General features: G+C 52.8%; 5 protein-coding genes across 5 annotated transcripts in view; 2 read left to right on the forward strand and 3 right to left on the reverse strand.

The window, feature by feature from the left end:
* Positions 1-31,464: 31,464 nt before the first annotated feature.
* Positions 31,465-32,019, forward strand: TNFAIP8L2 (TNF alpha induced protein 8 like 2). The gene has a single exon (XM_049765953.1). It carries the CDS (start codon positions 31,465-31,467, stop codon positions 32,017-32,019), a length of 555 nt encoding a protein of 184 aa, XP_049621910.1.
* Positions 32,020-32,877: 858 nt separating this feature from the next.
* On the reverse strand, positions 32,878-39,023 carry LYSMD1 (LysM domain containing 1). The gene is made up of 3 exons (XM_049765952.1): positions 38,849-39,023; positions 34,392-34,732; positions 32,878-33,363 (listed from the first exon to the last, which is right to left on the reverse strand). Exons 1-3 carry the CDS (start codon positions 39,008-39,010, stop codon positions 33,225-33,227), a joined length of 642 nt encoding a protein of 213 aa, XP_049621909.1. The 5' UTR covers positions 39,011-39,023; the 3' UTR covers positions 32,878-33,224.
* A 1,027-nt stretch (positions 39,024-40,050) lies between these two features.
* SCNM1 (sodium channel modifier 1) lies at positions 40,051-47,176 on the forward strand. Its single transcript, XM_049765945.1, has 8 exons — positions 40,051-40,126; positions 40,571-40,641; positions 41,211-41,299; positions 41,408-41,505; positions 41,808-41,896; positions 45,532-45,720; positions 46,311-46,449; positions 46,998-47,176. The coding sequence occupies exons 1-8, from the start codon at positions 40,076-40,078 to the stop codon at positions 47,094-47,096; spliced, it is 825 nt and encodes a 274-aa protein (XP_049621902.1). The 5' UTR covers positions 40,051-40,075; the 3' UTR covers positions 47,097-47,176.
* A 583-nt stretch (positions 47,177-47,759) lies between these two features.
* On the reverse strand, positions 47,760-52,696 carry TMOD4 (tropomodulin 4). Its single transcript, XM_049765995.1, has 8 exons — positions 52,568-52,696; positions 51,637-51,793; positions 51,075-51,191; positions 49,268-49,357; positions 49,024-49,154; positions 48,639-48,746; positions 48,276-48,419; positions 47,760-47,930 (listed from the first exon to the last, which is right to left on the reverse strand). Exons 1-8 carry the CDS (start codon positions 52,688-52,690, stop codon positions 47,760-47,762), a joined length of 1,041 nt encoding a protein of 346 aa, XP_049621952.1. The 5' UTR covers positions 52,691-52,696.
* Positions 52,697-56,130: 3,434 nt separating this feature from the next.
* Positions 56,131-68,443, reverse strand: part of VPS72 (vacuolar protein sorting 72 homolog) — a 13,536-nt gene continuing 1,223 nt past the window's right edge. Inside the window, exons 2-6 of the mRNA XM_049765934.1 lie at positions 63,715-63,867; positions 62,539-62,653; positions 60,661-60,837; positions 57,181-57,325; positions 56,131-56,722 (exon numbers count right to left, since the gene is read on the reverse strand). Coding sequence (XP_049621891.1) covers positions 56,335-56,722; positions 57,181-57,325; positions 60,661-60,837; positions 62,539-62,653; positions 63,715-63,867 — 978 coding nt within the window. The 3' untranslated portion in view covers positions 56,131-56,334. The remainder of the gene's footprint in view (positions 56,723-57,180; positions 57,326-60,660; positions 60,838-62,538; positions 62,654-63,714; positions 63,868-68,443) is intronic.

Genomic DNA, 68,443 nt, shown 5'->3' on the forward strand with positions numbered 1-68,443 from the left:
CCCGAACCCTCCTTGGCGTTGTTGCCGTTCTGGTTCCTGGTTCCCATTCCCAGGCACCCCCCTGGGGCGCAGGTGCTTGGCAGGCAGCTCAGGGGTGGACTCCGGGGTGGGCAGGCAGGCCAGCTCGGGATGGGGTTCTGCAGCGTCGGGAGGCAGGCAGGCAAACGGGGTTGTTAGAGCTGGGGGGCCTGCGCCTCCTGGGGAGTCCTTGGAGGGCGGCGTGGGCTCAGACCCGTTTGCACCGGGGCCAGGCTGCGCAGGGAACAGGGCACCGTAGGAAGGCTCGGGGTCTCGATGTCCTTGCTCCGGGGCCGGCGGGGGCGGCGACAGGCGACAGGTCACCAGCAAGCCCCGACACGGAGGCCCCCAGGGCGAAGGCCGCCCGGCCCACGCAGGCCAAGGAGCAGTGGGACTGGGGAATATGGGACGCGCGAGGCCGAGGCTGGGGGGCAGATCCCGGCGCACACCTGCCGACAGACAGGAGGAAAGGGACTCAGAGAAAAGTGCTCCCTGGCTCCTGGGGTGACAATCTGGAATGCTGCCCCTGACCCCAAATCAGTTCAATCCACATCCCCTCTGGCACAGGGCAAGCTCGGGACTGCCATGCCGGATGCCCCTGTCCAGGCCACGGCCATGCAGAAGGCAGGGGACCCCCAGACGCAGGACACCCAGGACACACCGCGTGTGTAGTGAGCCCACCCCACACGGCTCAGTGAACCACTCGGGGACTCTCAGAGAGTCCAAACCCCACGCCTCACGCCTGCCTCGCTCCCCACGAAACCCTCTTTACCCTGTGTGTGAGCTCCAAGAGTGGAAGTCTGGGGGTGAGCCTCGCTAGGGGGGTTGGGGGTCTGAGGGGAAGATCCGGGACCCAGGAGCACTGGTGACAGAGACCAGGCCAGAGCCCGTGAGACTCTGAGACTCCAGCTCGCCACCTGGCACACCCTGCTTTCAGGGATCCCCCCGAAAAAGGCTTACGAACTCCCAGGCCCTGGGGCCCGGAGGCGATCAGCCCCCCCCCCCCCCCAAAAACCCAGCAGTAGGGCGTAATGTCTTGCACGCAGCTGACCCAGGATGGACCTGGGTTCAATCCTGGCACGTCCCCATAGGGTCCCCCCAGTCTGCCAGGAGCGACTTCTGAGTTCAGAGCCAGGAGGAAAACCCCCCTGAGTGGTCACCAGCTGTGGCCCAAAAACCAAAAAAAAAAAAAAAGAACCTCCAGGCCCCTGCTTCTGCTTGGGGGGTGAGGGTACTGCATGCAGGATGTTTCCTGATGGATCCCAGAGATAAACCGAGTATATTGATAAATGATTTAGCCTACTGGAGGCCAAGCATGGAGTCTCGAGCCAAAGGTTGCTGAATAGAGGACGCCAGCCCTCCCTCCGCACGACGTGGGGTTTCGGTGTGGAGGACAGAAGTGTGGGGAGGAGGGTTTGGGGCGCGGGAGGTACCTCACCATAGGCACGAATCCCCCCAGCACCGGACTGGCTGCCGGTGGCGCATCTGTGCGGAAGAGGAAGGAGTGAAAACTGGGGAATGGAAGAACAGATGGGGGGCCGTTCCCGAGGTGGGCCAGGGGTGGGCACAAGGCCATGCCTGGGAGGATCCACTGTAGACCACGCAGTGAGGGTCCAGAGCTGCCTCTTGGGCTTACCTTTCGGCACTCCCTCAAGTTCCTCGGAGTCCTGGTTTCCCAGCGTGAGATGCTCCGGTGATGGGAGGAAAAAACAGGACGGCTCAGGGGCAGTCCCAGGCTCTGCCTCTAGCCCTCCCCTCTGGCCCCCACTTCCTCTCAGCATGGGGAGTTCACGCAGCGTGTCCGGGCGGAGGGCATCCACTTAACCTATCAGGGCCCACCCGAATGTCACACAGCCTCCGGGAGCTCTGCCACGCACAGTAGGGGTCCCGAGAAGCCAGGCAGCTCCTGCGGAGAGCCATGAGTTAGGGGACCCTCCTTTCCCAGTTGGTCTTGCCCCCCTCTTCGGCACCTCGGGAAGCCCCTACCTCTCATATTCCCAGGCAGCAACCCCGGCAGCATTTAGGGGTTGCTCCTAGCTCCTGCCACTTGGAAATCGCTCCTGGCAGGCTCGGGAACCATATGGGATGCTGGGATTCCGAACTTCCATCCTTCTGCATTGCAAGACAAATGCCCTACCTACCATGCTCTCTCCTCTGGCCCCCTAAAGCCCAGATTCTTTTTTTGTTTGTTTGTTATTTGGGCCACACCCGTCGGTGCTCAGGGGTTTCTCCTGGCTGTCTGCTCCGAATAACTTCTGGGGGCAGCCCCCGGCGAGTTGGCGGCTAGAGGTAAGGTGCCTGCCTTGCCTGTGCTAGCCTAGGATGGGACTGCGGTTCAATCCCCCGGGTCCATATGGTCCCCCTAGCCAGGTAGCGACTTCTGAGCGCATAGCCAGGAGTAACCCCTGAGCGTCACCGGGTCGTGGCCCAAAAAACCAAAAAAAAAAAAAAAAAAAAGAAATAAACTTCTGGCAGGCATCGGGGGACCATATGGGACACCAGGATTCGAACCAACCACCTTTGGTCCTTGGATAGGCTGCTTGCAAGGCAAAACGCCGCTGTGCTTATCTCTCCGGGCCCTCAGCCCAGATTTCTTGATTCCTCAGTCCCTGCTTACTGTCCACCTTCCAGGCTGCACGAGACAAGGCGACAAACCACACCCACCACCACCCACGGCATTTGGGGCTCCCTCTTCTCTGCCCTTATATCCTCTTACCCTCCGGCAGGCCCGTGCCCGGCCGACACGGCTAAGCGGGAGGTAGATGATACAGCCTGAAAAGGCCACGAAGAAGCCGGTGACCTTCTGTGTCCAGCTCCCAGCCGATGGACCCGCCGTGCAGTCTGGGCGGCTCGCTTCCCACCCGCACCTAGGAAGGAGGCGGGAAGCGAATCGAGATGAGGCAGCGCCAACTGAAGGTCCCTTCCCCTGGCTGGGGCCAACAAGAACAGGAGGTGGGAAGTGACTTGGCAATCTCTGAGTCCCAAATAGGGTGCTGTGTGCTTTCTTTTCTTTCTTTTTATTCTTTGGTTTTTGGGTCCCACCCAGAGGCACTCAGGGGTTCCTCCTGGCTCTTCGCTCCAGAAATCGCTCCCGGCAGGCTCAGGAGGACCCTATGGGATGCCGGGATTCGAAACCACCGTCCTTCTGCACTGCAAGGCAAAAGCCTTACCTCATGCTATCTCTCCAGCCCCTGGAGAGGGTCTGTGATTTTGAGCAGAAGGGTCACACATTGCACGTGCCTCCCAAACCCTGGGGTACAGCTCCCCCCAGTCTGCAACCCTGAATTTTCCTGCCCACCCGGACCCCCCTCGTGGCCTGATTCCCACAAAGACCTCACGGGAGGGACTGTAGGCGTTGATCCTCTTCCAGCAGGACGGGCTCCTGTCTCCCCAGAGGCCCCCCCGGAGGGAGCACACTTCAGCACCTGGTCCCGTCGCTTGAGCCCAGGAAACAGGACCCCGTCGTGTTCCGGTAGTGAGACCCGCGGATGCCATGCACGGCCACTTGGGTCAGCAGGGCCTGGGAGAAGAGGTCTGAGGTCAGGGTCGTCCCCCCTGGGGAAGCTGAGAGTTCACACAACAGCCCCTGTACCCTCAATACCCACTGCTGCACACAGCTACCCTTCTTTTCTTTCTTTTTGAGCCACACCCAGGGACGTTCAGGGGTTACTCTTGGCTCTGCGCTCAGAAACTCACTCCTGGCTTCGGGGGACATATGGGATGCTGGGGTTCAAACCCAGGTCCGTCCTGGATCTGCCTTGTGCAAGGCAAATGCCCTACAGCTGTGCTATTGCTCTGGCCCCACCTTAACTCTTCTACTATCCTCTCTAGTCCAGGCATTTGGTTTTTTGCCCCATGTGATTTGTGGTGCTCAGGGCTTAGTCCTGGCTCTGCCACTCAGAGATCCTCTCATGGCAGGACTTGGGTAACCACCTGGAGTACCAGGGCACGGATGGAACCCAGGTAGGTAGGCCAGCTGTAAAGATAAGAACACCCTGAAGCCAGAGAGATAGCACAGAGGTAGGGCATTTGCTTTGCATGCGGCCAACCTGGGAGAGATCTGGTTTGATTCCCGGCCATCCCATAAGGTCCCCCAGCCTGCCCAGGGGCGCATTCTGAGTGCAAAGCCAGGAGTAAACCCTGAGCGCTGCTGGGTATGGACCAAAAAACCAATCAAATCAATTAAATAAAATAAAATAAAATAAAATAAAAGGTAAGAGCACCCCACCCACTGTGCTATTGCTTCAGCCCTCGGCCATGTACTTTTTGTGTGCAGGTTTGGTGTTTGGGCCCATCCCCAAAGGCACTCACGGAGCTACTCCTGCTGGTCCTCCTGGGCTCCTGGGATGCCAGGAATGAGACCAGGACCCCGCTGGCTCGTAACCCTGCTAGTCAGCGTGAGCAGGGGCTGATGCGTGGCGGGGGGCACAGCCGGGGTCCAGCAGGGGGTGGGCCTTGATGACGGACAGGACGTCGTCAGGGAGGTCCCGGGAAGACGAGACCGAGGCCCGCTCCGCCCACGCCGGCACAGGAGCCTGGCCTGGGTACACCAGAAGCAACTTTAGGGGCTATGGTAGGGTGTTCCCGCCAACTTCCTATTCTCCCACCCCTCACAGGCCTTCCAATACTCCTTGGAAACCCCTTGGGGAGCAGACGCTGCTTATGCCCCTTAAATGCTGCCGCTCCCCATCCTGGGTACCTGGGGGAGGGGGACCCTGTCATTCAGACACGGGGGTCCAGGCCCCGTCCACACTCCTTGCTCCTTAAAATTTGCCCTCAAACCCTCGTCGATGTCCATCCGAGGTAGAAGGCGCAGACCAGCAGATGCCAGGGATGCTAAAGAGGTCGGTAAAAGAAGTGAGCAAGGTTTTGGGGGGCAGCCCCCCACATCTACCACACGGGGAGAGATAAACAGGGTGGTCCCAATCGCCATGCCAGGCGATCTGAGTGGGGCAAGATGGCACACTTGGTCCTTGTGTGACTCCACCTGTGCCCTGCCCTACCTCTGGGCCAGATGGGGGACACAGACAGGGTCTCACCGAACAGTCTAGTACCAACCTGTTGGTTTGCGTCGTGAAGACCCCAAAGAGGGCCGGGCGGCCGTGCAAGCTCCCCGGCCCCGTCAAGGCCTGTAAGACGTCGAAGTAGAAGGTGGAGTCTCCAGGGACGGAGCAGTTGAGTCGCAGCTTCAGGAAGGAGGTCCAGTGGCGGTCCAAGGCCCGGGGGGAGCCCCCCATGTCGCGCTTACAGACCCGGGCCACCCGAGAGAACTGCACCTGGGGGGACAGAGACCGAGCGGAGGCTTCAGAGCAGCAGGAGGTGGGTGACAGGATTGGAACAAAGGTTGACAGGGGTGGGCAGGTCAGTGGAAGAGGCAGGAGGTGGAGGGAGAGCCCCAGGGTGTGTGGACATTAAGGACAGGGGCTGAGTGGCTCTGGCGCCGCAGGACCCAACACAAACATACAGACACACGCATGCTCGGAGCATGCACAGGACACAGACAGACACAAAGAATCCAAGACACATTCATGCAAAGAATTCATCATACACAGATAACCTGTTATATACACCCATATGAACACAAACACACATACACAAAAGAAGATCTAGAAAAATGAGGCCGGAGCGGAGAGCACAGCGGTGGGGTGTTTGCCTTGTATGTGGGCCAACCCAGGGACCAGACCAGGGTTCGATTCCCGGCAATCCCATATGGTCCCCAGGAGCCTACCAGGAGCCAATTTCTGAGTTCAGGGACAGGAGTAACCCCTGAGCGCCACCCGGGTGTGGCCCAACAACCAATCGATCGATTAACCAATAAATAAAGTTTAAAAGAAAAACCAGAAACATGCACATAGGCTGGACATAGCGGCCCTCGTGGGGCCCATGTCCTAACCCTGCCCAGCCGGGCGTCCCTCCCACCGAGACCTCACCCGGAAGAAGAAATAAACGTGGTCCCCATACTCCAAGGCCTGGAGATAGTGTGGCTCTGAGAGGACAGAGAGAGGGAAAACGGTTTGGCTGGGCATCTGTTGCTTGCCCATCAACGCCAGCCACCCCGCCACGATATGCTTCCACCCCAAATACCACTTCACTCCCCCGCCACCCAGTCCCTCCTGTCCCCCGCACCCCGAGACGCGCAGGCCTAGGCCACCACCCTGACCTCGGAGCCACTTGGAGTCGTTACTTGGCGGAGCGGAGTGGCGGCTGAGGCCCGAGGCTTCGATAAACCCACGCGTCGCCTGGCCTGGAAATCCGCGGCAGTGGATGAATACAAGCTGCCCTCTGCGGGGGTAGGAGGAGAAATCAGGGAGTCTAGGAATCTGGATCCTGGCTTTTAGGGGTGCCTGCCACAGCCCCCCCCCCCCCCCCCCCACCCTGGACCGGCAGGAAGATAGAAGGAAGAAAGAGGACAGTAGGAGCCCCAGATTCACACCTGCAAAGACTGGCCACATTGGACTGCGTGGCGTCGAAGGGGCATCGAGCCTGGCCACTCAGCTCTTTCACCCTCTGCTGCAGCGAGGTGATCTGGGGGTACAGGGAACCTTGGGTTCCTGGAGCCTTGTTTGTCATCATGTTACCCCCAGCCCTGCCTCATACAGCCACTACCCCAGATCTAGCAGCTGCTACGCAACAGCCGCTGCACAGTAGAATGCTTCTTCCGTGCCCCACCTCCCCTGGGCCCCACAGCCTTCACTGTACCCCGTAACTGCGGCCACACGGGGCTAAAAGAGTTGGTTGCCACAGGCCAAGAGGGTCTGGGAGTTCCCACGGCACCAGGACTCGGATGTAGTTGTAGCATTCATCCTAGAGGACTGAGATCCCAGATCAGCTTGGGGGGCCCCACAGCAGCTTCCCCACCCGCAACCCCTGGAGCCATCTAGGGCCAGAAGGGCAGGGCCAGACGAAAGCTCCTGTACTAAACTGTCCACAGGCAGGACCGAAGGCCTCAGGCAAAGTTTTCCTGCCCCCTAAAAGTATGTCTGTGTGTCCTGAGGTGGGGAGGACGGGAGCTGAAAACCGTTAGTTCCCTTCCTCCATCTTCTCCCCCGGTGGCCTGAAGTAGGGGGACGAGGGCAGAGGGGAGACGGGACAGTGTCTGGATTCGGCGCCCTCACCGTCAGCTTCCCTCTGACCGCACAATTCTCCACATCCTGGCTCCTCCAGGTTAGATACTGGAGGGAAAAAGAGAAGAGGGAAAATGAAGGGCCTCCCCTCAGAGCCCAGCCTCACATTTTTTTTGTATTTTGGGGGTCACACCCAGTGGCATTGTGGGGTTACTCCTGGCTCTGTGCTCAGAAATCACTCCTGGCAGGTTCAGAGGACCATATATGATGCTGGGAATCGAACCTGGATCCATCCTGATGGGCAGCGTGCAAGGCAAATGCCCTACTGCTATGCTATCTCTCCAGCCCCTATATGAACTTTTTTTAGTTTTGGGGGCACATCAGTGATGCTCAGTAGTTCTACACTCAGGACTGACTCCTGGCAAGCTCAAGGTACCCTCTGGGGTGCTTGGCATCGGACCCAAGTTGGATGCGCAAACACCTTCCCCACTGTACTGTCTCTCCGGCCTCAGCCTCACCGTCTTGTCTCCAAACTGTCCCCCACTTTCCCTCTGTGCCCACCCCTCCGTTCCTTCTCCTCCACACCCCTCACCTTGCTGGGGACCAGCCCCTCCCCTTCTTCTTGGGCCTGAAGATCGAAAGAGAAAACGTGGTCCCTGGAGAAGGGGTGAGGAGAGATGAGAGCCAAGGCCAGCACCCCCTGGGCCTCCAGCCCCCCAACTGCTGGGACAAACAGCGGCCATCAGGATCTCCCCGCCCTTCACTCATGCCTTGGTGCTTATGCTCCGGTCCAAGCACGTTCACATCCCTCGGCTCGACCACCTACATGGGTCCCCTACCAGAGGCGGCAGTGGCCATGCAGGTCCCATGTCCGCCCATGTCGAGAGCATGCACGGAAGCCCCACGGCTGTGCCACGGCCAGTTACCGGGCGGCCACCAGCAGGGTCCGGTTCAGCGACAGGAATCTCTGGAAGTCCAGGCCGAGCTCGGCGGCCACGGTGTCGTCCTCCAGACCCCGGAACCATGATGAGGGCGAGGTTCCTGGAGGGAGAGAGATGAGAGGCGGCTATGAAGGGCCTGCTCCTTCCACAACCACTCCAAGGACAAGAAACCTGGCATGGCCGTCAGAGATGACAGATGGCTTATAAGGAATCAATAAGGCTCTGAGCTCAGAAATCGCCCCTGGCAGGCTGGCAGGGGGACCATATGGGATGCTGGGAATCAAACCCGGGTCCATCCGTCCTGGGTTGGCCTCAGGCAAGTGCTATAGCTCTAGGCCCTGAACCCAGATTGGCTGCCTGCAAGGCAAAAGCTCTACTCAATATTGCATTGCTCCAGGCCTCTAAGTCTCATCTCGTCCCTTTTGCCGATCTCCTGAGCGTGAGCCATTCCCATTGGCTACCACATTCAGTCAACCCATTTCCCAGCTCCCTCTAGGCACCTAGTAGCAAAGACTCTTCCCAGGCCATGCCAACCCTTCCAGGCAGGGGCCTACCACCTCCAGTCAAGGCTGGCACCACCAGGCCTGACTACAGGAACAACAACCTGTGCAGACTCTGGGCTAAGGGTTCAGGACTTTCTCAGACCAGCACCTGGGACAGGGAACAATTATCCCAATAATACAGCGGTAGCATCTTCCTCTAAAGGACCCCAGGGCTGGGAGGGGCTCATAGAGGTAGAGGAAAGACCAGAGTAGAGTGGGTAGGGTGCTCGCCTTGCACATGGCAGGCCTGGGTTCAATCCCTGGCACCCCACATGTCCCCCACCCCCCAAGCCCCATCAGGAGTTAACCCTGAGCACTGTTGGGTGTGGCCCGAAAGAAGGAAAAAAAATCTATAAAAAAAAAGTTTCCTGGGGCCGGATAGACAGCATGGAGGTAAGGCGTTTGCCTTGCATGCAGAAGGTTGGTGGTTCGAATCCCGGCATCCTATATGGTCCCCCGAGCCTGCCAGGAGCGATTTTTAAGCATAGAGCAGGAGTAACCCCTGAGTGCTGCCGGGTGTGATCCAAAAAAAAAAAAAAAAAGTTTCCTAAAGTGGACAACATGGTGTTTCCAAGTTTGGAATAATGGTGGGTAGGCAGAAATAGTTGGGGAGGGATTTCTGTATAGTTAAAGAAAGGAGGTGACCAAGAGGGAGGGAGGGAGGGAGGGAAGGAGGAGGGAGGGAGGGAGGGAGGGAGGGAGGGAGGGAGGGAGGGAGGGAGGGAGGGAGGGAGGGAGGGAGGGAGGGAGAGAGGGAGGGAGGGAGGGAGGGAGGGAGGAACAACATGGTGGACAACATGGTGTTTCCAAGTTTGGAATAATGGCGGGTAGGCAGAAATAGTTGGGGAGGGATTTCTGTATAGTTAAAGAAAGGAGGTGACCAAGAGGGAGGGAGGGAGGGAGGGAGGGAGGGAGGGAGGGAGGGAGGGAGGGAGGAGGGGAAGGAAGGAAGGAAGGAAGGAAGGAGGAAGGAAGGAAGGAAGGAAGGAAGGAAGGAAGGAAGGAAGGAAGGAAGGAAGGAAGGAAGGAAGGAAGGAAGGAAGGAAATTGTGGGGGGAGAGGCACTGAGTGACTTTTTTCTTCCGGAAAGTTTGGGTGCCTCTGGGCCAAGCCAAGCACCACAGGGATGGTACCACAACCAAATGAAAATGAAACAAAAATTCTCTTTATTTTGGGGTTGGTTTGGGGCACATCCAGTGTGTGTGTCTGACTTGGGAGATGACACAGTGCCAGGGATGAAGCGAGGAACGGCCATGTAAGCACCTTAACCCACATGCTCTCTTTCCAGCCCACAAACAAAATCCTACAACTACCACAGGAAACTTCCAACAGATAAAAATCCTTGGGCCCGGAGAGATAGCACAGCGGTGTTTGCCTTGCAAGCAGCCGATCCAGGACCTAAGGTGGTTGGTTCGAATCCCGGTGTCCCATATGGTCCCCCGTGCCTGCCAGGAGCTATTTCTGAGCAGACAGCCAGGAGTAACCCCTGAGCACCTCCGGGTGTGGCCCAAAAAAAAACAAAAAAACAAAAAACAAAAAAAAAAATACAGATAAAAATCCTACTCATTTAAAAAACAGCTACAGGGGCTGGAGCAATAGCACAGAGGTAGGGCATTTGCCTTGCATGCAGCAGATCAGGACAGATGGTGGTTCGAATCCCAGCATCCCATATGGTCCTAGAGCCTGCCAGGAGTGATTTCTGAGCACAAAGTCAGGAGTAGCCCCTGAGTGCCACCGGTGTGACCCAAAAACCAAAAAAGAAAAAACAACAACAACAACAAGCCGTGGCTCACCTGAAGGGCAGCTCACCTCTTTAGCTGTTTTTGTTTGTTTGTTTGTTTGTTTTTGTTTTGGGATCACACCTGGAGATGCTCATAGGTTCCTTCTGTTCTACGCTCAGAAATCGCTCCTGGCTTGGAGGACCATATGGGACGCCAGGGATCAAACCCAGGTCCGTGCTGGGTCAGCCCCATGCAAGGCAAATGCGCTATCACTCCAGCCCCATTCCTCCACCTGTCTGTGCCCTTTGGAAGGTTGGGATCTCAGATGTCTTTCTGCTTTGTGTTTGGGGCTGGGGGCTACCAAGTCATGCTCAGGGATCCCAGGGGCTCATTCCCAGAGATAATCTCTGAGGTGGGTAGTTCAGTATGTTGCTCATCAACCTTCAAGTCAGAAGTGTCGAGAGGGGCTGGAGCAATGGCGCAGCGGTAGGGCGTTTGCCTTGTACGCAGCCAACTGGGACAAACCCAGGTTCAATCCCCTGGCGTCCCATATGGTCCCCCAACCCAGGAGCAATTTCTGAGCACAGAGCCAGGAATGACCCGAATGTCACCAGGTGTGGCCCCAAAACAAACAAAACAAAACAAAACAAATAAAAAAACAAGTATTCAGGCCTCTAAGGTCTCCCTGACAGTGCTGTTTGTTTTCCTGTTACACCAGGTAGTGCTCAGGGTATACCATTGGTTCTACTCTTAGGAATCCCTCCAGGCCAGGCAGGGCCAGAGAGAGAGCATGGAGGTAAGGCATTTGCCTTTCATGAAGAAGGACGGTGGTACGAATCATGTCATCCCATATGGTCCCCCGTGCCTGCCAGGAGCGATTTCTGAGCAGAGAACCAGAAGTAACCCCTGAGCGCTGCCGGGTGTGACCCAAAAGCCAAAAAAAAGAAAAAAAAAGGAATCCCTCCTGGCAAGGTTCAGAGGCCCATATGTGGTGCCACGAATCCAACCCAGGTTGGCCACGCGCAAGGCAAGCCTCTTGCCACTCCTCTTGCTCTGGCCCCACTCTTAACTCCTTAAATTTTTTTTCACTAATTGATTGATTGGTTTTGGGGCCATACCCAGGGTTCCTCCTGGCTCTGTACTCAGAAATCACCCCTGGCAGGCTCGGGGGACCATGTGGGAAGCCGGGATTCGAACCACCCTGTGTCCTGGATGGGCTGCGTGTAAGGCAATCGCCCTACCGCTGCGTTATCTCTCCAGCCCTCTCCTTTGAGAGTAAATGCTGCACATCTCACTTCTTTTTTAATTTTGTTTGTTTGGTTGGTTGGTTTTGTTTGTTTTTGGGCCACACCTGGTGACGCTCAGGGGTTCCTCCTGGTTATGCGCTCAGAAATTACTCCTGGTTTGGGAGGACCATATGGGACACTGGGGGATCGAATCTCGGTCTGTCCCAGGCTAGAGCGGGTAAGGCAAATGCCTTACCGCTTGCGCCACCGCTCCGGCCCCCCACATCTCACTTCTTACAGGGGACCCTGTTGGCCAGAGAGCACATGGCAGGGAGCACGGGACTTGAGGGACCTCACCTTGCAGGCTAGAAGTCAGCAGAGGCAGCGGGTCCTGGGGGAAGGCGGCGAAGGACCGGGGCAGCGAGAATGGCATCAGCAGGAGCAGCAAGGGCATGAAGCGAGGGGCACGAGGCATCCTGTGCGGGGCAGCTCAAGCCCCTGGGGGTGCCCCCTGACCCATATGCTGAAAGAAGACGGAGAAGAGAGGGTGAGGGGGGGATCACCCCACTATTTCAACCCAGCCAGGCTCCTTTTGTCCCCTACCCAGAAAGACCCTAATCGGAGGAGACCAAAAAGCTTCTGGCTGGCACGCCATGCCAGGCCACAGCCAGCTGTCGCCATCATTCAAGCCTTCCTGCCCCAACTGGCCCTTGCGGACTCGTGCCAACCTTGCGTGACCCCAGGTAAGGACAGGACCCACCCACCGGCCTCCCCTCTGTCCGGGTGACACCTCCGGGGGGCCCCCCTCCCGCGATGATAATTCTCAGCTATACTTAGATGCTGAAGTCTTAAAATTATAAATAGTGACTCCTTGGCACCAAAGGGGAAGAAGGGCACTGCGGTGCCATCTTTCTGTACAGACCCCACCCCAGGCGGCCCTGCGGGCACTGTGCCCAGCCCTCGAGCATTTGCGAGGCCACCGTCAACTGTCACAGCAGAGAAGGAATAAGGGGAGCAGGTCCCCCAGGGGTCCCCACCTGGGCTGCGAGAAGCCAGAAGCCAGAAGCAAGGTGGTATTTGCGGGACGGGTGGGGAGTGGACGACGATCTTTGCCAAAAAGCGATTCGGGCATCAAAGCCAGAGCAGAGGCTAAATTTATCTCCGCTTGCAGCTGTCAGCCCGACCACTGTGCCCCTCTTGCCAGCCTCTGGAGCCCCCCGTTTTGTTCCTGGCTCCTCAGCAACCAGGGTGTGCAGTAACAGAACCAGAGGGGGAACTATTGGGCCCTAAGGGGTTCCCACGCCACCTCAACGGGCAGAAGGCAAGCTAGGGCTTTCTTGGGGTGCAAAAGAACCAGACACCCCTTGTCCCTCTCCAGGCTGCCTCGAAATAGCAAACTAAATAATTCAGTTTCGGGGGGCCGGAGAGATAGCATGGAGGTAAAGTGTTTGCCTTGCATGCAGAAGGACAGTGGTTCGAACCCCGACAGCCCATATGGTTCCCCCTTGAGCCTGCCATGAGCAATTTCTGAGCATAAAGCCAGGAGGAAGCCCTGAGCATTGCTGGATGTGACCCCCCAAAAAATAAATAAATAAATAAATAATTCAGTGACAGGCGGACCACTGGAGCCCCAGTCCAGCTCCGCCTGGATGCAATTTGAGGGTCCGAGTTTGAGAGTCCTGCTGCCTGGCACTGACGGCTCTGCCCTTCCTTCCTTCCACAGAGGCCCCCAGGAGAGCCCCAAGTGGGCCCAAGTGTACCCCACCCCAGGCGTCAGCGGCGGCGGCTGACGTCAGACAGGTCTCTGGAGAGGGGATCTGATATGGGGAAGGGGTGGGAGCACTTAATGACGACCCCTCTCCCCTGGGGGCAGCGGCTCCAGGCAGTCCTCCTCCCTGTCTGCTCCCCCAGGAAAGAGGGGACACAGGCTCCCCGACTCCACCCACCCTCACCTAGTTCCCTCTCCCCTAAGTTACCCGGGCAACTGTTGGCTTCACCTGGGGAAACAACTTTGGTCTTGGGCAAGTGGGCGGAGGGCAGCCAGACCCTCTAGTTCAGCACCCTGACCTATAGGTGACTGCCTGCTGGTTTTGGGGGTGCTGACCCTTCAGGAGCTGGAGGGGGACCAGAGTCTGAGACCCCGAGGAAGAAGGAACAGCGGAGGGAAGAGACGGAATGACACTGCCCTGTCACAGCCACAACCCGGGAGCACATTTTGGAGGGGATTCTAGCCCTGAGGCTCTAAGGCCTGGGGACCCCTGGGGGGGGTGACCCTGAGCTGTAACTCAGGTGTTACCCCAAATCACCCAAAGAGAGTTCTCCAGGCAGATGGATGCTGGGCCGGGCCCTGCTAGGACACTCGCAGCCTGGACCAGGCCGGGCTTGGAGAACGGGGACCCCCCTGGACAAGGCCTGGAGAGGAGAGTTTGGGGGACGAACAAGGCCTGGAGAGTTTGGGGGGGCCCCAGGTGGCACCCTCCCGGAAAACCAGCTGCTTCTTCTCCGCCAGGAGAGCCAAGCGACAGCCGGGGACAATAGAGGCTCATTTGCATCTCATTCACACGATCTTTTCTTCCAGGCGCTCGCTAGCTGGTTCGGGGAGCCCTTCCCTTTTCCAGTCACCCCAAAATCCTGCACCCCAAACTGGTCTGGGCCAGGGGGTCCTGCCTAAAAAACAAAACCTCCATTTGGCCTTTGCACTGGCCAACTGCACCTACCTCAGAGCTCCTCCAGCCAGCGAGTGCTTCCCCTGCTATTGGGGTGTGCAACATCCAGGGGACCCCCATGGCACCCCAGCCAGGGAATAAGCTGGGACGCACCCCAAGAAGCTGCCATGCACCCCAGATTGGTCCCAGCTGCTTTTTAACACTCCACTGAAGCCTGGGATGTTCCCCCAAATCTCTGTCCTAGGGGGTCCCCTGGGTGGGAGGGGAAGGGGCCCACCCTTGCGCCCCAGGGGGTGTCTGGGGGGGCCTGGCCGGCCTGGGGAGTGGGGGACAAAGGCGGGGTCTTGGGGTGCATCTTGGGCCTCCCCCTGCTCGCTCTCCCCTGCCCGGGGGCTCCTGCAGCCCTGTCCAGGCTGGGCCCGGGTCCCAGAGCCACGTTAGCGGGCGGAGGAGGGGCCGAGGGGCGGGTCTCCCGGCTGGGGTTGGCTGGGCAGCATCTGGGGTTCCTCTGGGGTCCCCCAAAAGTGCCAAGGGTCCCCCAGGGCCTCCTCCCGGGAGCTGGCGCCCTTCCTTCCTTCCTTCCTGCCACCCCAGGGACAAATGCAACCCTCATCAGCCGCGGGTGGGTGCAAAAGGACGGGCGTCCTTCCTCATCTTCCCCCAACGAGCACTGTGCTCGGAGTCCACGGCGAGCACTGTTTTAGGAGCACCCCGGGGAGCACTGTGCTCAAAGCACCCCGGGTTGGTTTTTTTTTGTTTTATTATTCCCCCCGCCCCCCAAGTGCAAGGCTCGACCCTGAACCCGACCCCGACCCCGGCCCCGGCCCCGCCACCGACCTGCTCGGAGCTCCGGGCCCCGGGATGGAGCCAGGCGCAGGAAAACAATGCGACCGCCCGGGGCTCAGGGCCCGACCCGCCGCCCCGCCCGCCGACGCGCAGGCCACGCCCCCGGCACGCCCCTGCGCCGAGCGGCCAATCAGGACAGAGAACGCAGCCTTGGCCACGCCCTCCAGCGGGGTGGGTCCGCCTCCCTGGCGCAGGAGCCAATCCGGAGCGCCGAGGTAGACTGGGACACGCCCTCCGCCGAGAGGACACGCCCCCGGAGCCTAGAGGCCAATCCCGAGCGCGCAGCAGGCTGGAACACGCCCCTCTGCCCGCCTCCTGAGTTTAGAAGCCAATCAGAAGCGCGGAGGCAGGCTAAACACGCCCTCCGCCGATTGGACACGCCCCCTGAGCCCCGAGGCCAATCCCGAGCGCGCAGCAGGATGGGACACGCCCACCTCCATTCGCACCCGCCTCCTGAGCCCGAAGGCCAATCCGGAGCGCCGAGACGGGCCCGCCCCTCTCTCCAGAGGCCAATCCGGTGCACGCAAGCAGCGAGGCCACGCCCTCCCGGAAACGGCCCCGCCCCTCGACCCCAGAGGCTAAGCCGGCGCTCTGAGGCAAGCCAGGCCTCTCCCGCCTCCCGGACGACCCCGCCCTGCGCCCGCCTCCTGGGCCGAGAGTAGCCAATCCGAAGCGCGTATAGAGACTAGGCCCCCGCCCCCGGAGGCCCGTGAGCCAATAGGCTCCTTAGGAGCGGCCTTAGGAGCGGGGCCAAAGAGTCCCTCCAAGCCTGAGTCTGGACCAGAGGGTGGACTGGAGAGAGAAGAGAAGATGGAGGGGGATGGAGGGATGCTTGGCCTGGAGGGAGAATAGAGGAAAGTCCTGAGGGCCCTGAGAAGGGACAAGGAGACCAGGAGGCCGGGTCTGGGTTGCCAGCTTGGCCTTGAACTTGACCTTGGCCTCGAACTTGACCTTTGACCTTTGACCTTGGGGGAGTCTCAGCCTCTCCCTCTTCTCCATCCATCTTCCTCTTCCTCCTCATGATCCTCCTCCACCCGCTCCTTCCCCCCCCCCCCCCGCCGGGTGTCTTCAAACATCCCAGGAGAGAAGGTCAAGCACAAGCTGTGGGGTTGCTGGTAGAGGGAAAAAGAGCAGGGGAGAAGGGTTGAAGAAGCCAAGATGGGCAGTTGGGGACGGAACAGGCCATCTCAGATGCTTGGAAGGCTGAGAAGCAAAGTGCCCATGGTTCCCCCATCCCAAGGCTGCAGAGACACCTCATCTTCCTTCACTGGGTCCTGGCCATCCCCTCTAGATAGAAAAGCCATAGGGGCTGGAACAATATAGTACAGTAACGTAGGGCTATTGCCTTTCATAAAGGTCCACCCTGGTTCGATCCCTGGCATCCCGTACGGGCATCAGAAGTGATCGCTGAGCACAGAGCAAGGAGGAAGCCCTGAATACAGTTGGGTGTGGCCCCCCAACCAAAAAACGCAGAGATATTGTAGAGGGCGAGGCACTTACTTTGTATGCAGCACACCTGGGTTCAATCCCTGGTATCCCATATGCTCTCCGGAGTGCCAGGACCTGAGACTGCCGGGTGTGACCAAAAACAAAACAAAACGGGAAACAAAAAATGAAAGGAAGGAAGGAGAAAAAAGCTGCTCCTTCACCGTCCCCACCTCCAAATCCTTTTACAGTGAGTATTAGAAGAATGAGGGCAGAAGAATGAGGCTGGCCTCCCACCTTGCTATTGCCTGCTCTGCTCAAATTCTTTGCTGTGTGGGGCTGGGACAAAAGAAATCTCAAAATTCCTGCCAGGGTGGGTGGCCCGGAGACCACGTTGGCATTCCCAGATAGCTTTGTCTGAGTTGGTGCCTCCCCTGCACACGCAGCTCCTGGGCTCTGGACTCCAGGGAAGGGTGGCAGGGTTTGGTGGGTTTGGTTTGTTCCTGGCCAGACTTAGTGGACTGAGGTCAGTAGGGGCAACATCACTGGCAAATAGCCTAGAGACATAACTAAACACACACACACACACACACACACACACACACACACACAACCTCAGAGATGAATAATGAAATGATCTTTTTTTTTAAGCCAGTCAAATTGATGAAATGATCCCTAAATGATACCTGGTATGTAGGTCTTGGATCCAAAATAATGCAATGATCGGAGCTGGAGAGAGAGTACAGCAGGTAAAAGATACTTGCTTGTATGTAACTGATCCCTGCCACCACATATGGTAGGTACCTTGACCAAGAATAAGCCAAGAATAAGCCCTGAACATGACTGGGTGTGGTTCCCTTCTCTCAAAACAAACAATAACAAGAAAGAAAGAAGGAAGGAAGGAAGGAAGGAAGGAAGGAAGGAAGGAAGGAAGGAAGGAAGGAAGGAAGGAAGGAAGGAAGGAAGGAAGGAAGAAGAGGAAGGAAGGAAGGAGAGACCAGGACTGGAGTGATAGTACAGTGGGTAGAGCTGTGATCTGGGTTCCATCCCTGGCACCCCATTTGGTCCCCTGAGCCCACAAAGAAATCACTGAGTGCAGAGCCAGGAGCCAGCTCTGAGCATTGCCTGATGTAGCCCCAAAACAAAACAAAAATGGAGGGGCCAGAGTGATAGTACAGTGGGTAGAAAACTGGGTTGTCTTTTATGCCAACCTAAATTCAATCCAGCACTACATATCCAAGCCCAAGTGTGGCCCTAAACCAAACAGTAACAGCAACAATATAAACAATAATAAAGGAATGCTTAGTCTCAAAAAAGTAAAAATATCCAAGACTAGAGTGATAGTACAGCAGGTAGAACACTTGCCTCGCAAGGGGTCAACCTGGGTTTGATCCTAGGTAGCTCGTATGGGCCACAGAGTCTGCAAGAGTGACGTGAGTGCAGAGACAGGAGGAAGCCCTGAGCACAGCTGAGCGAGGCCTCCCTGCAAAAATGAAATGTTAAAGCCACATTGAACATCAATTCCGAAATCAGAGACAAGACAGTGAAGACTATTCATGATGGCTGTAGGAAAACACATTGGATACATCTTATCACGGAGTGCTAGGACAATTTTGGTGGGAGCTGGTGCTAAAGAAAAGAGAAAAAGTTCCAAAGAGCAACATTCGCTTAAAAAGCTGTGATTAGGGGCTGGAGAGATAGCACGGAGGTAAGGCGTTTACATGCAGAAGAACGGTGTTTTGAATCCCAGCATCCCATATGGTCCCCGAGCCTGTCAGGAGCAATTTCTGAGCACAGAGCCAGGAGGAACCCCTGAGTGCTGCCGGATGTGACCCAAAAACAAAAACAAACAAACAGAAAGCTGTGATTATGTAGGTCCTGAAAATGGACAGCAAAGTGTCCCAAGTGACTGATATGCGAGAAAGACAGTAGTTGAAAGCAGAGGAGAGGGCCTGGAGAGATAGAACATGAAACAGAGCATTTGTCTTGCGTGTATCAGATGTGGGTTTGAGACCCCAACATGACACATAGTCCTCCAAACTCCCAAGCACAGCCAGGAGTCGCTCTTAAGCACAGAGTCAAGGATTAGCACCTCTGCGTGTGACCCCAAAACAAAAACTAAACTAAATAAAATAATAACAGCAGGAAGGGCTGGAGAGATGATAGTACAGCAAACAAACAAACAAAAAGGATAAGTCAAGACTGGAGAGATAGCACAGCAGTGTTTGCCTTGCAAGCAGCCGATCCAGGACCAAAGGTGGTTGGTTCGAATCCCGGTGTCCCATATGGTCCCCCGTGCCTGCCAGGAGCTATTTCTGAGCAGACAGCCAGGAGTAGCCCCTGAGAACCGCTGGATGTGACCCAAAAACCAAAAAAAAAAAAAAAGACTGAAGAGAGAAAACAGGAAGTTTTGTTTGTTTGTTTTGGGGCCACATCCATAAGCAGTGCTCAGGGGTTACTCCTGTCTCTGGGCTCAGAAATTGCTCCTGGCAGGCTCCGGGGACTAAATAGGATGCTGGGATTTGAACCACCGTCCTCCTGCATGCAAGGCAAATGCCCTATCTCTCCAGCCCTGCTCTACATATTTTCATTGGTCAGAATAATCTACCCCAAAGTTACTAGTTATTAACTATTTTGTGCTGCTCACCACCAAACCTTGGCATTCGGTATGGTGTTTCGTCTGAGCTTTAAATTTATGTATACAGGGCCCGGAGAGATAGTTTGCCTTGCAAGCAGCCGATCCAGGACCAAAGGTGGTTGGTTCGAATCCCGGTGTCCCCGTGCCTGCCAGGAGCTGTTTCTGAGCAGACAGCCAGGAGTAACCCCTGAGCATCGCCGGGTGTGGCCCAACTCCCCCCCAAAAAAAATTTGTGTATACAATGACTTAATTATTTCCATTTGGAAAGTTTATAGATTTTTATGCTTAGGTATTTGTCACTAAGTCTAAAGAGAGGACATTTGTTTTTAGCTTTCGGTTCCCCGTCCTTAGTCCCAAAGAATGGCAAATAGTAAGTTAGGGAAGCGCTGAGTATATCAAAGATATAAACTTCCTTTATTTACCAGGATGTGGTCTTGCTTGACCATTTCAAACGAACTGTCTTAAATTTTCTCTTCTGAACTTTACAGAACATTCATTTGATCTTGTTTGTTGGTTTTCGGGTCACACCCTGCAGTGCTCAGGGGTTCCTCCTGAGTCTGAGCTCAGAAATTCCTCCTGGCAGGCTCAGGGGACCATATGGGATGCCGGGAATCGAACCACCTTCCGTCTTGGATTTGCTTCGTACAAGGCAAACAAACACCTTACCACTGAGCTATCTATCTCTCCTGCCCAGAGAACATTAATCTGAATCACTGCAAAACCCTACTCCTGGACTGGAGAGGAAATACAGTGGGTGGGACTCTTGCCTTGCACCAGTCTGACCCCAGCATCTTTCTTATTTGGTTCCCTGAATACCTCCAAGAGTTATTCCTGAATGCAGAGCCAGGAGTAACCCCTGAGCATTGCTGGGTGTGGTACTCCCAGAAAGAATCACAATACCTAGTAGGAGAATTTAGTTCCAATCTGTTTAGTATTTTATTTTTATTGCTGTGGTATAACAAATGAACATAGTTCCATTCGGAATATTTTCCTAGATACTGAAGCTTGCCCGGTAAAGTACAAAATGTTTTCCTTCGGGAGCTGGAGTACAGCTTGCAGGGTGTTTGCCTTGCATGTAACTGACCCAGGTTCAATCCCCAACATTTCTTATGATCCCCTGAGCACTGCCAGGAATAATTCCTGAGAGCAAAGCCAGGAGCAACCCCTGAGTACAAACAGGTGTGTTCCAAAACACAGACAAACCAAAGTTTTCATTCTAACTGTAGGGATTACTTTTTAATTTAATTTTATTGTGTATTATTCTTTATTTGGGGTTCGGGCCAAACCTGGGGGCGCTCAAGGGTTCCTCCTGGCTCTGAACTCAGAAATCGTTCCTGGCAGGCTCAGGGGACCATATGGAATGCCAGGGATCAAATCACTGTCTGTCCTGGGTCAGCAGTGTGCAAGGCAAACACCGTACGGCTGTGCTATTTATTGCTCCAGCCTGGGGGTTACTTTTTTTTTGGGGGGGGGGCGGTTTGGGCCACACCCGGCGGTGCTCAGGGGTTACTCCTGGCTGCCTGCTCAGAAATAGCTCCTGGCAGGCACGGGGGACCATATGGGACACCAGGATTCGAACCAACCACCTTTGGTCCTGGATCGGCTGCATGCAAGGCAAACGCCGCTGTGCTATCTCTCCGGGCCCTGACAACTCATTTTTTTAAAAGCAGTTTATTTATTAATTGACTGGTATTTGGGCCACACCTGGCAGTGCTCAGGGGTTACTCCTGGCTCTGTGTTCAGAAATAGCTCCTGGCAGGCACGGGGGACCACATGGGACACCGGGATTCGAACCAACCACCTTTGGTCCTGGATCTATCGGCTGCTTGCAAGGCAAACGCCACTGTGCTATCTCTCCGGCCCCGGGGTTACTTTTTTAAAAGTATTTTTCCTGTGGATTACAGAGGAAAAGCATAATTAGGAGTGATTAAAGCCTAGCCTGAGGAACCAAAGTGATAGCACAGTGGATAGGGCATTTTCCTTGCATGTGGCCAACCCAGGTTCGATCCCTAGCATCCCATATGGTCCCCTGAGTAATTTCTTTCTATTTTATTTTTTTGGTTTGTTTTGGGCCACACTCAGCGGTGCTCAGGGGTTATTCCTGACAGTGCTCAGAGGATCATTTGGGTCAATACTCAGGAATGACTCCTGGCTCCCGGCACTCAGGAATCACAACTGGCTTTGCTTGGAGGACCGTAGGGTGTCAGAGATTGAATCCATTCAGCCATGTGAAAGTCTGAGGGCCTACCTGCTGTTCTCTTACTTCCCCCAATCGCATTAACTCATTTAACCAGTTTTTGGTTTACTCAATGGTTGTTCTGTGCATTTAAGTGTCCAGTTACACGAAACTTAAAATACACTTAGTTGATTGTCTGCTCCTCCGTGTGGCCAAGAATGCTGTGATTTGGGCCAGAAATAGAGTATAGCTGGCTGGTAGTGTATTTGCTTTGCTCCGTTCCCAACGGACCAGGATTCAATGTCTGGCATCCATATGAGCACCACCAGGAGTGAAGCCTGGGTGCAGAACCTAAAGCATCACCAGATGTGGAAAAAAATAAGAAGCTAGGGCCAGAGAGATAACATGGAGGTAAGGTGTTTGTCTTGCATGCAGAAGGACGGTGGTTCGAATCCCGGCATCCCATAGGGTCCCTCGAGCCTGCCAGGGGCGATTTCTGAGCGTAGAGCCAGGAGGAACCCCTGAGCACTGCCAGGTGTGACCGTGGGGTGTGGCATAAAAACAAAACAAAATAAAAGCGATGATATTAAATTGCCCACCTTTTTTGTTTTCTGAGTCTTCCCTTATTCTCTGTATTAATTCTCATTGCTCTAAGTGTTCAGAGATTTCTAGAAATGGGTAGCGATAAGAAAGAATAACAGAAAGGCTTCCACATGCGTGAAGTAAATGAACTTTATTACATGTGGCTGTTGTGTTGCTACCATTTCTCCTTATCTCCTGGTTTATGTTTTGAATTTATCCTTTTAGCAAATATTTATTGAGTACAGTATGTACCAGGCATTAAACAAGTATATAGCATGATGAATGAAGCAGTTAAAAAATAACAATCAATGGGGCTGGAGAGATAGCATGGAGTTAAGGCATTTGCTTTGCATGCAAAAGGACTGTGGTTCAAATCCTGGCATCCCATACAGTCCCCCGAGCCTGTCAGGAGCGATTTCTGAGCATAGAGCCAGGAGGAACCCCTGAGTGCTGCCGGGTGTGACCCAAAAACAAACAAAAAAATACGGGCCCGGAGAGATAGCACAGCGGTGTTTGCCTTGCAAGCAGCCAATCCAGGACCAAAGGTGGTTGGTTCGAATCCCGGTGTCCCATATGGTCCCCCGTGCCTGCCAGGAGCTATTTCTGAGCAGACAGCCAGGAGTAACCCCTGAGCACTGCCGGGTGTGGCCCAAAAACCTAAAAAAAAAAAAAAAAAAATACATAAGAGAACATGCAGAAGATAAGTGGGAACATGCTCCCACTGTAGCCCCATTAATTCCTTAAGTCTTTGCTTTAACTGGAAAGTCTAGTCTCCTGGAAAACCAACCTTGACCCTGTCCACGACGCCAGACCCCTCAGTCCCGTTGTTCTGTAGAGTTGCAAACCCCCATGGTTGAGACGGCTCAAAAGAATGGAGCCCAGGCTTTGCAAACAGGAACTTCAGGTGAGCTCCCCAGCACCACACGGTCCACAGAGCACTGAATTGGGAGTGCTCACAGAATTATTGGCTGTGTCACCCCAATTTGTTTGTTTTGGGGCCACACCTGGGGGAGGGTACTCCTGACTGTACTCAGAAATATTACTTCTGGCAAGGGTGGAGAGCCATAGGGGATGCCGGGGATGGAACCTGGGTTGGCTGCATGCAAGGCAAGCACCCTACCCACTTTACTATGACTCCAAGTTCCCATTCAAAAGTTTATTTATTGGGGGCCGGAGAGATAGCACAGCAGTAGGGCGTTTGCCTAGCACACAACCAACACAGGACAGACCCTGGTTCGATTCCTGGCATCCCATATGGTCCCCCGGGACAATTTCTGAGCACAGAGTCAGTAAAAACTCTGAGCACCACCGGGAGTGGTCCAAACAGCCCCCTCAAAAAATTTGGATTGCGACAGCAGAGAGATGGTATAATGGGCAGGGTGTTTTTGTCTTACACGTGGCCAACCCAGATTTGATCTCTGAAGCTTTATAAATTCCCCAGAACTCACCAGGAGTAATTCCTTAGTGCAGAGCCAGGAGTAAGCTCTAAGCACTGCCAGGTATGGCCCCCCAAACAAAAACTAAAACAAAAACAAAAAATTGGGAGCAGGATGGGACCAGACATTGAAACAATGGTGAAGGAAACTGGACTCTGGTGAAGGATTTGCTGATGGAATCATTCGTGCATGCATCAATAGTAATTAAATCACAGTGTTAACATAATTTTTAATTATTAGAAATTAAAGAATTAGGGGCCGGAGAGATAGCATGGAGGTAAGGCGTTTGCCTTTCATGCAGAAGGTCGTTGGTTCGAATCCCGGCATCCAATATGGTCCCCCGAGCCTGCCAGGAGTGATTTCTGAGCGTGGAGCCAGGAGGAACCCCTGAGTAATCCAGGAGTAAGTCACTGGTTGTGACCCAAAAACCAAAAATAAATAAATAAATAAATACATAAACAAATAAATAAATAAAAAGAATTATAGAAGCAGGAGCAATAGTACAATGCATGCTACCAATCCAGGCTCTATCCCTGGCACCCCATATGGTCCCCTGAGCCCTACTAATATTTCTGGCCACAGAACTAGGAGTTAGCACTGAGTACTGCCAGTATGGTCCCCTTAAACAAAATAAAATAATTATATACCTTTCCTATTATAACAATCCCTCTTTGTGATTATTTGGGAAGGGGTCAGTCCTACCCGACAGCGCTCAGGGGTTCTTCCTGTTCTGTGCTCAGAAATCCCTCCTGGCAGGCTCGGGGGACCGTATGGGATGGAGGGATTCGAACCACCATCCTTCTGCATGCAAAGCAAACACCTTACCTCCATGCTATCTCTCCGTTCTCTTATCTTCTGCAGAGGCAGAAGTTGGACCACGCAGAGCACAGGAAGGAGACGGGGAGAGAGAGACAGACAGACAGACAGACAGACAGACAGAGACAGAGAGAGACAGAGATAGAGACAAGCAGAGACAAAGAGACAGATAGACAAAGACAGAGAGACAGAGAGAGACAGAGATCTGAGTATGGGAAATCTCAGAGGCCCAAGAGCAGCAAAAGAAGAGCGATAAGGGGCCGGGCGGTGGCGCTAAAGGTAAGGTGCCTGCCTTGCCTGCGCTAACCTTGGACGGACCGCGGTTCGATCCCCCGGTGTCCCATATGGTCCCCCAAGCCAGGAGCAACTTCTGAGCACATAGCCAGGAGTAACCCCTGAGCGTTACTGGGTGTGGCCCAAAAACCAAAAAAAAAAAAAAAAAAAAAAAAAAGAAGAGCGATACAAGCTGAACAGGGTCAATCTGGAGCGGTGACAGGAATGGATCAGAAGTCAAGATTCGGAAACTATCCCTGGGTTTTTGCCTCCTTGGGTGCTCACTCTCACTAGTCCCCAGTTAGGCAGCACTTTTCACTTAAAAGGATTTTTATGGTGTGTGTGTGTGTGTGTGTGTGTGTGTGTGTGTGTGTGTGTGTGTGTGTGTGTGTGTGTGTTTGAAGCCGTAGTCTTGGCACTTGAACATATAGCTGCCATCTGCAAAGCACACGCATATGTGTCTGCATATGTTCCTTGAGTCACTTCTCTGTTGAAGTTCCTTCATGGTAAGGTTCTTGTTTTGCTTTGTTTTGGGGACCACACCTGGCGGTGCTCGGGGGTCACTCCTGGTGGGGCTTGAGAGAACCAGTGGATGTGGTGCCAGGGATCGAACCCTAGGTGGGTTGTGTGCCTTAACTTCTAGCTTATCTCTTAATTTCCCCTTCCTTATGATTTTGCTCCCCATAACTGTCTAAATGCTAGAACTCACTTTTTTTTTTTTTGCTAGAACTCACTTTATGAGCCTGAAGTGATTGAGTGATTGACAGAAAGAGGCTTCGGGGGTCTGGGAAGGGTCTCAGACCAAACCAGTTAATTCTCAGTTTTTTTCGCCAGCAAAGGAAGCAGTGATACTAAATAAGCAGTTAGTGTATATATATATATATATATATATATATATATATTTTTTTTTTTTTGTTTTGTTTTGGGCCATACCCAGCAGCACTCTGGGGTTACTCCTGGCTCTATGCTTAGAAATCGCTGCTGGTGGGCCCGGAGGTGATTGGTTCAAATCCCGGTGTCCCATATGGTCCCCCGTGCCTGTCAGGAGCTATTTCTGATCAGACAGCCAGGAGTAACCCCTGAGCACCGCTGGGTGTGGCCCAAAATCAAAAAAAAAAAAAAAAGAAATCGCTGCTGGTAGGCTCAAGTGGGGGACCCTATGGGATGCCCGGATTTGAACCACTTTCATTCTGCATGCAAGGCAAACACCGTACCTCCATGCTATCTCTCCGGCCCCCACAAAATCATTTAAAATGTAAACGTTTGATTCCTAAGACCCCGTATAGACCCCTGAGGCCCACAACGAGTGATCCCAAAGTGCAGAAATAGAACTAAGCTCTGGTAGGAGCCGGAGAGAAAGCACAGCAGTAGGGTGTTTGCCTTCCATGTGGCAGACCTGGGACAGACCTGGGTTCAATTCCCGGCATCCCATATGATCCTCTGAGCCTGCCAGGAGTCACAGGAGTAATCCCTGAGCGCCTCCAGGTGTGGCCCAAATTCCCCTTCCCCAAAAGGAAAAGATAATAAATTATGCTCCAGAGCTGGGTTGCCGGGCACTCCGGAGAGTAGAGCCATCTTAAATCTTTCAAATAGGGGCCAGAGAGATAGCACAGCGGTAGTAGAGCGTTTGCCTTGAAAGCGCTGACCCAGGACCAATGGTGGTTCGAATCCCGGCATCCCGTGCCTGCCAGGAATGATTTCTGAGCAGAGCCAGAAGTAACCCCTGAGCATTGCCGGGTGTGGCCCAAAAACAAACAAACAAAAAAATCTTTTAAATAAATTCTTCCTCTGTTAAAAAAAAAAAAAATAAAGGCCCAGGACAGAGAGATAGCATGGAGGCAAGGTGTTTGCCTAGCTTGCAGAAGGACGGTGGTTTGAATCCCGGCATCCCATATGGTCCCCTAAGCTTGCCAGGGACGATTTCTGAGCTTAGAGCTAAGAGTAACAGCGCTGCTGGGTGAGGGCCAAAAACCAAAAATAAACAAATGAATAAACAAACAAATAAATCAAATAAAGGCCTAGGGTCAGAGGGATAATACAATGGGACAATGGGCGAGGTGCTTGACTTCCATTCACCCAGGTTCAATTCCCACTTTTCCTTATGGCTTCTTCTAGCCTGCCAAGAGTGGCTCTTGAGTGCAGAACTAGAAATAACCCTTGAACATTTGGCTCCAAAACAAAAACAAATTTTCTTTCTTTTTTTTTCTCTTTTTTTTTAATTATTTATTTTTAAAAAAATTTTAACTGAAACCCAACTACGAATATGTCATAATCATGGTGTTTAAACAAAGACACTATTATAAGAAAAAAAACTTAAAAAATAAATCTTCAATCCATTTCCTTTTTTCCCTCTTCTTTCTCTTATTCATCTTCCTCCTCCTCTTATTTCTTTTCTTCCTCCTCTTCTACTTCTTCCTCTTCTTTTTCTCCTCTTCTTCATTTTCTTCTTCCTCTTCTTTTCCTTCTTCCTTTTATTCTTCTTCCTCTTCTTCTCTTCTTTTTCTTCTTATCTTACTATCTTTGCCCTCTTACTCTCCTTCCTCCTGTTCTTTTTCAGAAGAAAAGGATGAATCCTTTTCATCTCCCCCCTCTTCTTACTATTTTTCATAATAATCTTCTTACTTCTCTTCTCCTTATTCTTACTCTTCTTCGCCTTATTCTTAAAATTCTTCTTCCTCCTCTTCCTGTTCTCCCTCTTCCTCCAACTCCTCTTATTATTCTTGTTCTGGGTTTCTGGGACTTCATTGATTCTTAAAGACTTCTATTTTCATTGGTTCACATTCTTTGAGTAGTTTAGACATTGTCTGACCATTTACTTTAAAGTTCTCTTCCAATCTCTTCTGTTGTACGGAGTTGTTCTACATTTGATCCTCTGGTTCACTGACCCCATTTGCAGCTGCCGTTACTCCAGTGGAGAGATTTTCCATTGAGGTCTTCAATTCGTAAGCCGAGTTTTTCCAGACCTGTTATTTCAGTGTGAAAATTTCTAATTTCAGCGTCAAATCCTCTTGATGCTTATTTGTGCTCCATTCAAGTCTATTGATGCTTTTTTTGAGCTCCCTGAAAATCTTCCATAATTCTACTCTAAATATCTTATTTGAGAGGATACCTGACTGTTTGATACTTTTCGGATTATCAGAGCAGCCGTCTTGATTCTTTAAACATGGGGTTGTACTGCAAAATTTCCCCATTGTTAAGGTTGTAGATAGCTTTTTACAATGTGGAGAAGTGGGGCCCGGAGAGATAGCACAGCAGCGTTTGCCTTGCAAGCAGCCGATCCAGGACCTAAGGTGGTTGGTTCGAATCCCGGTGTCCCATATGATCCCCTGTGCCTGCCAGGAGCAATTTCTGAGCAGACAGCCAGGAGTAACCACTGAGCACCGCCGGGTGTGGCTCAAACAAACAAACAAACAAACAAAAAACAACAATGTGGGGAAGTGGGGTTCAGGGGTTAAAAGATAAAAGTTAAAAAAAAGTTAAAGTTCAGGGGTGTGGGTCCTGGAGAGATTATGATCTGGGCTGGCTCCCGCAGAAAGAAGGTAGAGAGCAGGGCAGCAGTCCTTTATATTTTCTCTGGGTTCCCAATCACACGGCAGGAATCGGCCCCACACTAGTTGGGTGGGGACATCCTACCGGGTGTGGGTCCTGGAGTGATTATGATCCTTGGTGTCTCTGGGCTGGCTTCCGCAGAAAAAAGCCCAAATTTTCTTAATAAAACGAGATGTCCCAGTCTTCATGGTTTCAAGGTCCCGAGATCAACCCTGGGTGGGTTGGGAGTCGAGAACCAAGGAGAAGTATGAATCTGAGAAATCAGTGATCTGCTGATCACTGGGGGTCTTCTGACCTGAGCTTCGACAGAGTTTACTCCTGATTCAGGAGTCACTGGGCTCAGGGCATCGTATGGGATGCTGAGGATTGAACCAGGTCAGCCATGTGCAAGACCAGTGTGCTAACTGTTGTGTTGTACTATCTCTCCAGCCCTGGTTCTTTTCAAATTATTTTGTCTTGGGTTTGGGGGCATAGCCAGGAGTTCTCACAGGGGACTGAACCGGGGTCTCCCACCCTGCAAAGCACAGGCTCAGCCTGAGAAAATTCTTGAAACTTCCTAGAAAATGAATATCAGGGCCGGAGAGATAGCATGAAGGTAGGGCGTTTGCCTTGCATGCAGAAGGATGGTGGTTCGAATCCCGGCATCCCATATGGTCCCCTGTGCCTACTGGAGCGATTTCTGAGCATAGAGCCAGGAGTGACCCCCTGAGCGGGTGTCAGCCCCCCAAAAAAAACACCAAAACCAACAACAACAACAAAAAGAAAATGAATATCAAATGCGATTGCTGGGTTGTTATCTTTATCCGCTTCAATTTACCTCCCAGACCAGACTGTGGTCTGGACCTGGTACATGACCAGAGAAATACTTTGGCTTCTCCCGGGCTGCCTGCGGCCGAATGATGCTATAATTATCCAAATGGCCTTGGCAGAAAACTCAGGCCCTGCAATGAGGTTCCCATTGAGAAATCGAGACTCACCTTTCTCACCCCCCAGCTGGCAGCTCCAGGGCCCCTAAGTGCACCCACTTCCCAGTGGCTTGGGCCAGTGCCGACCCCTGCAGGTCATGTTTGGTTCTGCATTCTCAAGCAGAAGCCCCCCCCCCCCCCCATACACACCAGTGCAGCCAGCACCCATCCACCCATCACCTTCCTCTCCAGCATTGCAAGTGGTTTTTGGACACCTCCAACGCAGGACGCGCCTGGTCAACCTGCCCACACCCCACTCTTCTTGCGAACACTCACACTTCAGCTGTGGCAACTGCTGCCTCAGTTTAGTTCAGTGTCCAGAACTTCCCCTTGGGTCCACCCCTTTCTTCCCTTCATCCTTGCAGAAGGATATGGAAGGAGATCAGGAGTTCTCAACTCCCACCGCCAGGGCAGGGGTGCAGACCCAATGCCATGGCTTTGATTTATAGGAGCCTCTGGGTAAGGCCAGGCCTGGTGACAGCCATGAACCCAGAAACCCGGAGGTGGAGCGGCGTAGGGGCGGGGTCTGGGGTGGGGTGAGGCAGGGGAGCTTCTGCATTCTAGCAGCTCTCGGACATCCACCAAGACCAAGACGAGCCCCCAGCACACAAGGAGGTGAGGACCCCTGGGGACTTAAGGGGGGTATCATGGGGTGGTGGGACCCCAGTTGTTACTTTTCTCATTGTGGGGTTCAGTGGGCTGGCTTTGTGAGAGTCCTGTTGGTTTCCGGGGGCCATGTCCACACTGAAGGTGCTATTTGGGGTGAGTGGGGGCAGGCTGGGAGTCCTGAGGTTGTATCTGGGGCAAATGAATGGAATTCAGAGACATGGAGGCAGACACCAAGAGGTGGGGCAGTGTGGTAAGGAGGTCAAGAAACAGGTTTGGACCTGGACAAGACATGGGACAGAGGAGGGGACCCAGGCTGAGATGAGTGGGCAATGGGGCCCATGAAAAGTTGGGGAACAGGAAGGCCCAGGAGATAGGCGCTTAGATGACCGTGGAGCAATCTCCCTTCCCAGGCAGCAGCCCAAGGGCCAGAGAGCCCGGGAGAGCAAAGTAAGGAAAGCAAAGACTGCTTTCCCACTGTCCTCAATCCCCCTATGGTAGTCGTCCCCCCCCCCCAGCACGGCCCCTGCCTCTTCAGACCCCCCACTCTAGTTCAGGAGAGAGGGTGCGGCTTCTCCTCGTTGCGGTCACCCCACATCCTGCTGAGCAGAGGAAGGGAAGTAAGAAGCAAAACAACCCCAAAAACTTTGGGTGAAGACCACGGGCAGAGTCCAGGGGAGACGTGGCTGGAGGACCCCCTGGAGGGCCAGAGTTCAGGCTCTGAAGAGACCCAAGGTTGTGTGGCCTAGCCTCATTGAGGTGCTTGACCCTGAGGGGTTCCTGGGAAGGCTCCAAGCACACTTTTGATAGTTGCTGGTGACTTGAACCAAGCTTTCACTTTCTCGCTGCAAAGCGGAGCTGCCTTTCAGCAAGATCTGGGATGGCCGAGAAGGTAAAGAGAGCCAAGCATGAAAAAATGTCTCCATAAAAAAATATTATCATGGGCTGGAGCAATAGCACAGTGGCTAAGGCATTTGCCTTGCATGCAGCTGACATGAATTCGATCCTCGGCATCCTGTATGGTCCTCCAAGTCTGCCAAGAGTGATTACTGAGCAGAGCCAAGAGTACGGCCTGAATGCTGCCGAGTGTGGTGGCCCAAACCTCTCCCACCCCCAAATATAAGTATCATCAGGGGTAGGAGAAGTAGTCGACTTGCCTATGGCAAACCATGTTGAAAGTCCAGAGTCCTATAGGATCCCCCAGCCACCATCATGAATGAAGGACTCTTGAACACAGAGAAGCCCTGAGCACTGCCAGGTGCGGCCCCCAAACCCAAAATCCAGGTGTCTGCCAGTTGTCATTTCTTTAAAGGCAAAACAGCCAGTAGGTGCTGCAGAACCCTGGAAGATAGGAACGTCCAACTGGGGTTAAGTGCCACATTTGACTGACTGTTGAGCTATAAACCTGGGTTTACATGCAACTCTGTGGGCCTCTGACACAGGGGCCCAGAAAACAGGGTTGTGAAAACGACCCGCCAGAAAAACCATATCTTCTCTCCGGCAGTCGCAGCAACCTACTTCCCTTTAGGGTTTGGCCGGCAGTGCATGACTCCGGGTGCCCTTGTTCCTGTGGCCAGAACTAGTCCTGCTCTGCTGGTCTGTTTCGTTTGGTTTGGTTTGATTTTAGCCATGATGTTTAGGGCTGACCCTCAGTTCTGTGCTTGGGATTGCTCTTGGCATTGCTTGGAGACCATATGGAATGCTAGACCCCCACATGGGTTGGCCTGGTGCAAGGCAAATGCCCTCCCCACCGTACATCCGCTCCACTGACCTCTTTTGGAAGCCTCAGCTACTAAAGAGGAAAAAAAGGAACAAGGCCTAAAGGCCGGTGGGGGCCTGGGTAGAGGGGAAAGAGAGGACAAAAGCAAAAATGATGATGAGTTCGAAACCCAGCCAAGCCTGAAAGGGGAAAGGCTGTTGATCTTTCTAAAGAAGGCCCTGGCCTGACACATGCCACACTCCTTCCCAGGTGCCATGGAGTCCTTCAGCTCCAAGAGCCTGGCCATCCAGGCGGAGAAGAAGTTCCTGAGCAAGATGGCAGGCCGGTCGGTGGCCCACCTCTTCATCGACGAGACGAGCAGCGAGGTGCTAGACGAGCTGTACCGTGTGTCCAAGGCCTACACGCACAGCCGGACCCAGGCCCAGCGTGTCATCAAGGACCTGATCAAGGTGGCCGTCAAGGTGGCGGTGCTGCACCGCAGTGGCTGCTTCGGACCCGACGAGCTGGACGTGGCCACCCGCTTTCGCCAGAAGCTGCGCCAAGGGGCCATGACGGCGCTGAGCTTCGGGGAGGTGGCCTTCACCTTCGAAGCGGCCGTGCTGGCTGGGCTGCTGGCCCAGTGTCGGGACATGCTGCTGGAGTTGGTAGCGGGCCACCTGACGCCCAAGTCCCACGACCGCATCCGCCACGTCTTCGACCACTTCTCTGACCCTGGCCTGCTCACAGCCCTGTATGGGCCAGAATTTACGCAGTACCTGGACAAGATCTGTACCGGGCTCCGAAAACTGCTGGAAGAGGAAAAGCTCTAAGAGGCCAGAGGCAAGATGGTGGTTGTGGACAGTAAGAGGACCAGTGGTAATTCTGATCTGTGCCTTGTACTGATGCTCTTTTAATGCCCTGGGAAGTTTCCCCATACCCCCAGACAAATTGAAATTAGTTCCCTGCCAAAGGACATTTATTTTGCAACAGGGACACCCCAGCCCCCCTGCTTCGGGAGGGCACCAGAGACAGAGACGGTGTCCAGCAAAGCCTCTGGGGACACTAAGAGACACGCACTCATGGGCTCGATGCCAGAGTGCATCTGGTAAAAATAAAACCATTGAAACATGCTAAGGGTTCGCTGTTTAATCTCTCCAGCCTTTCCCAATTGTGTGACTATCACAGGAGACAGAGATAAAGCTAGATAGACAGTAAATTCCCCTGACACCCGCCCTTGCCCACTGACATTTAAGAAACACCAAGAATCTGGGCTGTAAGTGGCAAAAATGATGTGCGGCAACCAGCCCTGGATAGCAAGGTTCGGACAGGGCCTAACAAAGACACCCCAAACTCCCATTGCTGTCCTTTGCCAATTCTTGGGCAGTGTGTCCCCATCCCTGAGCCTCACCCGGGCCAGGAAGAGGCCAAGTTAGGGACAAGCCTGACGTGGTTAGGCTTTCATTCCATTCCACTTCCTCTTAGCCCAAGAATTACAGCGGATAGTGAGTGGGTAAGTCAAGATTAAGCTACCTCGCTACTGTCCACCTTGTCTGTGGCAGGACTGACCACTCATGGCTTCCTCCACTCATAAGCTCAGCCAAAAATGGACCAAGAGGTCCTCGATTCCTGAGACCCCAACAACTACAGAAGTCCCAGCTGTCAGTGAAGGGCGGCAAAGAAAAGAGAGAGCTAATAAATAGTACTTTAATATAGCACCAAATAAATAAAATTAGAGTTGAAGACAGGGAGGAAAGAAAGTAGGAGGCCAGAGGAAGAAAGGGGCTCTGAACCCCTTAACTAAGATCAAGGGGTGAGAGAGGCAGCTGGGATGTTCAGCATCTGAGTTCAGACGGCAGATTTCCACTCAGTGAGGACCAACCAAGTTGGGGTCCACTTGGGCCACTAGCTCTGCCCCATCCAGGGCCTCAAGGTTCCAAGTGACCAGGGGGTCCAGAGAGGGCTAGAAGAGAGGCGCCTGGCCCTCTCCAGCAGCTGCTTCCCTGTGGGCGCTTCTCCCATGGTGGGGGCAAGGACTTCAGAGTTTGAAGATCTCATCCTCCTGGTCTCGCAGTGTCCGGGTTCGAGAGGTCCGGGTCAAAGGCACAGGCCCCAGCACTGCACGCTGCTGCATTCGGGGGGAGTTCAGGGGCTGCACTGGATCTTCTGTAAGTTTCCTGCAGGAGTAAGGGGGCAGTTTTAGGGAAAGCAGTAGAGGAGAGGCACACAGGAAGCTGGTCCCCCTTTCCATCCCGATACGAGAGCTGAAGGCCAGAACCTAGTCCAGAGAGGACGGTGCATGCTTCGTACACAGCCAACCTAGGCTGGATCCCCTGAGCCCCTGCCAGGAGGGATCCTTGAGTGCAGAGGCAGTAGTAACTCCTGAGCACCACCAGGTGTGACCCTCCCCAGAAAAACAAAACAAAAAAACACTTCGGTGAGCGCAATGAACAGTGAGGAGGACATTTGCCTTATATGTGGCTGATAAGGGTTCGATCCCCGGCACACCGAAAGATTCTCTGAGCAGCACCAGGATTCCTGAGTGCACAGGAAGTAGTCAGCCCTGAGCACCTCTAGGTGTGGCCTCCCAAAACAAGCACTGGGGGGAGGCTCGGAGCGGTGGCGCAAGCGGTAAGGCATCTGCCTTGAGCATGCTAGTTTAGGACAGACTGCGGTTCGATCCCCCGGCATCCCACATGGTCACCCAAGCCAGGGGCGATTTCTGAGTGCATAATCAGGAGTCACCCCTGAGCCTTACCCAGTGTGGCCCAAAAACTAAAATCAAACAAACACTGGAGCTGGCTGCTCTGACCTGGAGTCTTGAGTCCCAGGACACCCCAATCCAGGAAGCACCTCCTTTTCCTACCACCTCTATCCTGCCCAGCAGCCTGGCTTGCTCTCCTGAGGTCCTTGGGGAGACAGACTTCCTGGGACTCTTCTTCTTCTTCTTCTTTTTTTTTTGTTTGTTTTTGGGTCCCACCCGGCAACGCTCAGGGGTCACTCCTGGCTCTACGCTCAGAAATTGCTCCTGGCAGGCTCTGGGAACCCTATGGGATGCCGGGATTCAAACCACCTTCCTTCTGCATGCAAGGCAAACGCACTACCTCCATACTATCTCTCCGGCCCCTGGGACTCTTCTGACATTTGCCTGAGTGTGTCAGGTCAGGCTTGGTGGACGATTCTAGAAGGACCCCTGCAGGCTTACCCGCTCTCCCCACACTGCAACTTCTGGGCAGCGGCCTGCTTCGACAGGTGGATCTGGGAATCAAGCTTCTTGAGGAAGTCAGAGGCAGAAAGATCTGAACTGGGCACCCGACCTGGGGGGGTGACAGTGTCCCCACTGGTGCCGCCTGCACCTTGACTCATCTTCGTCCTCTCTGTTGAGTGCAGTCGAGTGTCCTTCCCCTCCTGTCCCTCCTTCTCCTCATCGGAATCCAAGTCATTGAAGATGTCTCTGGGCTCTGTCGGGACGGGGATGTAGAGGGTTTTCTTCAGGAAGATGGAGTCGTTGGTATAAAGGCGGTTCGCTCGCTTAATCTGTTCCATCTTTCAAAGAAAGTCACCGCGATTAGTGACGATAACCGTCAACTCTACCACTGTAGAGAACCCCATTCTCACGTCTTTGGGTAGCCTTTATTAGGGGACTAGTTTTGGGGCTATGCCTGGTGGCATTCAGGAGCTATTCCTGGCTTGATGCTCAAGGGACCCTGTGGTGTCAGGAACTGAATCTGGGCCTCTACATGCAAAGCACATGCTCATCGCAAATGGCCCTCTCCAGGCCTTTTTTAGTCTTTTTTTGCTTTAGATTTTTGGTTTTTGGGTCACACCTGGCAGCGGCCCTGGCAGGCACGGGGTATCATGGGATGCCGGGATTTGAACCACCATCCATCCTAGGTTGGCTGTGTGCAAGGCAAACACCCTACTGCTGTGCTATGTCTTTGGCTCCCCTTTTTAGCCTTTAATTGTCTTTTGTTTGTTTGTTTGTTTGTTTAAGGCCAACACCTGATAGAGCTCAGGGATCATTCTTAGCAGGTTCCAAGGGACCCTATGGGTTACGAGGGTGGAACCAGTTTGGTACCAAGCAAGGCAAATGCCCTACCCCTCTGCTGTACTATTTCTCTGGCTTCTATATAGCCTTTTAGTTTGGGGGCCTCATCCAGAAATTCTCAGGGGTTACTCCTGGCTCTGTGCTCAGGAATCACTCTTAGTGGTGATTGGGATTTATACAGTGCCATATGCGGTGCCAGGGACTACATCTGAGCTGGCTGTGTGCAAGGCAAGCATCCTACCTGCTGTCCTATCACTCAGGCCCCCATCCCAGCAGTAGAGTGCTTGCCTTGAATTTGTGAGGCCCCAGGTTTGATCCCCGGCATCAGGAGCAATAAATAAAATAACAGGTTTATCTAACCCTCTGACAACCAAGGCTCATATTGTTCCAGCACATTTTGTAATTTGGGGTTTTCCAATGGAGGGGAAGGGGATTTGGGGCCGCACCCAGTGGCACAATTTCAAGAGCTCCCTCCAGACCTTCTCTCTTATTCTTTTCCCAATTGCTCGAAAAGGGGTACAGGGGCAGGCCTATTAGGGTTAGGGTTAAGGTTAGCACAGTGGTAAGGCATTACAGGATGGACCCCGGTTCAAATCCTGGCATCCCATAAGGTCCCCCCCAAGACTACCAAGAGTGATTTTTTTTTTTTTTTTGGTTTTTGGGTCACACCCAGCAGCACTCAGGAGTTCCTCCTGGCTCTAAGCTCAGAAATCACTCCTAGCAGGCTCGGGGGACCCTATGGGATGCCGGGATTCGAACCACTGTCCTTCTGCATACAAGGCAAATGCCTTAACCTCCATGCTATCTCTCTGGCCCCCAAGGAGTGATTTCTGAGCCCATAGCCAGGAGTGGCCCATGAGCGTCACCGGGTATGACCCAAAAACAAAAACAAATAAACAAACACACAAAATAAAACTTCCCCCGAAGAGATAGTGTAACAGTGGGTAGGGTGCTTGTGTTGCAAGCAGCCAAGTTGCATTCAATGGCACCAGGAGTCATGTCATTCTAAGAAGAGAGACACCCAGGCCCAACAATCCCCACCAGGGATGGCTCCCAAACTGGAATCTAGAGGGTTTCAGAATCTGCCTGAGATTATGCAGCAGATTCGTGACAAAACTCAGTCTGGAACTCTGGGCCCCCTTCTTCCTTGTGGGGCTCTTGCTCACATGATCAGATTCATAACTGGCCCCATATTTATGTAGGACTCGTTTCTCTTTCTTGTTTTGGGAGGCCACACAGTTATATGTAGGATTGTTCCCAGAGGTGCTCAGGGGATCCTGAAGTGCCTGAGGTGAGACCGAGAACTCCCAGGGCAAGTGTGGTCTCACAGAGCCTCAGGAGTAAGCCTGGTAAGGGCTCAGGAAGTGCAGTGTCACCTCCATCTGCTGGCCTCCCACAGCAGCGGGACAAGTGCTGGCCCCTTCATCCCTCCCTCTGCCTCCTCCCTCAGATTATAACTGAGGTTGGTTCCATCTCCATTTGTCCCAACAACTATCACAGTCTCTTTATTTCTGTTAGTTTTGTTTGTTATGTTTGTTTGTTTGTGGGCCACACTGGGTAGTGCTCCTAGCTCTGTGCTCAGGAACCAACCCTCCTGAAAGGATCAAGAAACCATATATGGTACCAATGATTAAACCAGGGTCAGCTGCATACACTATCTCTTACTTTAGCCACTGTATTTATTTATTTATTTTGGTTTTGGGGTCACACCTGGCAGAGCTCAGGGGTTCCTCCTGGCTCTGCACTCCGAAATCGCTCCTGGCAGGCTCAGGGGACCATATGGGATGCCGGGATTCAAACCACCGTCCTTCTGCATGCAAGGCAAATACCCTGCCTCCATGCTATCTCTCGGTCCCTCCTTACACAACTTTTGTGGGGGTTTTTGTTTGTTTCTGAGCCATACCTGGCAGTGCTCAGGGTCTATATTAGTGCCATGGATTAAATCCAAATTGGCTATGTAGAAGGCAAGGTTCCTACCTGCTACCCTACTATCTTTTTAGCCCTTCCTACCACCCCACCCAGATTAAAAGAAAAAGAAAGGCCGGTGCAGTGGCACAAGCGGTAGGGCATCTGCCTTGCCCATGTTAGCCAAGGATAAACCGAGGTTCGATCCCCCGACATTCCATATGGTCTCCCAAGCCAGGAGCGATTTCTGAGCGCATAGCCAGGAGTAACCCCTGAGTATCACCGGGTGTGGCCCAAAAACAAAACAAAACAACAACAACAAAAAAGATAAAAGGGGGGCCCGGCGGTGGCGCTGGAGGTAAGGTGCCTGCCTTGCCTGCGCTAGCCTAGGACGGACCGCGGTTCGATCCCCCGGTGTCCCATATGGTCCCCCAAGAAGCCAGGAGCTACTTCTGAGCGCATAGCCAGGAGTAACCCCTGAGCGTCACAGGGTGTGGCCCAAAAACCAAAAAAAAAAAAAAAAAAAGATAAAAGGATAATTATGATAGTTGACTAATCCATAGTAATAACTGTAGCTAATTGCTTTTGGGAAATACATGAGTTTTTTGTAGTTCCAAAACACACACACACACACACACACACACACACACACACACACATACACACACACACACACATTGCCAAAAAAAGAAATAAAAAGGGGCAGAGAGTTAGCATGGAGGTAAAGCGTTTGCCTTGCATGCAGAAGGTCGGTGGTTCGAATCCCGGCATCCCACATGGTCCCCCGTGCCTGCCAGAGGTGATTTCTGAGTGCAGAGACAGGAGGAACCCCTGAGCGCTGCCGGGTGGGACCCCAAAACCAAAATAATAATAATAATACATAAATAGATAAATAAAAACGAATCAGAAGCCAGAGATATAGTACAGGGGTTAAGGACCTCAACTTGTATACAATGGCCCCATCCTAGGGACCCCTGAGCCCCCAAAAGTAAGTCCTTATCACTAGTGGATATGGCCAGCTGAAAAAAGAATACACACGCAAAATACCTAATGAAAAAAGTCACAAACAAACAAACAAACATCTATTAACTTCTATATGCTGAAAGACCCTAGAAATAAAAAGCTGAGGTCCATAAAAGACAGAAAGGGAAGAAGACATTTGCTATTTGCATCCTATGATCTGTTTGGTTTGGTTTGTTTTGCTCTGGGGGCCACACCCGGGGTGCTCGGGGATCACTCCTGGCTCTGCACTCAGGAATCCCTTCCTGGGTGCTCTGGAAACTAATGTGGGGTGTGGACAGAGGGGGCTCCAACTCCCCATAGGACCTGCCAGAGGACCCCCCACCTCAAGGCCTATGGGTCCTGTTTCCATGAGAAAATCGTGTATGCAGTGAAGAGGGGCTTGCACCCTCATCCGAACACCTGAGCTAACACAGGGCCACCTCCCAATCAGGGTCTGTAAACGAGGGGACACGTGTGTCACTTGACATGACATGTCGCATGACATGACACATGTATGTATGTCGTGGGCCCCCAAGGAAGGGGCTGGTGTGCTGGGTGTCCCCAACATCCTGGCCTGCTCTGAGCCAGCCCTGGGGTCTTGCAGGGAGTGGCTGGGCTGTGTCTGGGCGACTCTGGGTGGGGCCCCCTGGGAGCAGTAGGCCCAGCCTGGGGGTGTCCGTCCCGTCCCCCCAAAGCAAGACACTCACCGTGACCCCATATCTCAGCGCCAGGCCTGCCAGCGTGTCCCCGGGCTGCAGCGGGTGCTCCAGGCGCCTCTCGAGCACCGGGGAGCAGGAGGTGTGCACCAGGCTGCCGTAGGAGCGCGCGCGGCCCCCCGAGCGGAGCTGCTGGGACGGGGACGAAGCCATCGCTGGCCCTGGGTCCGAGCACCCACGGCAGTGGGAGGCAGGGGGCCTAGGAGGGGATCTTGGGGTCCCTCGCTGGGCTCCGGGGTCCGCACTCGCGGTTCCTTGCTGCTGGGGCCGGAAAACACCCCAGATCCGGAGGAGGCTTCACTTCCAACTCGCTCCTGGACTCCCTTCTGCAGCCTGCATGGGCCCGTGACCCCTGACCTCTAACCTCTAACCCCTAACCTCTAACCCCTAGCCTGCAACACCTAACCCGACTTCTAACGTCTGACGCCTGAACGCTAGCCTATGACCCCAACCTCCGACATTAGATCTGTGACCCCTGACCTCTAACCCCTGACCTCTAACCCCTAGCCTGCAACACCTAGCCCGACTTCTAACGTCTGACGCCTGAACGCTAGCCTATGACCCCAACCTCCGACATCTGATCTGCGACCCCCCGACCTCTAACCTCTGACCCGTGCCCCCTGACCCTTGACCCTCCCCCATTCACTCTCGATGTCCAACTGCACCGAGTCCGGCCTGCGCCGCGGATGGGTGGGGCGGTGGCCGCTGATCTTGTCGTGATGGCTGCCGAAGTGTTTAGGGTTCAGGTCCCCTTCCCAACGGGGAGGCCTCACGGACTTGGCCGCCGCCGCCGCCGCCGCCCCCGAGCGAAGACGAACTGAAGAAGAAAATAAATAAATAACTGAAGACTTCATTTCCCACCAGGCACCGCGGCTTCCGGTGTGGGTGTGGCGCAGGGCATTGTGGGAAACGTAGTCCGAGCTACGGTGTAGTTTGCGGCGGCGGCTGAGCTCGGAAGTAAAAAAAAACTTCATTTCCACAACGCACCGCGACTTCCGGCGTCGGAGAGGCGGTCGCGGGGCATCATGGGAAACGTAGTCGCAGCTAGAGGTTCGTGACGGCGGCTGCGCGCACGGTGCATGCGCAGTCGCTCTTTTCCTCGTGACCAATCATAAAGAGCCCGGAAATGAAGGTAGCCACGCCCCTGCTACGGTGGCCCAGAAGGAACAACAGGCCTGGCACAATAGACTAGGCCCTTTTGGGGGGTTCAGCCCTGTGATGTCTTTCAAGCGAGAAGGGGACGATTGGAGCCAGCTGCATGTGCTCAAAGTAAGAGCTGGGCCCTTTTTTGTTTGTCTATGTGTTTGCTTGGCTTAGGGTTCACTCCTGGCTCTGAGCTCAGCAATCTTTGCTCCTGACATGCTGAGGGCACATGTGGGAGGCTGGGGATCGAACTCGGGGCTTGTCCTGGGCTGGCAGGGCGTGCAAGGCAAACGGCCTGCTTCTGTACTATCTCTCCCGGTCCTTGCTTTCTCTGAGCCCTGTCTTTGGCCTGCTCCCCCTCTTTATTTGCAGCCTGCTCCCCTTCTCTCTTTGCAAGCCGACTCCCCAAACTTCTTTCTTTCTTTCTTTCTTTCTTTCTTTCTTTCTTTCTTTCTTTCTTTCTTTCTTTCTTTCTTTCTTTCTTTCTTTCTTTCTTTCTTTCTTTCTCTCTCTCTCTCTCTCTCTCTCTTTCTTTCTTTCTTTCTTTCTTTTCTTTCTCCCCCTTTTCAGAAACGAAGAGTCGGGGACCTGCTAGCTAGCTACATCCCCGAAGATGAGGCGCTGATGCTGCGAGATGGACGGTGAGGCTGGAGTTGGAGCTGGCCTGGGCGTGTTTGTTGGGTGGGATTTTCTTCTGCAGAAGTGCAAAGGGGAATCAGGTGTGTGGGGGGGTTGAGAGACAGAGAGAGAAGAGAGGGGAGAGACAGAGAGAGACAGAGAGAGGAGAGAGACAGAGAGAGAAAGAGAGAAGAGACAGGGAGAGAAGAGAGAGAGAGGAGACAGACAGGAGAGAGAGAAAGAGAGAGAAGAGATAAGAGAGAAGAGACAGAGGAGAAAGAACAGACATAGAGACAGAGAGAGGAGAGAGAGAAAGAGAAGAGATGAGAGAGAAGAGACAGAGAGGAGAGAGAGACAGATAGAGATAGAGACAGAGAGGAGAGACAGACAGAAAGGAGAAAGAGAAAGAGAAGAGACAGAGAGGAGAGAGAACAGAGATAGAGACAGAGAGAGGAGAGAAAGAGAGAAGAGATGAGAGAGAAAAGACAGAAGAGAGAGAAGAAACAGAGAGACAGAGATGGGTGGTAGATCTCTGGGCCTTGGGGAGGACAGACTGGAACGCCCCCAATTCCCGATGACCTCTCCCCCGTAGCTTCGCCTGTGCCATCTGCCCCCACCGCCCTGTCCTGGACACCCTGGCCATGCTGACCGCCCACCGTGCAGGCAAGAAACATATGTCCAGTAAGTGTGTGGCGTGGGGAGCGGCCGGCGAGGGAGGTCGGGCCAGACCCTCCAGACCTTGCAGACTCACCCTCGAGGGCCTCATTTTCCTTTCTCCTTTCCCCACAGGCCTGCAGCTCTTCTATGGCAAGAAGCAGCTAAGGAAGGGGCCGGCACTGAACCCCAGGCCGCAGGAGGAAGCTGGCAAAGAAGAGGGCAAAGTGGAGGTACCAAAACATGTGTTCCAGAAGGAAGCCCATTTCCAAGGCTAGAAGGATGTTGCTTCTCTTTTTTTGTTTTGTTTTGTTTTGGGGTCACAGCCGGCAGCGCTCAGGGGTTCCTCCTGGCTCTATGCTCAGAAATCGCTCCTGGCAGGCTCAAGAGGGGGACCCTATGGGATGCCAGGATTTGAACCACCAACCTTCGGCATGCAAGGCAAACGCTTTACCTCCATGCTATCTCTCCGGCCCTCAATGCTGCTTCTCTTTATCGCCAGGACTGGCTGACTTGGTCTTCCCTTCTCTTGCAGGCTCCCTTGCTGGTCCAGACCCGACTTATCACCCAGAACACGCTGCACAGGGCGCCTCATTATAACAGCTGCTGCCGCAGAAAGAACAGGTCTGTGGCAAGGGGAAGCCGGAGCCAGGCAGGGGCAGGAGAGAAGGATAGCTTTAGAATAATTCTTAGCACAGGGGCCGGAGAGATAGCACGGAGGTAAGGCATTTGCCTTGCATGCAGAAAGAAGGACTGTGGTTCGAATCCCAGCATCCCATAGGGTCCTCCAAGCCTGCCAGGAGCGATTTCTGAGCATACAGCCAGGAGTAACCCCTGAATGCTGCCGGGTGTGGCCCCAAAACCAAAAATAAATAAATAAATAGAATAATTCTTAGCACAGTGGTAGGGTGTTTGCCTTACACACGGCCAACCCAGGACCCAAGACAGACGGTGGTTCAATTCCTGCATACCCTCTGGACCCCCAAAGCCAGGAACGATTTCTGAGTGCATAGCCAGGAGTAACTCCTGAGCTGAATCACCCCCCACAAAAACAAAAACAAAACCCCCAAGTCACCAGACTTAGACCTGTCACACTTGCCAAGTCCCGCTGTCCCACAAGGAACTTGAACTTGGCCCTGTGCGGAGCTGCAGTCACCTGCCTATTCCTGGTCCTGCAGTTTGGTACAATGGACATGAGGACTTGGTCAGTGTGGCTCCCAGCTACTGTGCCCTGAGGCTTTCTCTGTTTTTTGGGGAGTCACACCCAGAAGCACGCAGGGATTATTCTTGACTCTGCACTCAGAGATCACTCCTGGCAGGCTCAGGGGACCATATGGGATGCTGGCGATTGAACCTGGGTCCATCCTGGGTCAGTCGCATATGAGGCAAACATCGTACCACTGTGCTATCACTCCAGCCCCAGGAAGAAGTGTTTAAGAGAGAACACAAGGGCCCAGAGAGATAGCACAGTGGCGTTTGCCTTGCAAGCAGCTGATCCAGGACCTAAGGTGGTTGGTTCGAATCCCGGTGTCCCATATGGTCCCCCGTGCCTGCCAGGAGCTATTTCTGAGCAGACAGCCAGGGGTAACCCCTGAGCACCGCCGGGTGTGACCCCCCCCAAAAAAAAAAAAAAAAAAAAAGCGAGAGAGAACACAAACTGGGCTCAGAGAGCTAGTACAGTAGGTATGGCATTTGGTTTGCATGGCCAACCCAGGCTTGATCCCTAGTATCCCATATGGTTCCTAGAGCTCACTAGGAGTGAACCCTGGTGGAGAAAAGACTTCTCCAGAGTAGAAATAGATAACTAAAGAAACATAGAGGCAAGCAATCTAGGGAGTGTTCGAGGGAGAAAAAGAGCTTAAAGAGCAAGTAAATTTATTTTATTTTTATTTTTGGTTTTTGGGCCACACCTGGCGGTGCTCAGGGGTTACTCCTGGCTGTCTGCTCAGAAATAGCTCCTGGCAGGCACGGGGGACCCTATGGGACACCGGGATTCGAACCAACCACCTTTGGTCCTGGATCGGCTGCTTGCAAGGCAAACACCACTGTGCTATCTTTCTGGGCCCAGTAAATTTATTTTTAATTATGGGCCACACCCGGTGCTGCTCAGGGATTACTCCTGGCTATGCGCTCAGAAATGGCTCCTGGCTTGGTGGACCCTATGGGATGCCGGGGGATCGAACTGTGGTCTGTCCTGTGTCAACCGAGTGCAAGGCAAACACCCTACCTCTGAGCCATTGCTCTGGCCCCTGAATTTTTTTTTTTTTTTACTTTTGTGGCCACATCCAGCGATGCTCAGGGATCACTCCTGGTAAGGTTCAGGGAACCATATGGAGCTGGAACTTGGATTGACTGCTTCTAGAACAAGTGTCCTACTTGCTGCACTATTGCTCCTGGATTTGGAGACAAGCACCCAGAAGTGCTGAGGGCTAACTCTTGGCTCTGTCCTCTTGGTGGATCCTGAGGAACCCTGGTGATACAGGAATTGAACTGTATGTGTACGGGAGTACAAGCGGTGCTGGGGAGCAAACCCTGAGCCTTGAACATGCCAGGCATGAATTCTTTTTTTTTTTTTTTTTTTTTGGTTTTGGGCCACACCCGGTGATGCTCAGGAGTTACTCCTGGCTATGCGCTCAGATGTTGCTCCAGGCTTGGGGGGACCATATGGGACACGGGGATTGAACTGTAGTCTGTCCTAGGCTAGCACTAGCAAGGCAGACGCCTTACCGCTTGCACCACCACTCTGGCCCTCAGGCACAAATTCTACCTCGAGCTTTATCCCAGACCCAAAATTTACCTAGATTTTCTGGAATTCATTTGATTCCAAAAACCTCTATTTCCCCCTGCGAGAGTCTTGCAAACAGTGCTCTGGGTTTCAGAAATATTCCTGGGATTCTCATTTTGTTTTTGCATTTGTGCCACACCCTAGGATGCACAAGGCTTACCTGACTCAGAGATCACTCAAGGTGGGGATTGGGGACCATGCTTGGTACTAGGGATTGAATTGGGGGCAGCTGCATGTAAGGCAAGCAGCATTCCTGCTGTATTATCTCTCTAGCCCCCATTCCTGATGATTCTCTCTCTCTCTCTCTCTCTCTCTCTCTCTCTCTCTCTCTCTCTCTCTCTCTCTCTCTCTCTCTCTCTCTTTGGTGGTTGTGGGGGGAACATGGCAGTGCTCAGGGCTTAGTCCAGCCTCTACACTCAGGAATCACTCCTAGTAGTGCTTGGGGGATTATATGGAACGCCCAAAGATTGAACCCAGGTTGGCATCCTACAGGGCAAATGCCCTGCCTACTGTACTATCACTCTGGCTTTTTGTTGGTTTGTTGCTTGTTTTTTGGGGCCACACCTAGTGATGCTCAGGGATTACTTCTGGCTTTGTGCTCAAAAATTGCTCCTGGCTTGGGGGACCATATGGGACACCAGGGGATCGAACCACGGTCGGTCCTGGGTCAGCCTCATGCAAGGCCACTGCTTTGGCCCCATTCTCCTGGTGATTCTTTTTTTGTTGTTTTGGTTTTGGTTTTATTTATGGGCTACACCCAGCCCTGCTCAGGCGTCACTCCTGGCAGGTTCTGGGGACCATATGGGATGCCTGGTGGAACCTGGGTCAGCCCTGTGCAAGGCAAAGGCCCTACCCGCTGTGCTATTGCTCCGGCCCCTCTCCTGAAGATTCTTGGTCTACCTGCTCGTCAAGCCAGGCCACACTCACAGAGACATCCCCCAACCCTCCAAGACCCTTCTGAGAAGCACTGGCATTGACTCGAAGAGCCACTTGGGATCAGACCTTCCTCCTGCTTTATGGCTCTTTACCACTTCTTTTTTTTTTTGGTGTGTTTTTTTTTGTTTTGTTTTGGTTTGGTTTTTGGGCCACGCTCAGCAGTGCAGAGGTTCCTCCTGGCTCTACGCTCAGAAATCACTCCTGGCAGGCTCAGGGGACCATATGGGACGTCGAAGATCAAACCCAGGTCCCTCCTGGGTCATCTGCATGCAAGGCAAATGCCCTCCTGCTGTGCTATCTCTCCGGCCCCTCCTCACCACTTCTTTTTTTTTTTTGGTTTTTGGGCCACACCCGTTTGATGCTCAGAGGTTACTCCTGGCTAAGCGCTCAGAAATTGCCCCTGGCTTGGGGGGACCCTATGGGACGCTGGGGGATCGAACCGAGGTCCTTCCTTGGCTAGCGCTTGCAAGGCAGACACCTTACCTCTAGCGCCACCTTGCCGGCCCCTCCTCACCACTTCTTATTCCTTTCTACCCAGACCAGAAGCCCCCCGATTCTCTGGCCCCCAGACCCCTCTGCAACCCCCAGAATTTGAACCCCAGAGCGGGGTTAGTGGAGAAGCTGGGCCAGTGAGTTCCCAAGTCCAGGAACCTGCAGCCGCGCCCACCCCTGCCCCTCTGAGCCCCACACGGCGACGTGCCCTGGATCAGTACCTCCACTTACGAAGGTAAGGTCTGGGAACCTCCTTCTTCTACTTGGCCTTTGGCCTTTGATGCTAGGGGTTCCTCCTGGCTCTGCGCTCAGAAATCGCTCCTGGCTTGGGGGACCATACGGGACGCCGGGATCAAACCATGGTCTTTCCTAGGTTAGCACGCGTAAGGCAAATGCCTTACAGCTTGCGCCATCCTCTAGCCCCAGTAATCTTTTTTTATCCCCATTAATTTTTTTATTTTGTTTTGTTTCTGGGTCACACCCAGGGGTTCCTCCTGGCTCTACGCTCAGAAATCGCTCCTGGAGCTCGGGGGACCCTATGGGATGCCGGGATTCGAACCACTGTCCTTCTGCATGCAAGGCAAATGCCTTACCTCCATGCTGTCTCTCCGGCCCCCCCATTAAATTTTATTTTGTTCGTTCTCGGGCCACACCCAGTGGCGCTCGGGGGACCATATGGAATGCTGGGATCGAACCCAGCACCGTCCTGGGTCTGCCTCATGCAAGGCCAACACCCTAAGGCTGTGCTATCTCCCCAGCCCCATTCCCATTAAGTTTTAATCGACCGCCATGCCTGACCACTTCTTTTCCTGCTGTTACTTCCAGCTCTGGGTGGATCCCGGACGGACAGGGCCGATGGATCAAAGATGCAAATGTTGAGTTTGACTCTGATGAGGAGGAGCCCCCTGACCCCCCTTGGGGTCACACCCTCCTTTCCCATCAGGCCACAGATACACAGCCACAGGTGAGTCTGCCTGCCACTTGGGGGGCTTGTCCCTGTCCCCTACTTCCAGTCTCTTCATTCTTGGGTCAGCCAAACTGTCCCTGCAGTGAACACAGCACCCCGTATTCCTGACCCTTCCCCCGTCCTCCCAAAGTCCTGCCAAGCGTCAGCTGCCTGAAGCCAGGAACCCTATTTATAAGTCTGCTGGGGGGAGCCTTTGCCCTTCAAGTCAGCCAGTTCCTTTGACTGTGCCTAAGTCCTTCCTCCTGAAGGCACAGCAGAGTATGGGCAGGCCTGGCTTGAGGTTTCTAGCCACATCTGGAAACACCATCAAGGCAGGGGACCCTAGAAAAAAGACTACTGGAGGCATTAACTGAATTTTGGGGAGCCCCAGGGGAGACAGTCCCCCACCTTGTCCTGGTAACTGGAACCTTCTTGCTGCTGATCCTTAGAGTATAAATAATCCCCCTGGAGAGCTGGCAGAAACCCTGGGCAGTTAGTGCCAAGAGTCCCAGCCCAGAGCCCAGGAGGGAGGCAGGTGGAGCTGACAGAAGGACCTTTATTTACAGGAGAGGAGTGGAGGAGGATTGCTGGATTCGGGGCGCCCAGCTCGAGTTGGGGAGGAGGCTGGCGGCGTTAGCTCTTCTTCTGCTGCTGGCGACCTGTGAAGGGGGACAGCAAACGGGCCTTTGTTCCTTCTCGAGCTTCCCACCATGGAAGCCCCTTTCTCCTTTCGTGTCTTTGGATCACACTCCTAAAGACTCCCCTAAGAAGGGCCCAGAGAGGGCCTGTGGGCATCCTGGGTTCAATACTCATATGGTACTGCCTGGTACCTCCCAAGCACTGCCAGGTGTGGCCCCAAAAGAAAGAAGAAAAGAAGAAAGGAAAGAAGATCTAATCTTCCCCCACCAAAACAAAACCAGGGAAAACACAGCAAATAAAAACTTCCTGCCTCCAAGCGGCATGGCTCTGTTCCTCTGCCTCTTCTGGGCTGCACCGCATGGTCTTTCTGCTACCATCTGGCCTTTTAGGGGAGCTCAATTGCTCGCATCAATATGGCTTTGGGGGGCCATAGAGATAGCACAGCAGTAGGGCATTTGCCTTGCACTCAGCCAATCCAAGGCAGACGGTGGTTTGAATCCCGGCATCCCATGTGGTCCCCTGAGCCTGCCAGGAGTGACTTATGAGTGCAGAGTCAAGAGTAGCCCCTGAGCACTGTTGGGTTTAGACTCCCCCAAAAAATATGGCTTTGGCAGAGCCTCAGAGTTCTGGTCACTAGGCAACATCTGGAACTCAGGAAGACCCCAACTCAGGAAGTGCCCTCCTTGGCCTCAGACCCCGTCCCCAGGCCACTCACGAAGTTCATTGTTCCGGGTCATAGCCTGAGCTGCCCGGGCTCGGGGGCCTTGCTGGGTGAAGTGGTAGCCAAAGCGGACGATGGAAGGACATTGTTCGAGCACTGTAGCCATCTCCATCTCCACGGCATCTCCGGGCCACTGGCGCTGCGGTGGGGAGAGGACTGAGGTCATTCACACTTTTTGTTTGTTTTGTTTTTGTTTTGGGGCCACACCCAGTGAAGCTCAGGGGTTACTCCTGGCTATGTGCTCAGAAATCGCTCCTGGCTTGGGGGACCATATGGGATACTGGAGGATCGAACCGCGGTCCGTCCTAGGCTAGCGTGTGCAAGTCAGACGCCTTACCGCTTGCGCCACCGCTCCAACCCCCATTCACAGTCTTAGCTCTCCCCCAGCTCGGACTCCTGGTCCTCGGGGAGAGCACAGGGGCTGGTTTTGACATACAGACGGCCACCAGGAGAGAGGGAGGCAGGGCTGGCCGGAGACACTGGCCTGATTGTCCACGCGCAGCTCCGTGAGGGTGGCATTTTCCCGAACTGCCTTGAGCACAGCCATCAGCCCTGAGCTGCTGATGAAGTTGGATTCGACATTCAAAGTCTGGAGACTTCGATTCTCACGCAGCATGGCCGCCACCGCCTGGGGTGGAGGGTTAGGGTTAGGATCCTGGAACTTGGGGCCGGAGAGATAGCACGGTGGTAGTGTATTTGCCTTGCAAGCAGCCAACCCAGCACAGATGGTAGTTCGGATCCCAGCATCCCACATGGTCCCCCAAGCCTGCCAGGAGCAATTTGTGAGCACGGAGCCAGGAGTGACCGCTGTGTGCCGCCGGGTGGGAACCAAAAACCCGAGCCTTACGTTGGCTATGGGGTCTCCACTCTTAGTGGCTGCTAAACTGAAGCTCCGGACGTAGGTGTTTGTCTTCATCGCCTCACACAGCTCAGTCAGCGTGGCCATAGGGATGTCCTGTCAGGGGACAGGAGATAGAAGTCTCAGGAGCGAGGGCCGGAGAGATAGCACAGTGGTAGGGCATTCGCTTGGCATGCAGCTGATCCAGGAGAGATGGTGGTTCGAATCCCAACATCCCATAGGGTCCCCTGTGCCTGCCTGGAGTAATTTCTGAGTGCAGAGCCAGGAGGAACCCCTGAGCGCCTCTGGGTGTGGCCCCCAAACCAATCAAGCAATCAATCAACAAATAAAGCCGTGCCAGCAGCTCCCCAGGTGACGGATGTGACTCAGGTACCTGCATGTTATTGAGGTTCACTTCCGCCAAGTCCTTGTCGTTGCTGCGGACACTCTTCAGTATCTCCTCAATGTTTGTGGGGTTTGGGGGCTCATCGGGCACTGGCTTGTACTTGTCAGGCTGCACCACACCTAGGAGTGAGGCCAGGGAGGAAAGCGCCGCCCGCCTCAGTCTGGCCCCAGTATCCACTCCTCCGGCTTCTGCCCCGGGTCCCAGCTACCTCGCCCCAGGCCTCACGACTCACTGCTGATGCCTTCTGTGTTGCAGATTTCTCCACTGCAGATGGCGTCGTAGTATTGCTTGTTGCTCATGAGTGTATACATGCCCAGGATTGCTGGCGAGAGGAGACAGAGGGGGACAGAGTGAGAAGCACACACCTGGGGCCGGAGAGATAGCATGGAGGTACGGCATTTGCCTTGCATACAGAAGGACGGTGGTTCGAATCCCAGCGCCCTGTACGGTCCCCCGAGCCTGCCAGGAGCTATTTCTGAGCCTAGAGCCAGGAGGAGCCCCTGAGCGCTTCCGGGTGTGACCCCAAAATCAAAAGAGAGAGAAGCACACCCTATTCCAGGTCCCCAGTGACACCACTTTCTGAATCTGTCGCACTTTGTTTTCCCTTCTGTTTTTGGGAGTGGTGCTCGGGGTTACTCCTAGCTCTGCACTCGGGAATTACCAAGCAATGGCAGTGCTCAGCAATCCATATGGGATATCAGGGATTGAACCTAAGTAAACTGCATAAAAAACAAACGATGTGGGGCCGGAGAGATAGCATGGAGGTAAAGCGTTTGCCTTACATGCATAAGGTCATCGGTTCGAATCCCGGCGTCCCATATGGTCCCCCGTGCCTGCCAGGAGCAATTTCTGAGCATGAAGCCAGGAGTAACCCCTGAGCACTGCCGGGTGTGACCCAAAAATCACAAAAAAAAACAAACAAACAAACAAACAAAAAAAACGATGTAACTGCTCTCCTATCTCTCTACCTCCCTCTGTTGCACTTTATTTATTTATGTATTTGTTTTGTTTTATTTCCTATTCAGGCCACACCTGTGATGCTCAGAGCTTGCTTTTCTTGGGGTCACGCCCGGCAGCGCTCAGGGGTCACTCCTGGCTCTATGCTCAGAAATCGCTCCTGGCAGGCTCAGGGGACCATATGGGATGCTGAGATTTGAACCACTGTCCTGCATGCTAGGCAAATGCCCTACCTCCAGGCTCTCTCTCTGGCCCCCAGAGCTTGCTTTTGGCCCTGCACTCAGTGATCACTCCGGTGAGGTTTTGGGGACTATAGAGGCTGCTGGGAAACCGTATGTGCTGCTAGGGATTGAATTAGGTTGGCTGTATGCTATATATACTTCTCCCACTCTGCTCTCTCTCCAGCAAACTAACACTTTCGGACCTCTTTTATTATTTGACCTTGAAGGGCTGGGGGAGGAGATGCTCATAGGGCAGAAGTTCATGTCTGCAATACATGAGTTCACTTTTTTTTTTGTTTGTTTGTTTTGTTTTTGGGCCATACTTGGCATTGCTCAGGGGTTCCTCCTGGCTGTCTGCTCAGAAATAGCTCCTGGCAGGCCCGGGGGACCATATGGGACACCGGGATTCGAACCAACCACCTTTGGTCCTGGATCGGCTGCTTGCAAGGCAAACGCCGCTGTGCTGTCTCTCCGGGCCCCACATGAGTTCACTTTTAAATTCTCAGTGCTGGGGCCGGAGAGATAGCATAGTGGTAGGGCGTTTGCCTTGCATGCAGCCAGTCAGGACAGATAGTGGTTCAAATCTTGGCATCCCCAAAAGTCCCCCATGCCTGCCAGGAGCAATTTCTGAGCATAGAGCCAGGAGGAACCCCTTCGCACCGCCAGGCTTGGCCCCAAAACCAAAGTAAAATAAAAACAATAAAATAAACAAATAAGAACAAAACTGAATATATAAACCAATAGGAAAATGGAAAAACGACTCCCCGAGGCTCCTTCACACACCCAGTTCTGGGAGATTCTGGGTGTCCTCTCTGAGCGAGCCCTGCCCTGTCTCCTCCCTTGCCCCCCCCCACTGCCCACCTGCAATATCACACATCTCCGCGTCTGTGGCGTGGGCCAGCGCTTCCTCCAGCTCCGGCTCCAGCGTGATCTGCTCCTCCGCTGGGATCTCCCTCTTGGGCTGGATGAAGGGTTTTCCTGCGTGAAGAGGAAGATGGCTCAGAGAGCTTCTCCAAGGGGCCGGAGAGATAGCAAGGAGGTAGGGTGTTTGCCTTGCATGCAGAAGGACGATGATTCAAGTCTCGGCATCCCATATGGTCCCCCAGCCTACCAGGGGCGATTTCCGAGTGGAGAGCCAGGAGGAACCCCTGAGAGCAGCTGTCTGTGACCCAGAAACTGATCCATCGATAAATCAACCAATAAATAAAGTCTTAAAAAAAAAAAAAAAGCTCCAAGAATTAACCCTGGTGCTGCCGACTTCCCTCAGAGAAATTGGTAGGCCAGGAGGCCCGAGTGAACAACCCAAGGAAAGGGACACGCAGTTATGGAGAAGCTAAACTCCTAGCAGTCAGGATGGAAGGGGAGAGGGATGCTGGGGTTGGGGAAACCTTGGATTCAGGCCCTGATGTCCTGGCGTCTGTACCTTTCTTCTCCCCCGTGTAGGGCACCAAGTCATCCCGCTCCTTAACCTCTAGGGCCTGCTGTTCCAGGTACTGCAGAAGGGCTTCCCGGTCCAGCGGCCCCGTGGGGCTCTTTTTCGTCTGGTCACGCTGTCTCAGTCCAGCTGGCAGCAGCATATTCTTTACCAGGAGTTTTGGGAAGAAAGTTAGACCTGGGGCTCCCCCCGAAGAGTTCCAGGCATCGTCTTCTGGCTTTTGGGTCACACCCAGTGATGCTCAGGGGTTACTCCTAGCTCTCGCTCAGAAATCGCTCCTGACTTTGGGGGACCATATGGGATGCCAGGGATCGAACCCAGGTCTGTCCTGGGTCAGCCGCGTGCAAGGCAAATGCCCTACTGCTGCGCTATCACTCCAGCCCCTCCAGATATCATCTTTCTGGCCCTCTTCAGACTCCAGGAATGGGCCCTGAGCCAGAGAGAGAGAGTACGGTGGGTAGGGCCCCTGTAGCCAACCCAGGTTCAATCCCTGGTATCCTATTTGGTCCCCCAAGCCTGCCAGGAATGATTTCTGAGCGCAGAGCCAGAAGTAACCCCTGAGAATCACTGGGTATGATCCAAACCCCCACCCAAAATAAATCCTGATTGGAACTAGAGAGATAGCATGGAGGTAGAGCGTTTGCTTTGCATGCAAAAGGATGGTGGTTCGAATCCCGGCATCCCATATGGTCCCCTGAGCCTGCCAGGAGCGATTTCTGAGCGTAGAGCCAGGAGGAGCCCCTGAGCACTGCTGGGTTCGACCCCAAACCAAAATAAATAAATAAATAAATAAATAAATCCTGGTCATCGCCAGGTGGGCTCAAACCCTGCCCAAAAGTTCAGGTCCTAGAGATGACTCTGGTCTCAACCTCCTGGACCTCCTGCCTCTTCCCCAGGTTCCCTGCGCAGGGAGCCCTACCTCAGGGTCCATCTCTTGTAGCTCACAGTCCAGCTGCTCCAGCTCTTCGGGGCTCAGGGTCCTAAGGATCTCATCCTCATCAATGTCTCTGTACTTCTCCAGTTCTTTCTGATACGATGACATGGTGGATCTCACCCGGTCCCCTGCTTGTGGCACCCAGGGAGCCTGAGAGACATGGGGAGAGGAGTAAGATGCAGGAGAGACACATGCAGACACAAACACACACATGGGGAGGTGCAGAATAGTAACAGTTGTAATTGTAAATCAAGCTGATTCCAAACTGATTGATCTTTCTCTTTTTGTATTTGTTTTTGGTTTTTGGGTCACATCTGGCGGTGCTCAGAGGCTACTCCTGGCTCTACGGCTCAGAAGTCGCTCCTGGAAAGCTCAGGGGACCGACCTTATGGGATGCCAGGAATCGAACCATCACCGGTCCCTGGATTGGCTGCTTGCAAGGCAAACGCCCTACCGCTGTGCTCTCTTCGGCCCCAAGCTGATTGATCTAATTGCAATCAATCAATCAATTAGAATCTAATTAGAAATCAAGCTGGGTTTGGGAATATGAAGGTGACATTGTTGAATTCAAACCAGAATCTCTAGGGCCAGAGAGATAGCACAGTAGATAAGGTCCCAGACTTGGATAGAGCAGTTCTTTTTCGTTTGTTTGTTTGGGTCACATCTGTTGTGCTCAGGGGTCACTCCTGACCTGACTCTACGCTCAGAAATTGCTCCTGGCAGGCTCGGGGAACCATATGGGATGCCAGGATTCGAACCAACGTCCTTCTGCATGCAAGGCAAACACCCTACCTTTGTGCTATCTCTCCAGCCCCGCAATCAGTTCTATCTCTAACCATTTCTGAACACAGTCAGAAATAAGCCCTGAGTCTGTTAGGTGTGGTGCATGCAAACACACACACACACACACACACGCATGCACACACAACACGCGCACACACACACACACACATGCCTCTCCTACCCAAACAAAACCCAACTAAGCAAAACCCAAGCAAAAGTCTCCTTCCTGTTTCCTCAGCTCTGGGCCTTTGGCTAGGGAGGCCAAGTAGTGAATACTACGCTGGATTATTTTCCTATTGTCCACAGGAAACTCATGCAGCAGAGGCCCTCCCGCGTAATGGCACACCTCCCTGCCTCCTTTCCTAGCACAGCTGCCAGGGGCCCTGCCAACACCGCTGGCCCACTGCCCAGTTCCCATCGGAAGAAAGGGGGCAGCCGAGTGTCTCAGGGAAGTATTTCTAATCCCGTCCAGAACCCAGCATTTTCCTAGACGGCTCCAAGGAAGCTCTCAAGATTTGGGGTGGAGGGGACTCTCTTTCCTCACCCTCACTTCAAAGATCTCATTGTTTCCCCAAATCCTAAATCCGTAGGGGACCCCACAGTAGGGCCCTTGAGCATTTGCCTCGCAGGCAGCTGACCTGGGTTCAATCTCCGGCATCCCATATATAGGGTCCCCTGAGCCTGCCAGGAGCGATTTCTGAGTGCAGAGCCAGGAGTGACCCCTGAGCACCTCCGGGTGTGGCACCACCCCAAATAAAACTGAACAGAAAACTAAATCCTTAGGGAAAGCAAAACAAACGCTTAGGTGAAATGGGGGATTCCATGTCGGAAGACTTGGTGATACAATGTCCGGGGATAGGACTGAATATGTCCCTGGCTTTGGACGGAAAGGTGACACCGGACCGATGGAAATGCCATTTCTGTAAGGTGACTTTTCCCCCAAAACAGTGAACCTCAGTAATTATGCAGGATCCTCCACAATATGAAACACACACGCAAGCCACACACACACACATGCCAAAGTGACCCTAAGACTTTTCCTAAAGCGTGTGCTATTCACACTACAATGTGGGTGGCAGCAAAGGGAGAGGACAGACAGCGGCAGCAGAGTGACAGGGACACACTGTGTGTCCTCAACAGGAGACACTCCTTCCTGCCTTCTCCTCGCCCAGCAAGCCTTGAACCCCAGACACTACGTACCCGTCCAGGAGGCCACCTCCTTTCTCGCCACCCCTCCTGTCGGCCGCTCCGTCTCTCCTGGAGCCACCGTGTCCGCAGCAGGAGGAGGCCGAGCGCGGGGAGGAGTGGGGGAACAGTGAGCTCAGCATTTTATTATTTTAGTTCAGGCCAGGTGGGGGTACTGGGAGATCACATATACACAGCCCCCATCCTCTGCCCAGCCGAGAGCCTCTAGTGGCCACTGGGCACTATGGCACCTCAATCTCTTTAGATGCCAGCCCCAATCCTAGATATTGGGGTTCTGGTTTCTCTTTATAGTAGGGTTTTTTTGTTTTTTATTTTTGGGTCATACCTGGCAGTGCTCAGGCATTACTCCTGGCTCTACACTCAAGAAATTGCTCCTGGCAGAGGCCGGAGAGATAGCATGGAGGTTGGGCGTTTGCCTTACATGCAGAAGAATGGTGGTTCGAATCCCGGCATCCCATATAGTCCCCCAAGCCTGCCAGGAGCAATTTCTGAGCACAGAGCCAGGAGTAACCCTTGAGCGCCGCCGAGTGTGACCCAAAAACAGAAAACAAAACAAAAAAAATAGAAAGAGGGGCTGGAGAAGGCTGATCTGGCTATGCGCTCCCAGGCTCTTAGTGCTATCTATCTGTTATTTGGTTTAGTACTACCCCAGGCCTTGCTCAGGGGCCGCTCCTAGTGGTGGTTGGGATTCTAGGAAGTACCTAGAACCAAATCTGGGTTTTCTGCATGCAAAGATGCACCCCAGCCCACTAACATCTTTCCTCAGCCCTTGGTAACTAAATTTTTTTTTTTGGTGGAGGTCCACAACCCATGCTCGAACCTGAGTCAGCCACATGCAAGACAAATACCCTAATTACTGTACTAGCCTCCAACGTTTAAGATGCTTATAATTTTAACTAAAGATTTTGGGGGGGAGCTGCACCCGGCGACGCTCAGGGATTACTCCTGGCTCTGTGCTCAGAAATCACTCCTGGCAGACTCCGGAGACCATATGGGATGCTGGGGATCGAATGCAGCGTCCATCCCGGGTTGGCCATGTGCAAGGCAAACACCTTACTGCTGTGCCATCTCTTGTGCCCCTTAACTGAAGAATTAAAAAACAGTATTTTGAGGGGTCAAATTTCAGCCACCACATTGACACTCAGGGGTTGCTAAGCTCTCAGGTTCACTCCTGGCAGTGCTCGAGGAACCATATGGGATGCTGGGAATTGAACCAAGGTCAACCACATGCAAGATTCATACCTTACCTGCTGAACTGTCACTTCAGAATCAAGACTTGGGCCAGAGAGAGAGTCCAATGGTAAGGCATTTGCCTTACCATATCGAACCACATATGTACCATGGCTCAACTCCCAGCACCCCATATGGTACCAAGTTCCACAGAAGCAACCCCTGAACACAGAAAGGAGGTAAGTATGAATATCATCAGGTGTGGCCCAGCCAAAAAAAATTCCAAGAGCTCAGCAAAAATGTTACCAAGCACATGTAAAGTCCCAAACATATATGACCCTCACAAGTGCTCTACTGCCAAGCTTATATCAAGACGCCAGAAAAAAAGGACTTTTCTATTTTATTAGGTTAAAAACCACAAACAAGCAAGCAAGAAGTTGGGGGAAAACACAGAAGGGGTAAGAGGTCAGGGCAAGGTGACATGGGTGACACGGGAGAGAGAGAGGGGTCTGTCTATGTGTGTGTGTGAAACTCTGGGTCCCAAAGGAGAGACAAGAGGAAAGGGAAGAGTCTCCGGGGGACCCTGCTTCTGCTCATTTGATGACGATTCTCTGGCGCAGGCCCCGGGGCCCAGACCCAGGGACGGGTTCGGGAGGCGGAGGGCCGGGGCCCAAGGCAGAGGCAGCGGGTGGCAGGCCGTGGGCAGTGATATACTTCTTGTAGGCCTCGCGGATGATCTTGAAGGCGCGAGCGGTGGCATAGGGGATGTCTGTCACTGGGTCCCGGTACAGCGCGGGGCGATGGGTCACGGGACAGACCTCCCGGACTGGGACCTTGGGGGGCCGTCCCTGGGGAAACCATTCCTCAAAGGTTGCGTCATCGCTAAAGGTGATAAAGGTCCGTGAGCAGCAAGCGGGAGGAACGGTCGACAAGGTCCCGGAGCGAGGGGCTGATGCAGGTGCCGCGGGAGCAGGGTCAAGTCTGAGGGAGGAGAGAAAAAAATAGTCCAAAACCGAGGAGAAAAATACAGACAGAAGATGAGAAGAGAGGAAATAGAAGGCAGAGCGAAATGAATCTTCTGAAATCATATTAAGGTTTTTGTTAAGTTTTTTGGGCCAAATTCCGCTGCGTTCAGGGGATTCTTTTGAGGCGTCGGGGACAGAACCCAGGTCTGCCACATACAACCAAGTGATCTACCCACTATACTCCTTTTCTGGCCCTCAGTGATAGAGTTTCCCACATACATATCCCTGAGTGTAGGCCAGGCATGAGCACTCCCAGATGTGACCCCCAAACCAAACGAACCAAAGCATCTATTAAGAGATGAGGATACGACAAGAGAGAGAGACAAAGTGGCGAAGGGAAGTGGAGCCATCTGTTACCCAGTATTTGGGAACACACGCTGAACACGGAGGGAGAAGCCTCCTCCTCTCACTCACCCTTCGACATCCACGTTCTCTTCTTTGGGGCCCAGCTCCCCAATAAGCGGAACAGTCACTGAATGGTAAGTGATTATGGGTCCCGGGCACTTGCGTTTCTTGTGAACTTGCTTCTTCTTGTCAGCCTCGAGCCGCTCGTACGTCTCTAAGGGGCAAAGGAAGACAGAAAGGATGGTCCGTTGGTTGCCCTCTTCCCTGTCCATCTTTTCATTTATTTATTTTTTGGATTTTGGGCCACACCCGGTGATGCTCAGGGGATTACTCCTGGCTACGTGCTCAGAAATGACTCCTGGCTCAGGGGACCATACGGGATGCTGGGGGTTGAACCAAGGTCTGTCCTGGATTGTATGCTCTGCAAGTGTACTGGGATCCCCAGTACAAAGCAAACCTTGAGCACCATCAGTGCCGGGCCAAGCGTGGCCCAAAGTGGTAGCAGAGTCCCCACGAAAGGCTGGGAAGGCTCCCTTGAACAGATACGACAGGGCTGCAAGCACTCATGGCCTAGAGAGCACTCTCCGGACAGGAGACGTGGGTTCTCTGGCGCTGTCGGGTCCCCTGAGTATAGCCAGGGGTGAACCCTAAGTGGAAAGCTGAGTGCAGTCCCCGAGCACCGCTGGGAATGGCAACAAAACAAAAGCCAAAAGAGATATGTTGGAATTAGTACACGTTTCTCCGGCTGACATCAGCACCCACTCCACAGAGCCATTCCCCAGTCAGCGTGGCTTCCAACAGCCTGCTCCAGGCCACTCTGGGTACTGTGCTAACAACGGAATATTATCTGACTAAACGAGTGACTAAATGGGCGAGCCCACCCATCTTGGTTGATTTTTAAGCCACACCCAGCAGTGCTCAGGGCTATTCCAGGGTTTTTTTTCAAGGGTTACTCCTGTCAGGCTTGGGGAGCCATATGGGATGCTGGAAATTGAACACAGGTCGGCTACGTGCAAGCAAACACCTTACCACTGTGCTCTCTCCACGTTTGATGCTCTGATGCTCGGATTAGGAGGCAGCTCCAGGCAGTTCCTAAAGATCAGACTCAGGGAGCTCCTGACCAGAGCACGTTCTCCGGCTCCCAAAGGCAAAGGCCCTGCCTCTGTGCTATCTCTCTATCTCTCCGGATCCCATTTGAAGATTTCTGATTATGGAGCTGGAGAACTAGCACAGCTGTAGGGCATTTGCCTTGTACATGGCCCATCAACACAGGCCTGGAATCAACTCCTAGCATTCTATCTGTTCCCCCAGCCTACCAGGAGCGATTTCTGAGTGCAGAACCAGGAGTAACCCCTGAGTGCTGCTGGGTGTGGCCCCAAAACTAAAAACAAACAAACAAAAAGATTTCTGAATACTCTTTTTCTGAAGGGTCGGGGGCATATCCAGTGACGTCAGGGGTTACTCCTGGCTTTGCATTCAGGAATCACTCTGGTGGGGTCAGAGGACTTTTATGGAATACCGGGGATCAAACCCAGTTCAGCCACCTGCCAAGTGCCCTCCCCGTTGTACGATGGCTCCAGCCTCTATTATTCCAACATACAAGGAAAAGAACTGGGGAGTACAGTGGATAGCACAATCTGCCTTGCATGCAGCCAACCTGGTTTGATCCCCAGCACTTCAAAATAGTCCTCCACGTCTCACTAGGAGTGATCCCTGAGCACAGAGCCAGGAGTAATGAACACGGTCTCAAGTATTAAACATTAATTAAATGAAAAAATTTAATGAGTTGGAGGCCAGAGTGATAGCATAGTGGGTAGGCATTTGCCTTGCATGCGGCCAACCTGGGTTTGATACCCAGCATCCAATATGGTTCCCCAAACCTGCCCGGAATGATTTCTGAGTGCAGTTAGCAGTAACCCCTGGGGCTGGAGAGATAGCCTGGAGGTAGGGCATTTGCCTTACATCCAGAAGGACAGTGGTTCGAATCGGCATCCCACAACGTCCCCGAACCTACCAGGGGCAATTTCTGAGCACAGAGCCAGGAGTAACCCCTGAGTGCTGCCGGGTGTGACCCAAAAACAAAACAACAGAAAAAAAAAAAAAAAAAGAAGTAACCCCTGAGAGTCAAGGGTATGCTCCCCCCCAAAATTTAATGAGGGGCCAGAGAGAAGTTCAATGGGCTGAGAAAACACTTTTCATTCTCTGGCCACCACCTGATCCCCTAAACACCAATGGGTGTGGCCACTAAGCACAGACACGGGAGTAGCTTCCTAGCACCACCATGCGTGACCTCCAAAATCCAAATCAGATCAGACCAAATCTGATCTAGAGATTTCACTGGAGGGCTGGAGATTTAACACAGAGGGAAGGAGCGGCCTTGCCAACAGCTAGCTCAGGTTTAATCCTCAGCTCCACATACATGGTTCTCCAAGCCTCACCAGGAGTGGACATCCCTCAGCACAGAGCTAGGAGTTAGTCCTAAGCCAAGTGTGCATCCCCACCCCCACAAAAAATTACAGGCCAGAGCAATATTATGGCGGAAAGGGAGTTTGCCTTGCACATGCCAACCTGAGTTTGATCCCTGGCACCCTTAATTGTCCCTGAGCCTTCCAGGAGTGGACCTTGAGGCAGAGCCGGGGGTAAGCCCTGAGTACCACCAGGTGTGACCTAAAACCCAACAGACAAATAAAAATAAATTTAAAAAATTGCTGGGAATGTCCCCAGGGCATTGTGAAAAGAAAGTACATTCAGGGGCTGGAGAGAGAGCACAGCAGTAGGGCGTTTGCCTTGCATGCGGCCGACCCGGTTCAATTCCCAACATCCCCTATGGTCCCTCAGCCTGCCAGGTGCGATTTCCGAGTGCAGAGCCAGGAGTAATCCCTGAGCGCCGCTGGGTATGGCCCAACAAGCAAAAATCAATAAATAAAGTTTAAGAAAAAGGATATCCAAGGGCACAGGAGGTATCTCAAGCTCCCCAGTTCTATAGTTACACGCCACCTCATCTTTCCCTCTTCCCTAGGGTGCATAGCTCGAACCCTAAGTTTCATGCTAAGAAGTGCCCTCGGTCTGAGCCACATTCCCGGCCCTCCTTCCTCAGCTCATCACCCCAACGCTACTACAGCCAGACTTGGCCCGATCTCAAAGTGCCTGAGATCTGAAACACCAGAGATTGCACACACTGGACTGGATCTTGTATGATCTGCCACACCTGGCAGTGCTCAGACTCAGGGGACCATTGACCCTTGTGGTTGCATGCGATGGAAGTGTCCTACCCACTCTAGCCCCAAAGCTAGAGGTTTTGTTCTTGTTCTTATTTTGGTTTGGGGGCCACACCAGTCATGTTCAGGAGTTACTCCTGGCTTGGAGGACCATATGGGACGCCGGGGATCGAACCCAGGTTCGTCCTAGGCTACCATATGCAAGGCAGATGCCCTACCGCTTGAGCCAATGCTCAAGCCCTGGTACAGACCTCTTTTTCTGTGGAGCAGAATAGGGGTGCTCAGGGGTAATTTCTGGCTTGTACTCAGTTCTGAAGCCACAACCACTCACCCAGTGAACGCAGGTTGAGTTCCTCTGTGATCTTGGCCTCCCGGAGCAGCTCCTCCTGTGTCAGGGGTCGCTCGCAGTGGGGGCCCTTCCGCCGTCTCGACTGGCCCTGCCTCTCCTGCACACGGAGGAATGTCTGTCGAGTATGCTCAGCTGTGGACTGACGCATGGACTTCCGACCTAAGGAAAAGTAAAGAAAACTTTGGACTCACATCATTTAATTTTTGACTAAAAAACAATGAACTAAGTCTTTTCTTGGGAGTATGGGGTGAAAGGGGTTGCTGGGTCCGACCCCTGGGTACTTGGTGACTAGGAACTGCAGGCATCGAACCTAGGGTTCCACACACAAAGCCCTTGCTCCAGCCCTTTGAGCCACCTCCAAGGCCCAAATAATTGGTTACTGTTTTGAGGCGACATCCAGCAGTGCTTAGGATTAACCCCTGGATCACGCCTGCAAGTGCTCAGGGGACATATGGGATGCCAGATATCAAACCTGAGTTGGCTGTGAACAGGCAAGTGCTCAACCCACTGTACTGTCCCTACAGGCGTCCACCAAATACTTTTTTTTTTTTTTTTTTTTTTGGTTTTTGGGTCACACCCGGCGGTGCTCAGGGGTTACTCCTGGCTGTTTGCTCAGAAATCGCTCCTGGCAGGCACGGGGGACCATATGGGACACTGGGATTAGAACCAACCACCTTTGGTCCTGGATCGGCTGCTTGCAAGGCAAATGCCGCTGTGCTATCTCTCCGGGCCCCACCAAATAATTTTTTAACTTAAGTAGCATTCGAGACTGTTGGGTTTAGGCCATGTCCAGTGGAGGCCAGAAGGAGGTGGGACCCAAGAACCATATGAGGTCCCAGGGATTCAAACTAAGGTCAGCCACATGCAAGTGTCATAGGTCTTGTATGATCTCTCTAGCTCAATAAGCAACTTTTTTGTTTGTTTTTGTTTTGGGGGCAAACCCGGTGGCGCTCAGGGGTTACTCCTGGCAGGCTTGGGGGACCATATGGATCTGAACCACTGTCAGTCATGGGTCAGCCACTTGCAAGGCAAATGCCCTACCACTGTGCTATTGCTCCGGCCCCTGGATAAACAACTCTTTTTGTTTTTGTTTTTGGGCCACACCCTGCGGCACGCAGGGTTTACTCCTGGCTATCTGCTCAGAAATAGCTCCTAGCAGGGACCACATGGGACGCCGGGACTCGAACCAACCACCTTAGGTCCTGGATCGGCTGCTTGCAAGGCAAATGCCGCTGTGCTATCTCTCCAGCCCCTAAAATAAACAACTCTTAATTTTTTTTGGGGGGGTCACACCCGGCAGCACTTGTGGCTCTATGCTCAGAAATCGCTCCTGGCAGGCTCAGGGGACCATATGGGATGCCAGGATTCGAATCACCAACCTTCTGCATGCAAGGCAAATGTCCTACCTCCATGCTATCTCTCCAGCCCCACAACTCTTAATTTTTATTTACTTTATTCATTTTGGTTTTGCTCACAGCTCTGTGTTCAGGGATCAGTCCTGGTGGGAGCTCCAGGAATCAGTCCCAGTAACACTTTTATTTTGGGTGGAGGAGGAGTCCCAGTGATGTTCAATTACTCCTAGCAGTTCTTGGGGGACCTTCTAGGGTGCCAGGAATCAAAAGTGGGTCAGGCAGTTGCAAGGTAAATGCCTAACCCGCTGTACTATCTCTCTGGCCATTCAGTAATACTTCTGACCTGGAAGTATTTTGCGTTCTCTGTGGGTCTGGCTCGCTACACCTAAAAGCTTCAGGGAGTGTGCTCCTCACACGATCACAGAGCAGTTGCCAACTTTAGTAAACTGGAACACGCACATGCCATTCCCACCTCGCCTCGCCCACGGAAGGGAATGCCAGCTCTCACCGTCAGGGCCATCCTCCTGCAGTTCCAGCGGGAGCAAGGCCTTCTCCTCCCGGGCCTTCTGGGAGCTGATCGCCGGGATGGTCACCTTCCGAGGACGCAGGCTCTTGAGAGGCTCCTGGGGGCAGGCGTCGAAACAGAAGCCAGGAGCAAGAGAAAGAAGGAAAGAGCGTATGGCTATACAACGTCCTTTGTAGAGGGAACCCACAGTGCTGGAACTGAACCTGGGGCTCCCAGGCACAAAGCATCCTGAGTCTTCTCTTTGCCTCAGAAGAAGATTACTTTTCTTTTCTTTTTTCTTTTTGTTTTTTGAGCCACACCCGGCGGTGCTCAGGGATCACTCCTGGCTGTCTGCTCAGAAATAGCTCCTGGCAGGCACGGGGGACCCTATGGGACACCAGGATTCGAACCAACCACCTTTGGTCCTAGATCAGCTGCTTGCAAGGCAAACGCCGCTGTGCTATCTCTCTGGGCCCACCAATGACTTTCTACATGAAAGGCAAACGCCTTACCTCCATGCTATCTCTCCGACCCCTTTTTTAGGTTTTTGAGCCGTACCCAGTGGTGCTTAGGGGGCCATATGAAATAACAAGGATTGAACCCAGGTCATCTGTGTGCAGGCAAACACCCTACCTGCTGTGCTATCACTCTGGCCCTCCTTTCTCTTTTTCTAATTTTTAGATAATGCTTAGGGGAAGCTGAGACCTTGGGACTTAAATTCAGGGTTCCCTACAGGTCACACATGCATTCCAGCCTTTTAAGCTATCTTCTTGGCCCCCAAAAAGATGAGGATCTGGGGCCAGGCGGTGGCGCTAAAGGTAAGGTGCCTGCCTTGCCTGCGCTATCCTTGGACGGACCTCGGTTCGATCCCCCCGTGTCCCATATGGTCCCCCAAGCCAGGAGCAACTTCTGAGCGCATAGCCAGGAGTAACCCCTGAGCGTTACCGGGTGTGGCCCAAAAACCAAAAAAGATGAGGATCTTGTTTTGTTTTGGGGCTACACCCAGTGGTGCTCAGGGACCCTGTGGGATGTCGGCTGAGTAAAATATATTATATTATATATTATTGATCTGATCCTAAGAAGGGGGGTTTTAAGAGAAAGTAAGCACAACAGGTAACAGGACTGGAGGGGGAACCCTGGGATCTGATGGATGGCGAGAAGAGAAAAAGCAGAACTCACCTTGTAGGCCTTGGTCACGATTCGGCGCTTTCTTCTCGGCTCCTCCGCTTCCCCGTCACTGGATGGCTCGTCCCCCTCGTCGATGTCGAAGTCCGAGTCCACCTCGTCCTCCGTGTCGGACTGGTCCCCTTGGTACTCGTCATCCCCGGATTCCTGAGGATACAGGGAGGTAAGTTCTTGTGCTCGAGGAAGTCATTCATGCCTTTCTGGAAGAAACAGAATCTCACTGCTCTTCTTTTTCAAGCAGAAAAACCTCATCATTGGGTCGGAGTGGTGGCACAGCGGTAGGGCACTTGCCTTGCAGGTGGCTCACCCAAGACAGACTTGGGTTTCGAGTCAGCCAGGAGTGATTTCTGCGCACAGAGCCAGGCGTAACCCCTAAGCATCACTGGGTGTGGGCCAGAAACCAAAAAAAGTTCAGGAGCTGAGATAGGCTTGCACAAAGAACATGGAGTACAGCCTACATCTTTCATGATGCAGGTTATAGGGCTACCATGGCAGGCCAACAGGAAAGGAAGAGTAAAAATGACAAAAATAGCACTTGGGGAAACGGGAGTCCCCAAGGCAGGTGGCACCCCAAACATGATGCCCTCCTCCATCAATGACGCAGACAAGTGGGGTAATCTTGCGACAGGCCCTGCTAAACCAAGCAAAGAACAAAGACGACTGGCATGCTCCAAGGCAGTTCAGTCTAGGATTGCTGACCATGGGATCCTCCCAAGTGACGTTTGCAAGACAGTCTCGGAACATGTTTATTTAGTTACTTATTTATTTTTATTTATTGGTCTTTGAGCTATACCTGGTGATGCTAAGGAGTTACTCCTGGCTATGTGCTCAAAAATCACTCCTGGCTTGGGGAACCATACGGGGGATCGAACCATGGTCTGTCCCAGGCTAGCGCGCACAAGGCAGACGCCTTACTGATATGCGCCACTATTCTGGCCCCACAAGGTAATGCATTCACTAGGTTAAACATTTTCAATCTATCATTCCTCAAGAGTGACTCTAGCTATGACTAGGTGAATGTTGCTTTTCTTAAGTATCATCACCCCAAAGCGCTGCTTTTTGTACTTTATATATACACAACTCTCCTAAGGATTTAAAAGATTTCACTCATGGGCCGGAGCAATAGCACAGCAGCAGGCTGTTCCCGGAATGGACTCAGGTTTGATTACCAGCATCCCATAGGTCCCCTGAGCCTACTAGGAATGATTTCTGAGCACAGAGCAAGGAGTAACCCTGAATGCTGTCGGGTGTGATCCAAAAACAAAAACAATGTGTTGGGGAGGGAAAAAATAACCTAAAACAGATAAGAAGCTTGCCTTGCATGTGTCTGACTCGGATTCAATCCTTGAACACAGAGCCAGGAAAAAGCCCAAATCATAATAAAACTGGGGGCCAGAGAGATATCCTAGAGGTAGGGCGTTTGCCTTGCATGCCTTGCATGCAGATGGATATTTCGAATCCAGGCATCACATGTGGTCCTCCCAAGCCTGCCAGGAGCGATTTCTGAGCATAGAGCTAGGAGGAATCCCTGAGTGCTGCCAGGTGTGACCCAAAAACAAACAAACAAACAAATAAATAAAGTAAAAACAGATTTTTTGTTTGTCCACATCCAGTAGTGCGTGCGAGTCACTTCTGGGAGCGCATAAAGGACCATGTGATGCTGTGGAAAAGAACGCACATCTCCCACAATAGTGTGAAGCCAACACTTACTGTACCCTGTGACCTTTCTTCTAAGCCCTCTCTTTTTTTGGGGCGTGGGGACACACCCAGCGGTACTCAGGAATTACTCCTGACCCCTAAATACAGCCAAGGGTGGACCAAAACCAAAATTATTTCTGAATAAATCTAGTCCGCCATGTGCTTTTTTGCCTTTCTGAGAAAAAAAAATTCGGGGGGCCCGGAGAGATAGCACAGAGGTGTTTGCCTTGCAAGCAGCCGATCCAGGACCAAAGGTGGTTGGTTCACATCCCGGTGTCCCATATGGTCCCCCGTGCCTGCCAGGAGCAATTTCTGAGCAGACAGCCAGGAGTAATCCCTGAGCACCGCCGGGTGTGACCCAAAAAACAAAAAACAAAAAAACAAAACAAAAATTCGGGGTGACAGCCAGAAAATCCACATCTAAATGTAACATCATCACCATTAACATTTTAGCAGAGGCTCTGAGCACAATTACTTGTGATGTGCCTCTATTTTTACTGTTCCTTTTTTATTTTACACCATAAGCCTTCTTAAATCCTTTCTGGAAGCACAAAGGGTACGTATTAAGTAACGACTATAAACAACAGGAATAGGAAAATGGCCTTTGAAGAAGGGAGGATAAGGTTCTATTTTAAAGCAGTCATCGGGCTGAGTGTGGATTCTATTTCCTTAATTCAATTTGATTTTCCTTTCTTTTTCATTTATTTACTTATTTATTTTTGTTTTTTGGGTCACACCCGGCAGCGCTTAGGAGTTCCTCCTGGCTCTATGCTCAGAAATCGCCCCTGGCAGGCTCGGGGGACCACATGAGATGCCAGGATTCGAACCACCGTCCTTCTGCATGCAAGGCCAACACCCTACCTCCATGCTATTTCTCCAGGCCCTATTTTTTTTATTTTTGGTCCACAGTTAGTGGTGCTCAGAGATTATTTCTGGCAGGCTTGGGGGACCATATGAGATGCCGGCTTTCGAACCAGGGTCGTCCTGGGTTGGCTTGCATGTCCCTGGTCCCCCTTTAAACCATTTTAATTACAAAACATTGTTTCTAGGGTGGGGGAGCCATAGTATAGCAGTGAGTGCATATGCCTTGCAAGCCGGGTTCAATGCATTCCATACGGTACCCACAACCAGGAATGATTCCCGGGCACGGAGCCAGGAGAAATACCTGAGCACCTCCAAGTGTGGACCCTAAACACCCCCAAAACAATGACAAAACAATCTTTCTGAAATCTAATTCCAATTGTGAAATTTAAGACTAAACTTAGGGGTTGGAGCCATAGCACAGCGGTAAGGCGTTTGCCTTGCACGCAACCAACCCAGGGGATGGTGGTTTGAATCTCGGCATACCATTGGTCCCTTGAGCCTGCCAGGAGCGACTTCTGAGAGCAGAGCCAGGAATAATCGCCAAGTGCCGCCGGGTGTGGTCCAAAAACCAAAAAATAAAAAATATTTTTAAAAAAGTTTAAGCTTGAATCTTCTGGATGAAGGGCAGAACTGACATCATTCCCTGGCCTGTGACCTCCTCATCCATGGCTACTCCTGCAGCCTGAACCCCATTTCCTTCCTCGCCTAGACTTCAGGGCAGACCACAATGCCCCCAGCAGACGTTCTTCGGAATCACACACCTCACAAATTAATGCTTTCCTTCTCTTGTTCCCAGTCTCCTAGCTGTTCGTCCAATGCAGGCTACATGTCACTGTCCCAGGTCCTCACATGTCCCAGGAATGCCCATTTTCTTATTAACAACTATTCCCAGCACCGGAGAGATGGCACAGCGGCGTTTGCCTTGCAATCAGCTGATCCAGGACCTAAGGTGGTTGGTTCGAATCCCGGTGTCCCATATGGTCCCCCGTGCCTGCCAGGAGCTATTTCTGAGCAGCCAGCCAGGGGTAACCCTTGAGCACTGCCGGGTGTGGCCCAAAAACCAAAAAACCAAAAAAACTATTCCCAGGGCCTGAGAGATAGCAGGTAGAGCGTTTCCTTGCATGTTGAGGGACGGTGGTTCGAATCCCGGCATCCCATAGGGTCCCCTGAGCCTTCCAGGAGCAATTTCTGAGTAGTGAGCCAGGAGTAACCCTGAGCGTGGGACCCAAAAACAAAAACAAAACAAAAAATAAAAAAATAGTCTATTCCCACAGCACCTTACATGAGCCAGAGATATAACACCGTGGGTATGGCGCTCCCCTGGCACATGACCAACTAGGGTTCAATCCAAGACATCCCATATGGTCCCCCAAAAACTGCCAGGAGGAATCCGTGAGTGCCAGGAGTGAGCCATAAGCATCACCCAATGTGGCCCCCCAAAACCACACAACAGAATAATCAGTACCTAAGGCTGGAGTGATAGCCCTGCATGCAGCTGACCCAGGTTTGATCCCCAGCATCCCATTTGAAGTAGTTTCTGAGCACAAAAGCCTGGTGTGGCTTTACATATAGACATACTACATACACACACACTAGACACAGTGACCAACATACACATCTGGGCTTTATTCTGTGCCACATCTGCCACTGCAGGGGAGCTAAATCCTTGGCTCCAGCAAACCCAGGTCTTTTGCAGGAGCACTGCTCCAGGCACCTCCGGCTACACCTGCTTTGTGTTTGCTTGCAGGCCACACCTAGTGGCGCTCCAGCAGCTACTTCTGGGGCGAAAGGGACACTTTTGGGGTTCGCGTCTGCAAAGCCTAGGCCCCTAGCCCGACAGTCCCAGACCAACCACTTCTTTTGTCTTTTCCTAAACCGACCAAATTTCACTCTTCTCTTTCTTTCTTTCTTCTCTCCCTTTCTTCTTTTTGTCTTTCTCTCTCTTCTTTTTCTTCCTTCCTTTTCTTTCTTTTTTTAAATTATTAAAAGAAAAAGCATGACATAGTTGACATAACTGATAATAATTCATTTTTTAGGAAAACCAAAAGCAACATTTTTTAAAAAAATAGAAAATTGAAAGAAAAACTAGATTTCTTCTTTCTCTTTCTTCTCTTTTCTCTTCCTTTCCTCCTTTTCTTTTTTCTCTTTCTTCTTTCTTTTC

Source organism: Suncus etruscus, chromosome 19, assembly GCF_024139225.1.
Source record: "Suncus etruscus isolate mSunEtr1 chromosome 19, mSunEtr1.pri.cur, whole genome shotgun sequence".
Taxonomy (NCBI): Eukaryota; Metazoa; Chordata; class Mammalia; order Eulipotyphla; family Soricidae; genus Suncus; species Suncus etruscus.

Bases quoted from the DNA above. Each gene is read 5' to 3' on its own strand.
- TNFAIP8L2 (XM_049765953.1), top strand. From the start codon at position 31,465: ATGGAGTCCTTCAGCTCCAAGAGCCTGGCCATCCAGGCGGAGAAGAAG.
- LYSMD1 (XM_049765952.1), bottom strand. From the start codon at position 39,010: ATGGCTTCGTCCCCGTCCCAGCAGCTCCGCTCGGGGGGCCGCGCGCGC. The intron at 34,733-38,848 runs GTGAGTGTCTTG...TTTCTTTGAAAG, and splicing joins CGCTGAGATATGGGGTCACG to ATGGAACAGATTAAGCGAGC. The intron at 33,364-34,391 runs GTAAGCCTGCAG...TTACTCCTGCAG, and splicing joins TTGCAGTGTGGGGAGAGCGG to GAAACTTACAGAAGATCCAG.
- SCNM1 (XM_049765945.1), top strand. From the start codon at position 40,076: ATGTCTTTCAAGCGAGAAGGGGACGATTGGAGCCAGCTGCATGTGCTC. The intron at 41,506-41,807 runs GTACCAAAACAT...CTTCTCTTGCAG, and splicing joins AAGAAGAGGGCAAAGTGGAG to GCTCCCTTGCTGGTCCAGAC. The intron at 45,721-46,310 runs GTAAGGTCTGGG...TGTTACTTCCAG, and splicing joins CAGTACCTCCACTTACGAAG to CTCTGGGTGGATCCCGGACG.
- TMOD4 (XM_049765995.1), bottom strand. From the start codon at position 52,690: ATGTCATCGTATCAGAAAGAACTGGAGAAGTACAGAGACATTGATGAG. The intron at 51,794-52,567 runs GTAGGGCTCCCT...CTCCTGGTAAAG, and splicing joins TACAAGAGATGGACCCTGAG to AATATGCTGCTGCCAGCTGG. The intron at 51,192-51,636 runs GTACAGACGCCA...CTCTTCACGCAG, and splicing joins CTACACGGGGGAGAAGAAAG to GAAAACCCTTCATCCAGCCC.